A 53,576-nucleotide genomic window follows, 5' to 3' on the forward strand; every position below is an offset into this window, starting at 1 on the left:
AAAGGTTATTTATACCTTTAACCAGACAAAACAATAAATTATATGTGTAATTACAATATTCTTAACCTACATAGTTTAATAAGTATCGCAATACAGCGAGGAAATGCTGCTAGCATTAAATAAAGGCACACTGCCTCATGGAACAAACTTATTAAATTTGTTTTAACTTTCTATTTATATTTTTTTAATTATTATTACTTATGATAGGTTATTTGGAGTGAAACGTTTCAGTAAATACAATTTTTATCGTTAATTTATTATGCACGTGTATTATTTATAAGCAATCCAATTTTTGATTTTCAGACACCTTCAAAATCGTAATTAAACCGCCATTTTAATTACTGCCGACGAGCAAGGAAGTACCCGCAGTCTCCGATAAGGAACCATGACTAATTGTCTGGAGCTATCGTATGCGGGCTGTTCTTACGGAGAAATATTGATCGCACCACCTGTTCGGTCGCGCACCTGCCACCACGCGCACTTTCATACCACCACTCGCCCGAACAACACCACTGACCACTACGTCACGCCGGCCGCGCCGATCGATACCGCTGAATCACCATGCATATCACATCAGGTCTTTCGCCGGCCTCTGGAGAGATGCTGGACCTCTACAGCGATCATGCGGTTCCAGAATCATCGCATACAGTGGAAATCGAATATGTGTACGAGCAGCCAGATATGTACGCGTCAGACCTGCCGAGGAAGAGACCGAAGCGGATCAGAGAAGAGCCGGAGACAGATTTAACGAATTTGAACTGGTTGCAGAATATAACCAATATAATGTCTATACCACAATGTCCGATATCACCGGTGACCGCTCCGAAATCGCAGAGCACGCGGCTAGAGAAGTTCAATCAGACGATAACGAAATGCCAAGAGGATTTTATGGCGAATAGAGATGATTACAAGAATAACAGTGAGAAGAAACCGCCGTACTCCTACAGCACATTGATATGTATGGCGATGCGATATAACAATGATAAAATGACTTTGTCGGCGATTTATTCATGGATTCGTGATAACTTCAAGTATTATAGGAACGCCGATCCTACTTGGCAGGTTAGTAATTCAGATTTATTATTGTTTGTCGTAAAAACGTTATTTGAATTTTGGAGTTTAATTTCCATACATGACAGAACTTGACTCATTTTAGTGCCTCTTAAAGAAATTACTAAGCCCTAATAGATAGTCAAATCTGTGACGTCATATTTTCTTTATTTTAAAGATGTTTTAGGATTTATAAATTAATGAAAACTAATGCTCAGTTTACTCCGTTAGTGACTCCTAATTCTTTTTGTTAGATTTTAGGATTGTATCAATTCATAGGTCAAACACTTTCCAAAATATTTAACGTAATAAACAAATTATGACGTTATTACAATAATTTTAGTGTAATTTTGTATTTTTTAATAAATGACTTAGCGTAATATAGCTTTCGCTTGTAAAATGTTATGATTCATTCAATCGGCTTCCCTCCTACGAATTGATTACATACGTTCTATAGCTGCTTTGTCTAGGAATAGATAGTAAAGACATATATAACCCTATTTACTAAAATTATTGGTAAATTTGTCGAATCACGGCTCCTTAAAACAGCTCCATTTTTTTCTTTCGTTCTTTACGACTTGTATGTAGTACCCCAAGTAATATTACGGATGCGCTTTGGATCCCTTAAAAAATTAAAAAAACTAATAATATTACTTGTACTATGTAAATGATATTGTCTCAGTTCCCAGTGAATTATATTAGGTTAGGTTGGGTTTTTTCATTCTTTTATTTTTTTTATTCTAAGTGGCTTTTGTGATCAGGTTAGGTAGGTTAAAGGTAAAAAGTTGTACCTTCTTTCATTCATTTAATTAATTTCTATGAGCTTTCTACATTATTGCATGGGCCACCATTGCCGAGTGATGAACATATGTCGAAAAAATTTGGACCTGTTTACTTTATAATCTCCTACGATTGATTAAATGCTATTTTTTTTGCTCCCAACCATCACAAACGAGGATAATCAGATACTTATAAAAATATATAACACACATATACACGTATAAAAATGACTTAAGAAAGTAAGAATCAAACAGTCTATGTTTAATTTTATAAAAAGGACTTTTGGTCTTTTTCCTATAATTTCGAATTTGTTCCTTTTGGAGTAGATACTCTTTCAAGTGCACAGGCGCTAATTAAAGATTTAAGTTGGCGCCTGGTAGGTAGTGCCACCCTAGAGCTGGTGATTTCCTCGCTTAACGAATAAGTATCGCAATACAGTGAGGAAATGCTGCCAGCTTTAAAGGTACACAGCCACTGCCAAACTTTTTAAAATTTGGTTTAATTTCCTTTTATTAATTTTTAATTATGTTACTTGACTTGTATATTTGATAGTTATGATTATAAATAAAAATACTTTAATATTATAAAAATTGTAAAGCTGTATAATATATCACATGCCCTGAATCTATGTTTAATAGACGTTTAACGTGATAAGATAAAGCGTAATTGAATTCGGTTAACCCTAAGCTACTGATAATACAATATAAACGCTATGTACATATAATAACTACGGTGACTATACATAGATTATAAAAAATTGTTTTTATAAAATTAAGTAATCATTAAAATTCATTAAAGGGTTAATACTGTTTAATTGGTAATAACTACGATGACATTACAATAATTAAGAATATTTTTTTAATAAAATTAAGTATTCGTGGAACTTTCGAGAAAGAAACAAAACTTTGCAAACGAACCTTATATCTCTGCTTGAGTAGGGATGTTAAAAATGATTCATTTTTCAAAACCAAGGGTTATTACTGTTAACTTCTTAACTTAAGTGACTCAAGATAAAAAAATAAAAATATTGTTTTAATAGAATTAAGTACAACTTATTCGTGGAACTTTCGAGAAAGAAACAATACTTTGCAAAAGAGGTTTGTATCTCTGCTTGTTAAGAATTATTGATATTTAGTATCAAACAGTTAATACTGTAAAGGCTGCCCAATGGAAGAAATGAGAGAGAGAGAGAGATAACCTAAGAAAAAAGTGTTCAATTTATGAATTTTTTGTCATATACGGCTGCCAGACTTGTGCATTATCTCAGAAACATCTTTTAAAGTTGAGAACATTCCAAAGAGGAATGGAAAGCACGTGGTGTAACACTGAGACATCGCAAAAGAGCAGAAGAGATAAGATTAACGACCGAAGTAGAGGACGTTATAAAGAAAATAACGCAATTGAAATGGCGCTGAACCGGGCACATGACGAGAGATAGCAGGTTGGAATGTACAAAAATAATTACATAATGGCAATCACGAGATGGGCAGACAATATTAAGAGAATAGGAGGCACAACTTTGACAGGAAGAGCTAACATTCGAAAGTAATTGATGCAGCTGGAAGAGGCCTATGTGTCACAGGACACGCTGATATCCGAAACCGGCACATCTGATGTATTAGATAGGTTATATAACTAAAACAAATAATATACCGGGTGTCAGCAATAAAGGCGTAATAATAATACTGTTCAACTCTCACCTAGAATATAAGTCAAAGCACAATATAATATCTGAGTAAGTTCACTTACTCTAGGTATTATAATGTAATTGATTATTTATTTAATTAATTTTCATAAATATCTGATTGTCCTCATTGTAACAGTGTGATGTTTGAGAGCAAAATAAAATAAAAATAGCACTTAATCATTCGTAGGAGGCTTTTGTAAAGACGAGATATAAAGTAAACAGCCTTGCAATTCTGTAACTCACTTTTCGAACTCTCACAGCGGTTTTCGCAATGGCGGTCGCGCTCAAATCAGTCGTGAAGCAGTCATTTTATGATTTGGCATTCTGATAAGAAGGGAGCTTGTAGTTTATTGTTTATCAGAATGCCAAATCGTAAAATGACTGCTTTGAGCGCGACCGCCGCTCTTTTTTTCGAAAAGTGTAGTTACAGAATCGCAAGGCTGGTCCAATTTTTTTCGACACATTATGTTCATCACTCGGCAATGGTGTATCAAGAAATTAATTAAATGAATGAAAGGAAATGATGTTGTAGTTGTACAATCTGTGAAATCATATTTTCTAGTATTTTTTAAGCAATAGGACTTATAAATTATAACTAATTCATGTTCAGTTAACCCCGGCAGTAACTCTTATCATAAATTTTGTTACGTTTAAGAATTGGATGCATTCATGGGTCAATAAATCTCCCAAATCTCCACTTAACATAATATTAAACAAATTATGAATTTATTAAACTATTCCGACATTTTGCGTGCTTTACAACCATTTAAGATGTGATTTTAAGTTTTCCTTTAAATAAGTACTCAAAAATATAAGAACACTATAATAACCGTAATATATTATAACCGTTATACATTTCCTAGATTAATAAAAAAAACACTTTCGAATCAGAGTAATTGTCATACATTAAGTCCAGCAGGTGCAACGTCAGGGTTCGCTAGTTTATATTATGAAAAGGGTGAAATGGTCAGTAATGTGCGATATGGAACAGCTGTTTACATATGTTGACGGTTGGTTGAAAAGAGCTAAACGGAACAGTAATTTTTCAGTCTTAGAAACTCGGCTAAGTACTATTTTATAACTCCAACGTTTGATGGCGAATGATGAAGTATTTATTAGTAATTAGTAAGCAGTATTGGCCTAGTGGCTTCAGCGTGCGACTCTCATCTCCCTGAGGACGTAGGTTCGATCCCCGGCTGTGCAACAATGGACTTTCTTTTTAAGATTTAACATTCGCTCGAACGGTGAAGGAAAACATTGTGAGGAAACCGGCTTGCCTTAGACCCAAATAAGTCGTAGGTACGGTTCCTAAGTTTTTATCTTTAAAAATTGCAATAGCAGATTTAAATTTCAGCTCCATATTTTCCCTTACATTACACCATACCAATGATATGGTGTAATTCTGTAATGAGTTCTTTGGCGTAGGCCTCCTCATTCATCCCAGGGCACAACTCTGTTCAATGTTCTGTCTTCCTTTTCCTCATAATATACTAAAGTTATACTAACAATACAAATTTTATACTTTTCAGAACTCTATCCGCCACAACTTATCTCTAAACAAAGTGTTTGTGAAGGAAGCAAGGTCCAAACAAGAGCCTGGAAAGGGTGGATTTTGGAAACTCGACCTCGCACATCTAGAAGGCACCAAGCGTATCTCCAACCGACCTCACAAGAAGAAAAAACATGAGAAAGACTCAAAAAATGAAGACAAAGTAGCTGTGGCAAACATACCTCAAATGGATAGTCAGTTACTTGACATTCACGATATTGACCAAGCGGTGACTTTACACCTGCCGGACTTGAGTTTGCCAATTCCCATGGATCTGGAGACGAATATTGGAGCAAATGTCATAGTGGAACCGGCGATACCACCTCCATTGATCCCTGATGATGACCTGTCATCGTTACTCCTGAACCCAACCGATTGGGGCGACTTGCAACTTGATATGTTTGATAATTATTTGGATCCTTGTTTCAAGTAAGGTAATTTAAGCAGATTGTCGAAAGAAGTCCAAACAGATTCTGAAGACATTAGAGACGAATACCAACCAGTAATTCTATAAAGATTCCGATTTCCAATGATTGATTCGATTAATTAAAATGTCATCTAACAAAACTTAGAAAGTAAAAGTTATTTAAAATTTGATGTTGTAAACATAGAATTATTTATTAATTTGATATTATATTATGAAACGGAATCATTATTGAAGTTACAACATTGCTAAAATCATAATTTGTGATTGGTGGATGGTATTTTACTCTGTCAACAGTTAACGATAAAAAGAATTCTCCTTTAATTTGTCCAATTGAAGCAATTGAATATATTTGCAATTAAAACTAATACACGTCTATCTTCATATATCGTAACTAATATCATTAGGAAAGCGGTTCTATTAATTTGCAAGCTGGCGTCATTTGTGTGATTAATAAATATATATTTTGTGTGACTTGTGTGGTCTACTAAAGTCATAGTCTATTTAGTAAAGCCGTATAGAATATGTGCAAATCTAGTCATAGATTAAACAGTTTATTATTAAAAACGAAATTGGTCTGCACTTTGTTGACTTAAGTACTCTTTCACTTCTCTCTGTCAAATTGTGTTTACGCTATGCTGTAAAGAGATAGATGAGTACATTAATTAATACGGTGCAATTAGACTAACATATTTTATATGAATAAGGGAGTTAAACGTTAGCAATAAGATTTGCAATATAGCTCTTAAAGCGCTTTTGTTTAGTGTTTGCTCAAATTACGCTCAGAAATGAAAAATAATCAGTATTTCACAAAAATATTTACAAGTTAAACGGCAATGTCGTATGTTGAAAATAGTGAATTTTATATGGCTCAAAGAATGTTTAATTTTTATTAAATGAATAGTTTAACGTAGATGTAATGTAAATGAACAGCGTGTCTTTACCGTCCAGTATTAATCTTTATCCAAGGGTTGTATAATTATATAACGAGATTTGTGGAGTGGGCTTTAGCTTACTGCTATTAAGGTTTGTATAGGCGTTTAATAATTACTTAACAAGATGCAAAGCAAGGTAGGGTAACTATACCATGAGTTTAATTAACGGTTTTAATTAAACCCATGACTTCTGCCATTGTCATTTCCAATTGTCAATTTTTATTTGTTTTCGCGCGCAAATGTAAAAAGCGTTGAAACTTGAAAGATTTTATATAATTACTAGTATATAGTATTATATTACTATTATAGTATTATTGCTGATCCGGCAAACGTCGTTTTGCCATGTTTATCATTTATAATAAAAATAGGGGTTGATCGTAGAGGGGTGAAAATTATGGGTTGTATGTATTTTTTAAATGCTGTATTATAAAAAAAATAAAATTTATACTTATCTAAAATTAGAAAAAAATTAGGAGTGGACTATCTTTAACATTTAGGGGGATGAAAAATAGATGTTGTCCGATTTTCAGACATACCCAATATGCACACAAAATTTCATAAGAATCGGTCGAGCCGTTTCGGAGGAGTTTAACCACAAACACCGCCGTTGTCAAACTCATGGTAGACCAACAAACCGGCTCAATTTAGTATAGAAATCTAATTTTAACTTTTATGCTATTATCAGACATTCCGTCCAAAAGGAACTTAGTCAATATCATTGATTTTTGCTCAGCACAAAGAGGATGTTGTGAATATTGTATTTTGTATCAATAGATATCTATAGATATATGGCACAATTTTGTAGTTTTAATAAGACGGTTTCCTATGACATTTTTTTGGGAAATTTCTTAGTTAGAGGCGAAATTTAAAATCCTATTTTGTAACCAAGAATTGCCTCTATTAAGCAAAGTAGAATTATTTTTTGATAAAAGCAATAGAGTAGAAGTGAGTAGCCTGTAGAACTTGTATAGTATCATAGTTTTGTTTGTAAATATTCTAAATTAATGTTTAGCATTAAATGCACAAATTGTTTCTATTATAAAGATCACTTGTATGTAGGTACACATTGTGAGTCCGTTTTATTAATTTTGTATAAAGACAACTCAGAAACAGTTTAACACAAAACCCAGAGTCGAACCCATGAATTCGGAGATCAGGGATTTTTTTATATAAACAGGATATTTTCCCGTCTTGCATAACTTAAGTTATAGGTTCATTATATGTGATTAACGTTCTATAATTTACAGCACATTTTAAATATAAGGATTGGTCTTGAAATCTATAAATAAATGTAAAAATTTGTTTTTTATTGTCTAGTCATTCGTTAGCAGGTCGTAGGACCGTTTGTCTTTGAGTAGTTTAGTTAGTTTTAAGATCAATATATATTTGTATAAAAATCTCAATCGTCGCAATTTAAGCAATAATTACGTAACTATGTCCTATATTATAGAAACGCACTATAAGCCTATATAGCAACTAAGTATTTTGTCCTTAAATGGACATAACATTATTTGTCTTTATGCTGATTGAATAACAGTAAGTGTAGTACAATATTCATAAACAATCGCTTTTAAAAAATGTTTGTTTGACTTGTATCACATGCATGTGTAGAAACCATCTCATAATGGTTCACGGCAATAGCTTAAATTTTTTTGATATAGGCGAAAGTTTCGTTTATTGGGTAAAATTGACGCTATTATGGCGGAAAGATTCAATAATAATCATTCAAAAAACGTTTACTTTACAATGTTTATAAAATATATAATAAAATAATTTTTTTTTGACGTGACAACGTCTAATAAGTCGATGACTCATTGTCCTGTTATGCTCATTGTCCCGTTACGCTCATTGTATGCTTGCGCCGCTATCTCTCTTCCACTCGCATTGCCTATGCGTCCGAGGATTCACTCCTTCTTTGTATACAAATTAGTAATAATTCAATAAAAATGATTCAATTTTATCCTTAAAAGCATGGAATCATTTCATCAATGTTTTGTTATGACGTTGTCACGTTAAACTATGGTCCGTAACCGCCTTTACAGACAACCATTTTTAATTGTATTTGGGCAATTGCATTGCGCATAAGCATGCTTGGTCCGGATAGGGTTATGTGGTACCTACTCGCGATTGTGCAACCCACAAAAATTCCAAGGCGCCACCAACAAACGCCTTAGGCGGAATAAGGTAGCAGCAGAGCCTTATACCCTTGAAATAAATATGGAAAGTGATGCTTTTACATCTTTGTTTTTCGCACCATAATATTAATAGTAGCGGCACTGACAAATTTTGTACAGAATAAGTAAAAACTAGGCTATTGAGGTATTCTCAGCAACAGCTGAAAATGTAGACACTAGTATTGTAAGATTTTATACGTCATGCTATAATTTCGTAACATTATTAGCGAGTAATATCAGTGTTAATAACTTACTTGTGTAATCTTTAAATAAAACATATTATATATAACAAATGGTAGTATTAGGATTTTATGAAAATAAAACAATATAATATAAAACGTAACTGTTTTATTGCAAACTGTAACAATAATCTTAAATTTTTAATGTCATTTATTTTCTATCCCAAATGCTTGGAATCGAACATTCTTTGTAAAACCCGTAATAAGTTTGTAACATTCTAAGTGACTAGCTCGAATACTAATAGGTACAAATTAACAAACTAAAATATTTCTTAACAAACTAAATATATGGCTTTGATATCAGTCTCGTACATTGTGCTTTTATAAGAATATTATATTATTTATAGTCTCAATAATACAAATAGATATTGTCATAAAGATGTTCTATCAACTGGACAGGTATTGTTAACAATATCTGATAAAGATCTTTGAAAGCAAAGATTTTTAATTAGCCTTCGCTGCTGTTTTATATTATTTTCAAAGAAAATATTAGCCATCATTGCAACAGCTGCATTAATATTGCTACTAGGTAATGTTGGCAACACTGATGCATCTACTACATACAGATTGTCTAAGCCAATAACTTTAAATGATGTATCTACTACTGCGTTATTTTCATCTGGCAAGCCCATAGAACAAGTTCCGACTGGGTGAAAAGTTGATAAAGTTAAATGTCTAATATAACATTCTAAATATGTATCAGAAAAGAACAGATGACTCTCGCATCCTGGGAAAGGAATGTTATTTAAAATGGCACCAAAAGCTTTCATTTTTTTAGACAATACAAAAGTCTTTATGAGTTTTACAGCATTTATTAAAGTATCAACATCATCTCTATTCTGAAAATATTTTGGATCAATCAGTGGAGGCATTTCAGGATTCCTACTTTGTATATAAACTTCTCCTTTACTCTTAGTGTGTAAACTTAAAGCTAAAATTGTAGATGCATGCTTATCAAATACTCTGGTGAAATAATTATCCCATACATAATCTCTTATCCTAAGAATTTTTCTTAAATGACAACCCCTGTCTGCACTAATACCAACTGGTAACACCATAAACTGTATGTCAGGTTCAGTACTGTTTTTCGTTGATAAAAAGCCAACAACCTCACAGCCAGTTGTTGTCAAAGGACCCTGCCCTTGGAAAAAGTATTGAAAAATGTGTATTGGATTAAAGCAATTAAATGCATTGACCGAAAGTGACTTATTAAAAAGTACTAAATCTAAACCAGTCCCAATATGGTCTTGTAGATTTTTTCCAACTGGCAACTCCTTTAAAAGAGGAATATCAAATGACTTTAATAATTCAGCTGGCCCAATACCAGATAATTGCAAAATTTTTGGACTATTAAATGCACCAGCTGATATAATTACACCTTTCTTAGCATATAGCCTAAGTTTATTAGCTAGTTGCACACCATAACATTTCTTATTTCTAAATAATAGTTTTTCTACAACTGTGTTAAGCAGTACATGTTTGTTCTCTAAGTTATCAGAATTTGCCCAACGTTTTCCATTTACTTGTGAAACCATTGGTTTGGCAAAACCTAGTTTAAAATCTTTGCCTGTAAGTTCATAGCCAAGTTCCTGAGCAGCAAGTAGAATGTTATCGCTCAATTCAGTAGTATATGTAATAGGATTAAGGTGAGTAATGTTTTTTTCTATATATTCAAACTGTTCCTTGATGTACTTTTTAGTATATTTACCATGAAACCAGTTGACATAATGTGAAATGTTTCCTCTAACATGTATCATGTTATTGAGTTTTGATGAGCCACCAAAAATTTTGCCTTGGGTCATTTTACATTTCTGAAACACAAAAAATAAGGATTATAAATTAATTTTAATTATTTATAAATAATCATTAGTTCCAGTGTTTTTAGTTTAATCTAGTAAATCATAGAGTATCGTATCTAATATATCATAGAGTATTTTTATGACTTACATTTTCCTCCATTGCAAGGCATGCATTAGTTTGTGGAACAGTTTCATATTGCCAATCATAAACTGAACCATGTAACATTGGACCTAGTATTGGGATCTCAAAAAGTGGATTACTTCCTCCTCCAGCCTCAATCACAACATATGTATAATTGGTTTCTTTTGCAATTCTGTGAGCTATCAGAGAACCTGCCGTTCCAGAACCTACTAAATTGAAAGATATATTTATTAATATAAGTGGTACAAAATGCACTACCCATTCAGAAAGTCATTGATTTATTCTTACCTATTATATAATCATAATCTTTAGAATCTATGTGTTGAGTTGTGTATAATTGATTTGTGTGGTATACAAGATAAATAAAGGCGGTAAATGCATACACACAGAGACTAATAAGAATGTATTGTAAAATATGAAAAAACAACATTATAATCGTACAGGTCTATTTTTTTTAAGTAAAACAAAATAGTTTAAAGAAAATTAGTTTTGCATTACTTTAACATGGTTATAAGGTTATGTTTACATTTTTATAAAAATCAAAACATCACCACTTAATACTTATTGGTGCCTGGCGGGCGGCGGCTATTAACTGTCAAGTGTCAATTCACAATTGTTGGACAGACACAGAAGTCTAAAACTTTAAACGCCTTAGCCCTTTTAAAAACAGCGACATCTCTTGAAATTAAAATGAACTACAGAAACTGTGATAGCATGTTTATGTAACGTTTTACAATTCGTTAAAATATGTACAAATAAAAAACATTCTTAAGAGATTTATAAATATTTTATTACATTTTGCAAACTCTGTTATGTTGGTATATTTTTATATATACATAATTTATTATAAGCTTACATCATTTACAAGCAAATATGCAAATGCAGTGAAATTCACAGCAGTTTTGTGAGTCAAAAAAAGAAGATATCTATTATTTGTATTAAATACACTTTACAAGCATAATAATAATATTTAATATTAAATCTAAATAAGTAATATCTGTGGTTCTAGCCTTAGGCGGTCTATTGTTTCTTGGGGCATACAATAAGTGGGATTTACTTGTTTAATACTAGAATTTCCTAGCAAAGATAGACCCGCCAACCCAAACAAAGTGTGAAAGGGATCTGTTATATCTCCAGGTCTATCACTGAATCCTCCCGTTTCTGAATCTTGGCAAGCCAAAATATATTGTTCTAGTTTTTCTTGGTCAACCCAGTGAATTCTGTTTAACATAGATAGCGAAGCCATGACCCACCTGCAACATAAGAAACAAATTATAACACCGTCAACATCTTTTAAAAAATCTTTAAGTTTTGTAGTTTTTCATTTCAGCACTTACCAAGAGTAACACAAGTCTGGTAATTTTTCTGGCCGACCATTAAGTCCACCACTGGGTAGTTGCCGTTCACAAAGCCACCAAGCTAATTCATCCACCTTTAAGGCATCCATACGCTTGCATATTGATAATGTACCAACACAGCAGTAGATAAGACCTGAAAAAAAGCAGATATTTTTTATAATTTTTTAAACTTATGTTGTTAGCTGTACACTCGTCACTCTTACTATATTAAAAGATATTGAGTATTAAAGAATACTTGACATACACAATACTTTTAGTTATATTTGTTGTATTTTATACAAAATATCACTTTAAAGTAAACTTACCAGCATGACTTTCTGATCCTGGTTTAGATCCAAAACCTCCATCAAAGTTCATACAGCTGAGGACAAAATCAACTGCTCTATTAACATTTATTGCATCAAGGCGATGAAGCAAGGATAGTGTCATCACAGCACAGAATGAAAATCTTGTATCCACTTCTCCCCATTTGTCACCTGCAATGCATTACAAATTATAGGAAAAAATAATAAAAAAGAAATAATATATATATTTCTTGATGTTCTATTATCTTATAAGGTATAAGATAAATAATAGATAAATTTATATGTAGAAAATATACAGCAAAGCTACCTGCATATAATTAGATATTACCTACCAAAAAAACTACCATCATCTTGTTGCAATGAAGCCACAAATTTGACTACCCCATCTATATTTATGGCATCCAATCTATCATACATCGCTAGGACCTGCAACATAACAATTTATAAAAGATTATTAAATGTTTAGTTTATATTTAGCATGTAAGTTAAAGAACAATAGAAACAACTGATGTTTGGTTATCTCTACTAACATTCTACAGTACTAGTTAGTATGCATTGCTAATGTTTGCCAAGTCTTCCAAAATACATTTAATAAATCCAAGTATTTAGTAAATTGAAGTATGTTGGGTCACATCGGCTAGTACAAGAAAATGCAGTCAGCGAATTATAAATAATATAGGCAAATTAATGTATTAATACCTGTACAGCACTTAGTGTATAAAGCATGTGAGGATCATGACCATTACTTGCAGAAATACCACCACTTTCACTGTCCTGACACAATGAAATAAACTCTATTATATCATCTTTAGGCATCCTGGAAAATAAATATATATATTTTTTTTTATTTAACTGATAATGAAAATTGGGTTTATGTAACTTACATCATGAAATAATTTATGACAGTATAAAAGAATAATTTTATGTATTCATTCACCTATCAGCAGTTATTAATTATGTTAAACTTTATAACATACACAGTTTGATGGATAGAAATTAATCTTTCTACATGGTTTAAAAATCGTCATCATTTTAAAAATTTAATGGAGAAATTAAAATAAAATTTTAAAAAAAACATTTAGTCTACAATTTTTAATGGAGAAATTAAAATAATTGAATTGTTCAGTTTACCTAGATGATTGGTCCATTAACTCCATAGCAGTAAGGCTCCAGTAGATACCAGACATTCGAAGATATTCAGTCATGCAGTACTCAAAATCATCTTTATTTAATCCGTAACTTGCGAGGTAGTCTGCGTGTTTTTGTAATAATAAAGTTGTCGGCCGAGTCTGGGATAAGACAACATCTTTGGTTTTAAAAGACATAGTTGTAGGAATCTTCAGTTCATATAAATTCTATCAAATTATGTTAACGACATTATTTTTAACAGTAATTATAAAAAAATAACAAATTTTAATTATGATGTCGTAGTACTTTAGTTAATACTTATTATAGTTATGACTTATGACAATTAAAAAACAGCTGAATGCAAATGGTTAATGCGGTTACAGGATCACAATGTCAGATGTTAAGTTGACATTGACGGCGTCCTAATAATTGTCGTCAGTTTTTTTTGACATCTGACATACGATTTGTGTAAAATTTTCCCGCTCTAATTTGATTTTAAATGTTTTATGACTCCTACATCTACTTATACATACTCGACGAGTAATTTCTAAGAAATAAATACAATTATTAAAAAAAGTTAATACCTATGTTGAGGTAATACTAAATGTTTTGTACAGAATAAGTTCTTGGGGTTTGGGGGACAACTATATTGATACTAATTCCCTTGTAGGCGAATAAGTATCGATTTGGTATTCAATGTTTTGCCTTGAATCACTTGACACTTGTAAAAGATTAAAGTGGCAAAAATTTAATTGAGGAGTAAAGTTTATATCGCTATATTATTTTCACGCACCTACAAACGAGATTAGAATGATGTATGAAATTAAAGCAAAGCTGAAATTCTCATATATTGCACGTATTAAGATTCGATAATCATACTAAAACAATTGTAATTAATTCACGGTGGAAGTGAAACGTTGCCACTGGTATATTACTTTTGGTTTTCATGTATTTGTATATTATATAGTATATTTGTATAGTATATTGTCCTCATATTGAAAACATTACGTTGACTAAATTTTATATGAAATAAGATAAAACGTATCTTTACAGCATCTCATTACAGCTAACTAGCTCAATAAACCGCGTATATTATAGTTTTACGATAGATAAGTGTTATCAGTGATACAAGGGGCAATAAACAATCAGTCTGGTCGATAAGGTTAATTTTTGTTAGGATGTACTCACATACAAGACTTATTAAAATATGTCTATTATTTATATGTAACGAGAAAAACGTTGTTCTAAATAATTTCATTGGTATTTATTTTTATAATTAAGTACCTCCTTGAAGGGAAGGGCATTTGTTGATCTAAGGGTAAGATCTAGCTAGCTAGTTAAGTATGACTCACGACTGTCAAAAACTATCTGTATTGAATTTTGAAATACGAAAGTCCATAGTTCACGCTGTCTCGTGTTCAAGTATCGACGCTGAATCATACCCTTAAGACCTGAGCTTGATATACGATATTCTTGATATACTTGAGATACGACTTTCTTAGCTAAGAGCTAATTCTAGACTCGAGTCTCAGAAAAAGAATTGTCCATTACGATGGGACTTCTCCCTAAAATATGGCGAGGGGGCTGATGGCTGGCCATGCGTCATACTCGTGAACGGGTGCTACTTGTGGTGACTGGTCGGACTTGAATTCGTGTATGCGGTGATGTTAGTTATTTCGACTATGTATTTGCGGGTTGTTCCCACGAGAATCTAAGTGCGTGCTTCTATTTCACCATGCCTACTACTGATAGAGGACAAATCTTAGTTTTTTTTTATTATTAGGTAATTACTTAAAGATCACGTGGAACATGGTGTAATGGCTGCAGCTCCTTACAAACGTTGTGTAAAACAAAAAACTTATTTTATTACATATATATATTTATTTTAAAGGCGATTTAAAAGTGTGGCGGAGAGTTTATTGCCAGTTCTTTTCTTCCGTTCTATGCCCTTGATTTGAGAACTGGCAGGAAATGTTAAATTAAAAGCATTTAATGTATATTTCTTTTTTGACGTTCATACGTGTACATTGTGTTACCTATATGCAAAAATGATTTTGATTGATTGATTGACATACAAAATACGCCTCCTCCAACTTTTTCCACCCAATTTTATTTTTTGCCGTCGTCATCTAACTTTCCAGCTACCCTTTCGAGTTTCGCTCTCGTCGGCCCATCGCTCTATTGGTCTGCCCTGGTTTCTTTTTCCTTTTAAGGCCAGTCCATTCGGTTACCGGTTTTGACCATCTGCCAACTGTATAATGGGCTACGTACCCTGCCCATCTACATTTAATTTGTAGGACATGGGCTCAGAATCAATTATTTTTGCGTTATTTCTTTTCTATACCAATACTATAAAGAACGAAGTAATTATTACAACTGTAGGAGGCAAACAAAATTTAAAGAACGGGTCGCGCAAGCCATGAATATCGTAAATAATAATATTACCGATGTAGCCGGGGCGTTTCTCGCGAGACGCATAGCACGAATTTATTAAACGAACTTTATAGTAAAATATAAGAGATGGAAAAAAGTCCCTGGACACAATGGCAGGGGGTAGTACCTCCTTCGAGAAAAATAAATACTATAAAGAAAATTAATTTCTGTTTTTTTAACCAATAAATACATAAATGTCCAGCCAGTAATAATAACAATGGTAAGACGATTAAAGCCAAGAACTGTTGAACTGAACTGATACAACACGAAGCCAAGATATTTAAAGTATTTATTTATTTATTATTTAATTAGTTAATAAGCTTACGACATCACACACAGTACTAAATCTGCTAATTATTTTACTAAATCTTATATCTAAAATGTGTGACAATTAATGTAAACATAAGTTTCACAAAAATAAAAAAATAGAATAGAAATTAAAAATTAAAAACTACAATTAAAACATATACTTACGATAATCCAAGCACACAATTAAATAAAATAAATTTATAGAAATTTGTTGGCACTTAGAGCAGTATGCAATAATATTGGTTTTGCAAAAGGAGTATTGAAAAATATTTATTTATTTACACTTCGTTACCATAATATAGAAAATCATACATTTAATAAATAAAAAAAAGAAAGCAGGTTACATAAGTTATTTGGCAACGGGTGGCCTTCTCGCTAACAAGCGATTTCATCCAGGCAACCCTAATATGGAACAATAAAAAAAGAAACACCTACAGAGGGTAAAGAAGAGTATAATTAATTAAAAAACTCAAAATAACATGTAACTGTAAAAAAAATCTAAAGAAAAAATATAAATCATAACATGTATAAACAAAAATCTAAAAGCTAATCCAAAGGTTAATTGAGTCACAATTAATATAGTAGTAGTAAATGATCAAAAAGAAGATTCTAAAAAAGAAGAGGAGTGATAGAATTAAGTTTTATGATTAGGAGTATAAAGAATTAGATTGTCTGAGGAACGCAAATCAAAACTACCGCCAGAGAAGAACATAAAATTTTTCTAAGTTAACTAGGAGTTTTAGGATTAAAAAGAACATTATAGAGACGTTGTAAAATGTGCATCTTACGCCGCAATCGAATGGATTAATGGAAATATTTAGGAAACAAAGGTTAAAATGTCTGCCCAATAGCCCACTACAATTCCCATTATCAATTCCAGTCTAAGATAAATTGCCATTATACATTGAACCTAATGATTCAATGAGTTACCCGTACATGATTACTGTGTAGTTGATCGTGACATTGTACGGTTTCGTTTTGCATATAAACTGTGAGTAATTTATTGTAAAACTTTTTTAAACGTTTTAATCGTGTTTTACGTTTGTTGTTCGTATCTGTCGTGTGTGTTATCGCGTAACTAAAGCAATTGTTTAAGTTTTTATGCGATAAACTTATAATTAAGTTTGATAATTATATAAGCGGATATTGTGATTACGTTAGGTAGTAGCTATAGTTTATATTTATTTGAATCTGAAATAAAATACGGTTTAAAAAAAGACCACATAAGAGAAGGTAAACAAAATGTAATCCAAGTTTGAGAATAACTAATTTGAATGTTCCGAGCAATTAAAAAGTAAAATAAATTAAATTCAATAGAAATGTTGTATTTATTACTGAAAAAATGTTTGTTTATTTTGGTAATAGCAATTTTAGATGTTTTGAAATTGACCAGAAATTCCACGTAACAATTTTTTCTCCAAAAGCAAGTAGGTGTTCGGTTTAATAAAGTAATACTATTTTCTGTTATTTAGATAACAATGTACTTATAGTTATGATATCACATGTACTCGTACTATAGTAATAAATATTAATGTTCATTTGTTGTTTCACTATCGGACTAGAAGTAGTATCATAAAGATGAAACACTAAATTCACTGGTTGATTTATTATCTTGATAAAGTCTCCAGCCGTGAGACCAACCTGCTCGTCTCTGTGTATCCAATAAACTCAAAAAATACCCAACAGATCTTAGACACAAATAGAGAGTGTGATGTATGAGGCAGGTTTAAGGTCCTATCCCAGCACGAATTGCTGTGTCAGTGTCTCGGGGTGGACTGCGGTGCGCAGTGGAGAGCTGGAGCACTGGGGCGCGCCGGCCCGTAATAACAATTAGTTATGTACAACATTAAATTAATGTAATTATACACATATTTTTTCTGGAATGGATCACTTGGCTTGCGATAAAATATATCGTGTAAATTTCAAAATCATGTTCTATATACATTTTCGTCATAAAATGAATTCAAAGTGTCAAAAATTGGCTATGTTTGGATTTTTTTCCATCGAGCGAAGTTATTTAAATCGTGTATCGATCTTTCAAAATGGATTCATAAACTACTCAACTCCAATATATATTTTTTCCCTGCTTCAAGAAACGATGACAAAAAATGGAAAGAGACAATGTACTTATTTGGAGTTTGGCGACCAGATAGGTCCTTAATTATATAAATCATTATGGTTTTATGTAAATTTACTAAAATATAACGTTTATTGTTGAAGAGTTCGCAAAAACTAAAATACACGAAATCTACGCGGGCGAAACTGCGCCCCTATAATCGTAACTTTTGGATACGTTTCGTTAGATATTCGGCTTATTTACTTAACGAAATGATTTTGATTAGATTAATCTATGAATAGTATTTTAGGTATAAAATCTATCACGATATTTATGAAATGCTTATGCATTTCGAAGTTTTATTAGTTTCACTGGCTCATTCAGTCGCGATGACTTTTTTTAAGTGATGACTTAGCGCTCAGTATGTCTTCGGTATAATAATAATGTAATTGCGAAAATGTGGTCGTAAAATAATACAATTTATCTCTCGTTTAGAATCCTACGAAAGTTTATAAATTTCCTAGGAAATTAATAATATATTTCCAATAAAATAGTATTTATAAACTTGCGGATTTTGTTTTATTCCGGTACATATATATAGATAGCAACTGCTCTTTAGAATGGAATGTTCTTATTGAACTTACAATCACAATTTCCAGATGTCCGAGGTAACAGCAAAGGGTGAAAAGCTATTATTTGAGCAGGCGAAGAGCAAGTTCAGTGAATTATTCGGGCGTGAAGCTTCTGCGGCGGCCAGTGCGCCCGGACGAGTTAACCTCATTGGAGAACATGTAGATTATTGCGATGGATTCGTCTTACCTGTGGTATGTTTATATCTGCTTCTATAATTCGGGGGATTTTTACATTATAAAGAGCAGTGTTGTTGACCTAGTGGCTTCATCGTGTAACTCTCAACCCTGAGGTCTGTAGCGATCACTTACGTGCCCATAAGATTGACAATCGTGATCGTGAAACAGATTCAGAAATCTGAGGCCAAGACCTAAAGAGGTTGTAGTGCCACTGATTTTTTAAAAATTATTTATTTAAAAAAATCATTGGCAAGTAGGTGATCAGCCTCCAGTGCCTGACACACGCCGACGACTTTTTGGGTCTAAGACATGTCGGTTTCCTCACGATGTTTTCCTTCACCGTTCGAGCAACTGTTAAATGTGCACATAGAAAGAAAGTCCATTGGTGGACAGCCTGGGATCAAACCTACGACCTCAGGGATGAGCATCCCACGCTCAAGCCATTAGGCTAACACTGCTCTCTATATTATATAAATAATTTAATTGTTTTAAATCAAAGTTTTCGACTTTGACATTGAAACATCCATTTTATGTAACTATATCATAACAAATACATAATTTATGATTATTTATACCAAAAATTTATACCAAGCGATAGTGATAACTTCTGACACTAGAATAAACCAATTATATCGTATAGATGTTTGTATTGATACTGGCAGTAAATTTAGTAGTGAGTTTCCAAAAACGTGAACTGATAAATCAAAACCCGCAAATCAAAATCCAATACATTTTTAACAAGGACTAACACTTACCGTTAAATATCGTTTCTGAATCTCTCATTAGAGTCATTAATTATTTTTTTTATAACGTTACCTACATAAATATATTTTGACTGCGTCTTTGAAAAAATGCTTAGTAGTAGCACTATGGAGCGCGTCAATTCCCGGTGATATACCAAAAATTGTTTCGTGTCGGTATACTTAGAGTACTTGCTTATTAAATGACACAGAAGTTTTGTACTATTTGGAGGTCTTTCGACAAAACTATTATTTGAATGGAAATTACATTATTTTTAATATATCCAATACATATATGTTTTATAGTAATTTGTATTAGTTAAATACATATTGTGATAATAAATGTATTAACTAGCGACCTAGAGTCTGTACCTGTAAATGTGTTAAATAAAAAAATAATTTTTATAACAAATCTTAACCATTCTCGAATATACAAATATTTCATCAGAATACACGCATAGATTTATATTTAAATATTAGCCAGTTAACAGAAAATAACAGTGATCAATTTTTTTTGATTTCATATAAATTGTAATCATACTCTTCGATATTGATAACATATTAATTATTATTATTCTTTTTTCACTTTGCCGAAGGATCTGTTCAAATCAGTTGCATAATTGAAAATGCTTAAAATAGGAACATTCTATTTTTTATTTAATACTTTATTGATAATTCATCCTTTTTTAAATTAAAAATATTACCAAAACGGATTACATATACAGACGATTATTATATACTAACAAAGACAATGTACTAATAAAATATTAATAATTGTTTTGAGAGGCCGTTCAAGTATTACTTAAGCAGATTTACTGCAATTTATCCCCCCCCCTCCTCTTGTCAGCAAAAGTAAGAGAAGCTCTCAAAAATAATAGTACATAATCGTATTTATTTTTAGTAGGAATCCTCGAAAATGCATTTCGTTACCAAGCATAGACAAAGTGTAAAAAAGTAAATAATTACTGTTGACGTTATCACCAAATAAGAAAATCAAAGACCGTTCCACCCTATTGTGCCTACGTAATACTTGAACGGCCGCTGATATAAGTTCACTGCTATTCTGTTTATTTAGTTATAATATACTCAAACTCAAAATATCTTTATTCATGCAGGTAAACAAGTACACTTATGAATTGTCAGAAATAAGTTAAATTAATTGTAAATTTACATTTACTACCAGTTCGCAAGCCAAGGGCGTAGAGCGGGTAAGAAGAACTGGCAAGAAACTTTCCGCCACTCTTATTAATTGCCAAGTATAATACATAAAACACACACATCCCATGATAGCTAAAAACGGAATACACATCAGTTTTTTAAAAAATGACAAAAGAAAACCATAGATACATTACTTGGTTATTATTGATTTTACTTCAATGCGTTAGCAGTTAAAAATTGTTTACAATTTAATTAGTATTAACGAATTTCTTTACGAAATCATAATTTATCACCGTTAAGAAATGTTGTGGAATAATTCAGTTTTCAGCGACGCGTAATCTAATAAATTCTAATCCTAATTTCGAGACAGTCACATTACTTTATTAATATTGATGGCTCGACGTAATTATGCTAGATTGATTGATAATAGAATTAAACACGTTCGACTTTCATAGAATCAATATTGGAGATTTGGAAGAGCGTTTATGATAAAACAGTTGGCAGCAAACAACGCCCGTGAAACGATACGTTTTTATTAAGTTTTTTTATATATTGCTTATATGTATAAACTAAAAGTACAGAAAATACCAAAAAAACTAAAGGGCTACACCGCAGAAAAAAATTTAATTGCGTATCTAAAGAGTTAAAAAGAAATACAATTAATTATTATTTTATTTGTACTGATGAAATACCACATTATTACGTTATCAAATTAATATTAATTATAATGTCTCACGCAAATAATTATTAATAGAATAATATTTTTTTTCCAAAAGTACATTAAGTCGATTTTCAAAAACTGTAGTAGAATGATCCTTTAATGTTTTTGGTAAATTATTATAAACCTTGATTACGAAAGGTGTTTCCTATACAATTCCAAATTAATTTTTGGCACAGGCAATTTCTCCCCTACATCGATAGATGTCTAAGACCAAAAATATTAAAGTTGAACGAATGAAGACATTTATATTTTATTAAGTTAATATTCGATTTGTAGATACTCTGAAAACTCGAACAAATTTTTCTCGTCTCACTCCAAAATAGCGTTTTTAGTAATTCAACTGATACATTTAATCTGGCTTTGCAGTCTATTCAACCTGAAGGGTAATTGTACTAGTTGTGACCCTTTCTCCCTCAAGCGTTGACAATCAACTCTTGGTATCAAAACGTGGTATCATCAAAGTTTAGCAGCTACAACGAATATTTGTAGGCCTGTCTAGTAAGCCATTAAACAACACTGTGTTTGCGCTTTGCAATTTTTATTTTTATTTTATCTTTGATTGAATTTTAGTAATGCAAATAACGAGTGGAAATATTCATTCGCTAGGCTTTTTTAGTTTTTATTAATAGAATTTTATAATACGTAGTAGATTTTTTTATACGTATTAGAATCCGAATTAAGTCAAGAAAAGCGAGGCCTCTGGATATTGTGATTTGTGAGTGTCTATGGGTGGGGGCTTATCGTCAGGTGAGCCTCCTGCCCGTTTGCCCCTATATAAAAACATAGTGCTAACATAAATTTATATAACAAAAAGCAATAACTAACCTTAAAATTTAATAACTAAAGTATATTATTAAAAGTGTCCCTTTAGGCATGGTTCCGAAGATACTGCCAGCGTTTCCCCTTTGAACAACTAGACTAATACTTTGTCCGAGGTAGCTTCCAGCTCGGTCTCCTGTGATGTCGACAAACCTTTTTGCTATTTCCTTAAAAAGCCTTATAAAGCCCCACAGACCAACTCGACACCGAATGGGACAAAATTATATTCGGAACCTAGTCCCCTGTATTTGATGCTTTAAACAAAGTTATAGAGATTCAATAGGTTCGATCCCAAGTACTTTATACATTGAACACGCTCGCATGGTGAAGGAAAACATAGTGAGGAATCCTTAGACCAAAAATTCGACGGCGTGTCGAGTATTAGAAAATACATGATAACCAAATTGATGCAGAAATCTGAAGCCAAGGCTTGTAGCGCGTCCGGTTTTATTATCAGAAGTTTTAATGAACAGATATTATATTACTAGCGGAATCCGTAACCCTAACCTCTTACAGAATGTTAGTAAGTTTCAAAATCAGCAGAATTTTCCAAATTCCGTCTGCAAAAACCATCCTAGGACTTCAGGCACCTCTCATTTTCGAATAACAGAATAAACACTACTTTTCCAGAGCTTGATATATTCGGTAGTGGGCTGATTAATTACAAAAAAGCATTGCAAAAATTACTAGTAAAAACTAAAATTTGGAGGGCTAAATTGTATTTTTTGTGAAATGTTCACCATAACTGTTATGTTTTTTAGAATAGATTGCAACTTATATTATTGAAAATGAATTATCACGTGTTGTTCTTTAATAAATGTCCTTTGTGTAAAAGCAAAAAGTAACTTTTAAAAATAAATTTTTTATTCATATGACAAAATTGTGGACATGTTTCTTTTTTATTTCTTTTAAGTTTTTCTCTTAACTAGGGTTGCCTGGAAGGCCGCCCGTTGCATCCCTTATAATTTTTATGTATTGTGTTTCTTTCATTTGCAACGAAGGGTAAATAAATAAATAAAATTCATATATTGCTAGTCCCCACACCAGGGAGTCTGTTGTGGGTAACTAGATAACAATTAGTCAATGGTACATGTTTGGGTTCACAAACATAGGTTTAGTGTTACAACTAATCAAATTCAAGTCTTATAAGACATTAAGTTTATCTGAATGTGTGAGTGTGCGAATGGGTGTGTGTGGGCATGTATTTGAGAGTGTAGCTAAGAGTTTTTATTAGCGTGCGCTGTGTCTGTGTTAGTTTTAACACCTCAGAGGACAGAGTCATGAAAAGATACCTAAAGACCCCGTAGATTCGAAATCCAATTTAATTAGCGTAATTTTTATGGGATTTGTGAGTTTGTATCTGGATAGTTATACGGGATATTATTATAGATTTTAAAGTTTACACCGGTGTACTAATTTAGGCACGAACATTTATTTAATATAGATAATATACCTAAAAGATTGTAATCTATCAAAGTGATCTCTTTAATTCTGTTATCTTGACAGTCCTTAAGTAAACATTTTCTTTCTCCCACGCAAGTCGGTTTATAAATGTACGAAGTATATATTTTACTGAGTGTATTTAAATAAAGAAATCCGTCCAAATTGCTCTTAAAATAAGTTGTATGTGTAATTGTGCATGTTCTAAGTGTAAGTTTAGAAGCACACAAATCGCCCCCGTTTCTAAAAATAGGGATGTCGTCGATCAGACCGTAAAGCTTAGGTATCCTAGAAAAGCGGTGCCGTTAAGTAACGGCCGTCTTTACTTTTAATGCAAAAAAACAATCATTTTCGCTCGTCCAAGTCACGTTTCCACTCAGTGTATTAATTAAATATGGGCACCGCTACACGCGAAAAAACGTTGAACTACTGTTTATCATCGCTATGACGGCCGTCATGCAAATGACAGCACCACTATTTGACGTTACGGTGACACGGGGCGTGAAGAGGCGGATAGGGTTCTGCTGTTACCGCATCCCGCCTAGGGTGATTGTTGGTGGCGTCTTGGGGTTTTAGTGGGGACACAATAGCGAGACCCACATAAAGAAGATGAACGAAGAAGGGTATGCGCAACGCAAGTCCCCAATCAAAAAAAAAGAAGGCAAGGGGAGGGTGGTGGTCAAAGTTGGGTAAATAAAATAGCCCCATAGTTCCCACTGTTCATTATAGGATGAGGGCGGGTAACACTAGGCTTTTTATCTCCATCCAGCGACTGCGCTTACACGACTTTCCAAGAAACTGAACTGAACAAATCTGTGAGACACTTGTATTTGGCTGGCAAAGGAATGCGTCGGTTCACCCCACTTTAAGTAACGATCTCTCATAGATACTGGCGTTGTCATGGAACTTAATGCTTGATGCGATAACGCTACAAATTGCCCTACATTACGGCGTCTTTTTATGCGAATCAATTAGTTCGTGTGGGGAACTTTGATGATTCATAATAGAATAATTTATTACATAATTATAATATCATTGGTACTAAATAAGTTGTAAATTTGTTCGATGACTCGGTGGAAAGATAAACTATATCGTATTCACGTTAGTAAAAGTTCTTTTTTATTGAAACAAAAAATTAAAAAAATTTTTTTTTTTACAAACGCGCAGGAGGCTCATCTGATGTTAAGTGTTACCCGCCGCTAATGGACAATGCCAGACGGCTCGCGGGTGCGTTGCCGAGTTTTATTAAAACTGTTCTAACTGGCCTGCTCAACGCAGAACCTAAATTAACGAGGTTAATTTATCTTGAAATATGCCTTTAGTGATGTATACTGGATGTTTGGAATTAGTTTGTAATTTAACACATATAGCGGTAAACCCATGATTTCCAAAGTTTAATATGAAGACAGAGTGAACAGTTTAACAAAGGTTGGAAAATACCGAACTAGTAAAGACTCCACAGAATATACATGTTAATAAATATTCTGCAGATTTAACTATTTTTTTATAAAAAAAGTATTCTAAAAATGAAAAATGAAACTTTATGGGTCACACGATGGGCGCCAATTTGGCGTTTATTTTTGGCTACCGTTTAGGCTAAGTAAAATAGAAATGAGACACTCAGGTAAATGGCACGACATGCGCGGATACATATCACGCCCGTTCTGTCCTTTATAAAAATTAAATTATTTTTCTTTCTGGCAACATTTCCTCGCTGTTTTGCGATACTCTTTCGTTGAGCGAGGAAAGCACCAGCCTTGGCGTCACCGGTATTATCTACCAGGCCCCAACTTAAATCTTTAATATGCGCCTGTGCACTTGAACCCCAAAGGGTAGAAATTCTAAGTTGAAGGAAAGACTAGTTCATTATTTACCGCCTTCTCTGCGGCTGCACCAGCTTTGTGCGTTGGAAATAAATATTATAATAAAATAAAGTATTATAATAAATTCAATTTAATAACTTATATTAAAAAAAAAATGTTCATTTTGAATATTTGTTTTAGGCACTTCCATTTACCACGGTCGTTGTGGGGGCCTACAACAATCTAGAAGAATGTAGGGTTCACACCGTCCTAACCAATGGTGAGGAGAGAAACACCAGTTTTGTTTCTCCATCAGTTGGGGTCCTCAAACCAGGCGAACCAGCCTGGGCTAATTACGTCAAGGGAGTGGTCGCTAAATTTCCAGGTAAACTCATAAAATTGGTTAAAACTGTGGCGTTTATTCTAGGTTAGACATGTACAAAAAGTTGTAATAGAAATAACTGCTATAACAAAATATAAAAACAGTAGGATAGACGGCTCAGAAAATAGAAACTACATCAATAAAACAGATGTTGAATATTATGGTGAAGACGCTCGGAAGACGCGCTTTGGAATTAGTATTCTCTATAGAACCGTTGGTTAATTAATAAACGCGATGCGATATTTCCAGTAAAATATGCTTACCGTTCAGATGTCAAAGCAAAGAAAAATAATTGACTAAACGGACGTTTCGGATTTCTCAAAGAACTCTAATATATAAGCACAAAACATCTATCAATTCAAATAAAATGTTCTTTTCGTTTAAAAATAATTCGGTTTAAACTGTGTCGAATAGTTATGAGAACAAGTGAGATACTTAGATTCAGCAAAAACGTTTTATTTCTGATTATATACACTATATTATTAGTGTTTATGCTATCATTGAATATATGTTAAGATGCGAGTTATAGGTGGATATTATTACGATAGATCATGTATAAATGACGCCTTAATGATTAATCTATGGTGCTCGCCTACATTTTGATAGTTAAAATAATGGCGCCATTTTTGTTTATGATTGGTTAAACGGACGTTGTTGTTTGTCTGTGGTTTATTAGAAACGCTGTTAAGTCACACATCACAATAAAGTGTTAATATCATATGGAAGGTCTTGCTTTCGAAATACAAAATAGGTTGAATATTATTAAAAAAATTGAAACCTGTGTAGCACGTGTGAGACGGTTCGTGCCACAATGAAAATCTATGGAATTACGTAAATTTACTTATTTTGTGTACCTTATTTAGAGCTCAATATGAAATATGCGTTATAACTGAAAAAAATGGGTTAGTTATTTATAGAAATGTCACTCAATGACGCTCAGTTATAATATGTTATAGTTTCCACATAGTAAGCTAAGTTTTATCATCGGACAATTTATCAAATAATACTAGGGTAGACCGAGGCGAATCGGATCACAGGGCGAATCGGATCAAAATTAGAAATGTGTTGAAAATTCAAATATCACATTCACATAGAACGCACTCAACCGGCGTTTTGTGTCTCTCCATTTACTGAGCACCTCCCGACATAAGCAGTATTGCGATCGCGCTTGTGGATCAGTGGCAATACCGCTCGTCAGCCACTTGGTTTTTTGTGTGTGTCGCAATTTGGCGCTCATCTAAGGTTACGTACTTACGTTTTCTTTGTGTCATATGACGGATTTGTCTTAAAATTTAACTACTTTGGTTTATATTGCTAAGCAAGGTGTTAATATTGAAGAACCAATTCGCTTTTAAGTATAATCTTAGAGGTTAACGTCTAACATATTTATTTCAAAAGTCTTAATTATGGGGCTAATCGGATCATATCCTTAGGGGCGAATTGGATGATACTTTTAAACTGATTTATTAAATGTTTGAGGTTATTGATTCATATTTATTTCATGACCACCGGAGAATGGTGTCAAGAAAAAATGAAAGAGGCTGTAAATTAAGTCCAGAACAAAGATTTGACCTTGCGTAAAGCTGCTAAGAGTTTTTCAGTACCGTTCACGAGCTAACAGAAAAAAAGGACCATAATATATATGTGAATTATGTGCCAATAATTAAAATTGATCTTATTATTATATATTTTTACTGATTCCAAAGTTATTTAACACTATACCTTAAAATTTTGTTATATTTTGTGCATGATCCGATTCACCCCGAGAGTTGGGGCGAATCGGATATTTTCCTTTTTTTAGTTTTTAATAGCTAATTAAGAGAATATATGTATGATTTAAGTTTTCAAATATTTATTTCATAGGTAATTGTTACTTCTTACGATTTTATCAATAAAAATAACATTATATAGCACTTTAGTATGATTTACTCAACCTCAAAGAAAAAGTGATCCGATTCGCCTCGGTCTACTATATTTCCTGCATACTTCAATGAATTAATATAAGCTCTTAAATTGTATGTAGAAATAATTTTCATTTTAGATAGAAATACAGTCCAAGAACTTAATTTAAAATTATGGTGTCTATACTCTAATAATAATAAATTTAATATGATATGTCAACGCTATACTTATACACTTTTTAAATATAGATGTAGTGATGAAGAGCTAAATTAATTATTTATAAAAGAAATCAAAGCTATTTATTGTTTAGTCTTGACTTTGGTGTCTGTTAGCAAATGGAAAGAGACATAACCATCAAAGAATAAAAGCTAATGGAAATGTTGTCAGTGCCAGAATTAAAGGTGCCATAGTGACCACACGTTTTAAATTAGTTTCAATTTTCTACTTTAATTTATTTAATTATTATTTAGAACATTGTAAATATTGAGGCTTATAATCTTTTTATTTACGTAATACAATCAAAAATTAAAGTGGAAATGGGCTGGTCACATTGCCCGCGTTTCTGATGACAGATGGGTCAAAAATACCCTTATTGGAATGCCCCAGTGGGAAGAAAAAAGAGAGTACGCCCACCAGAAAAAGGAAGATGGAATAAGAGTGATAGCGGGCAAGGGTGAGAGACAAGTGGAAGAATTTGGAGAAGGCCTTCACTCCGTCGGAGGTCGTGTACTAATGACATGGACTTAATGTAGTAAAGCCTATTTTTTATTAATTTAATTTATATTTAAAATTCTAGTTGCCGTTCATGGATTTGATGCCGTGATTGTCTCTGACGTGCCCATGGGCGCCGGGGTGTCCAGTAGTGCGTCTCTCGAGGTTGCCTTTTTCACCTTCCTGGAGTCATTGACCGGACGAAGCGTCGGGTAGGTTGGCATTTAGTAATTACAAAACTAATTAATAATAAAAACAAAAGCATAACGCTTATAAATACTTTTACTTTTTTCTTCTTTTTACTTAGTCTACCTTTTTTATAAACGGTTTTATTTAGCTCACCCCGTTTGTTTTATTCTTGGGTCAAATTTAGTAATTCAAATTTCACCCTCTTCCTGTCAACCGATTAATCTGAAATTTTGTATACACTTTGGATTTTGGTGACAATACAATAAACTAAATAAATAAAATAAAAATAAATAAATATTATATAATATATAAATATATATTATAGATATATATATATATATATATATATAAAATTATATTAAAAACTGTATCTATTTTATTTATTAAATATATATTATATTTATATTATAGAATTGATTTATTTATATAAACTAACGGGCTAGGAACCTTGCAATAATGAAGCACTAAATGAATTAAACAGAATGCGAAATAAAAACTAAAAACTAGAAAATAAAAATAGGTAAAAAAACTTTTTAAGTTAAACGGTTTTATGTTAAACATACATTGCAATGTTTAAGATAAATGTACTAAAAACCAAAAAATAATAAAATAGATACAGTCGTGGGAATTATAAACATATGCATAGACTAGACTAAAATAAAACCGTAGGGCACGTCAATTGTCTACAATCGTTGATTAAAATGTTTGTTTTGTAATGTTACACTATAATTAGGCAGTTGTTCAACCGACAACGATGGACGTGTGATAAGTAGGGCTAGAATTTGGAAACAAGCTAGCAAGCTCGATTATAAGCGAGTTTTAGGGTTTCATAGTGGTGAGCGAGTAGTACTTTTATCATATGTTTTGTCGATTAAAGACAAACTACGAGCAGTGAAACGATTCCTCGCCAGCCAGCAGTGTGAATGTCCAACGATAAACTAGTTGAAACATCTCTTTTATTTACATGGAGTGTATAACTATTGGAATTTCCATGAGCAAGAAAATAGTAAGTAATTTCCTGACCGTCTGCGGGCCAACTGCCTATTTTAACGACGAATTAAACGATTCTTCTATCGCACATTAAGTCGATAATTTGTAGACAATTTACGTGCCCCACGGTTTTATTTTAGTCTAGTCTATGCATATGTTTATAATTCCCACGACTGTATCTATTTTATTATTGTTTGGTTTTTAGTACATTTATCTTAAACATTGCAATGTATGTTTAACATAAAACCGTTTAACTTAAAAAGTTTTTTTACCTATTTTTATTCGTAGCTACATACCAACATATGGAACATTTTGCTATGCTACCCAATAGAGAATAATAATAAACATTTCAACGTTATTTTATATTTTTCCAATTTTTCTCTCAATAAAAACCTTCCTTAGAGTTAAAGGAATCAATTAGAAAAAACTCGAATTTCTCCAGCGAGTTTTGCGCATAGCAAGATTGCGATTCATTTTTAATTATAAAAAAAATTATACAATTAAAAACTCCAGGACACCAATATTCATAGTTTATTATCTAATATTGTTTGATGCATTCAGGGATCTCATACGTAAGATGAGATCCAAAGTGACATGATCTCACTAAAATACGAAGCAATAACCAAAGTTTCGTAGTGCTTTATAAAGTTTAAAGTGAGTCAGAGTTTGTTTGAGTTACAGACGTTTTCAGCTATCAGCTAGATGTTTAAACGTTTGTTGACTACTCATAATAATGTATTAAGGGAAATATTAATTATATACCAGTCCTCAAGCGGACGAGAAGAAATAACAAACTTCGTGATTGAAAAGAGTTGCCAGTGCCTTTTTGTATAAGTTTACTTAAGTTTCAATTAGAAGCTAAAAAGTGATTTTAATTAGACGTTCAAGTAGCTACTATACAGCTAAAGAGGAAGAATAAAACACCCTCCTATAACATGGTTGGTTTTGCGTTGCGAAACGCGTTGTAGGAATATTTTCACGGAATTGTGTATGACCCCATATAACGCGTTATGTACAAATGATTCCCGTTTAACTTATCTCGTTAAAGCGGATTTAAATCTAATAGGAAACACTATGTTATAAACGAAATCAGTGCGTACAATTATGAAGCAGTACGACGACGACTTGATTGACGACTCATTGGTCTAGTGGTTAGTACCCCTGACTGCGAATCCATGGGTCCCGGGTTCGATCCCCGGCTGAGACGAACATCGATGTGATGAGCATTTGGTGTTGTGCTGAGGCCTTGGGTGTTTAAATATATGTATATTTATATGTCTATCTATCTATAATATGTGTGTATATTCGTTGCCTAGTATCCATAACACAAGCTTCACCAGCTTAGCATGGGACTAGGTCAATTGGTGTGAATTGTCTTTTAAAAAAAAAAAAAAAGTACAGACTTGTAAAATGCCCGCGTTATATGGGGGCATACCCGTGATATACGAGGGACTAAAATCGCGTAATAAGAGTACCGTGTTATAAGTGGATACATATTTCACAGAGGTGCATGGATTTTGATGAACCTTTTTCTAAGTTTTTTATTTTAAAAATCATGCCGATATTACGTTAGGTTCCGAGAAATTAGTGGGCAAACTACAAACTTTAGCTCGTAGACAACTAAATACCTCATCTTCATCATACTCAAATATTTTTCCAATTTTAACATAAATTTTGGTAACATAATTATTTAAGACCCCAGCCCTGCGATTCTGTAACTCACTTCACGAACTCACACAGCGGTTTTCGCATCGGCGGTCGCTCTCAAATCAGTCGTGAAGGAGTCATTTTATGATTTGGCATTCTGAAAAGGTGGGAGCTTGTACTTTATTGTTTATGCCAAATCAGAATCAGAATGCCAAATCATAAAATGACTGCTTCACGACTGATTTGAGAGCGACCGCCGATGCGAAAACCGCTGTGTGAGTTCGTGAAGTGAGTTACAGAATCGCAGGGCAGAGCTGGTATTTTCTCGCTGGAACAAGTATGACAATACAGCGAGGAAATGCTGCCAGCGTTACAGGTACACTGTTACAGGAACCAAACTTTTTACATTTATTTTTACCTTTATATTTATAATTTTTTTAATAAGATTTTATTCTAGATAAGTCCAAAAGTAACTTAAAAAATTACTATTATACTTAAATATATATAATTTAAAATTAATATAAAATTATTTAAAATTAATAAAAATAAATTTAAAACAAAAAATAGGTTTTAACTAAACCACCTCAGCATAAAATCTTTTTACAGACTCGTGGAGAAAGCTCAACTGTGTCAGAAGGCAGAACATGAGTTCCCCGGAATGCCCTGTGGTATTATGGATCAGTACATCGTGACCATGGCTAAAAAGGATCACGCCCTACTGATAGATTGTCGGTATGTATTTTATAAATGTTGTTTAAATAAACAAATTCGTAATCGAGAAGTCTGTGTACACGACTGTGAAGGAGTGTGCTATGCGTGTCTTACACACACTTCTGTCAGACACAGACGGCTACGCAGATAAACCTATGTATTTTAAGAAAAGCTTATATATCCCTGGGAATAATATTGAATGATGTTCGAGAACTCTCTAGGCAGGATTGGTTGATAGCAGTTTCACAATTCTAGAACGTTCGTACTCTTTTTCTGTTTCGCACATTGCTCCGTCCTCGTCGTACGGCGTTCTGGAGTGTTTAGTCTGGTTTCGAGAATGTTCCGATCCTCCCTCTCTCTCGCGTATTATTCCGTGCTTGTCCCACAACTAGAAAATTCGGTCTAGAATATTCCTTTATCAAAGGGCTATAACTAGGCCTAAAAACACCTGGCCAAAACGGGTTTCCTGATAACTGTACCACTCGACTACACATGTTCTGAAACTCTGAAAAAATGTTTCAGACTCCTGAAAACGAGGGTAACATTATGGAAAATAACATTTTCTAATATGTGATAGAGACTAACTTGAAATGGCCATAAATCACCCCATCTTCGTAACACTATTACTGATACTATATGATTACTTCTTTAGTCTTCAATAGGTCGAAGACTGTGATTGTACTAGCAATCACAATAAAATGCGCCATAAGTTCTTTTGTTTTACGTTAACTTAAACTTAATTTTAAATTTGATAAGTTATGTTTGATATTTTATTATATTAGCGATACATAATTGTGTTTGCTCGGGCGAGAACGGACCTTTTGCGTATTATAAAGAGGCTGCTAGACAGGCCACTTTTTCATGAAAATGTATAGCTGCAAGTATATAAAGTAGTATTTTAGTATGGCCGGGATATATTGCCAAATAATTTTTGTATGGCCGATGAATGTTTAATGTCCCAGCCGTATGTATGGCCGGATCGACCGCTTTGCAATTGAAAATACAGCAATATTTCTCAGCTATATTATTGCTGTCTCGCTTTACGTAGTGCGTCCCTTTTTCATGCTACGTGAAGTTTGCCACGATTCGTGACATTTAGCCATGTGCTGTGTTAAAATGTTTTTTGTATTTTCGGGACTCATTAAAAGTGTAGCCCGTGTAGACTCCCCTTTATTGTGGTTTAATCGTTAAATGGAAAACATAGTTACAACATAGTTTCTTTAAGTCAGTTTTGGGTTTGGATTTGTTACATTGTTGTTAATTTGTTAGATTTGGAAATTACGAACTTTATTGGCGAATTTGCAAAGCATTGCTTTAAATTGTCCAATTAACTATTCGGTTTTATGACTTAATGGATCAAAGCTTCAATTGGCGCTGAATATTTGCTGGAAAACACGAAACATCGAGTTATTATCGAAGCTAGTTTAATTTATTTTATTTTTACCAATACATTGTAGTTCGCCAATATGCACGGTAACCTGCCCTCATGTTATTTTAAAATAAACTTTGTTAATTGATTGGAGCGTTTAAAAGGAAACTTTTATCTACTTGAGTGCCCAAGTACTGTTAAGAATAAACTGTTTTTTTTATTCCATAGCTAATAAGTAATTGATTGCTCTGGTTATGTTATCGTAAGTTATTAATAATAACAATTAATTTGCAAGAATATGGTACAAAAATGTTATGATACAATCTAAAGCTCGCGTATTCTGCCACACAATGGCGTGCAAATGCTTAAAAGGTAGAATAGAAGTTTTATCAAATTTATTAAGTTGAAATCAGTAAATATTTACATATTATTATTACATATTTATTAATTTAATAAAGTTTACCATATCATACATATGTTAAAAGCTATCTTATCTAAAAATAAAAGCAATATAACAATAAAAACTAACCTTTAAATATAATAACTAAAATAATATATTATTAAAAGAAGTCCCTTTAGGTAAGGTTCCGAAGATACTGGCAGCGTTCCCCCTTTTAATAGCTAGACTTCTTTGTCCGAGGTAGCTGCCAGCTCTTCGGTCTCTTGAAGTATAGAAGTTACATAGTCTTATCATTATCGTCAATCCTTATATAATTTAATCATCACATCATCAAATAAAATACCAAATTTTAATAAATACACTCCTCTATTTAAGGCAGTAGAATGAGTATAAATTTTCTTTTTACGTATTGAGTTTCTATTGGAACTTAAAGCTATCAAGTAAAGCTTGACGGAGTCTTCAGCACTGTAAGCTGTCTATTGTCTATTTTTTAAGTTCATTTTCAATGCCTGGCAAGAATAAAAAATTGTATTAACGATTCGCTAAATATATTTAAAAGGAATGTTAAGGAAAATGTTTTCCTATTGACCGGTTCAGAGAAGTAAGAAATATAAAATAAGGTAGAAAGTGGGCCAGTCATTTTCTTTTTAATCGAATTCTCGTGTATAAAATTCATTTTATTTTAAGACAAAATTCTTTATAACTGAACAGCCTTGCGATTCTGTAACTCACTTTACGACTGATTTCAGCGCGACCGCCGCTGTAAAAACCGCTGTGTGAGTTCGAAAAGTGAGTTACAGAATCGCAAGGCAGTTTGCCAGCCAGTGGATTATGACATTTGAATTTATACGTGTGCGCGTGTCTGATAGGCTAGGATGTAGGGGTCCCTGTACATAAAAAAAAACATGGGGCCTGTGCACAAGTACACTTGTGAACGTATAGAGCACAATATAATAAACAATTTATAAATATAGAAGCTACTGTGTAAACTCTTTATAATTATTGTATGGATTTTGTGTTAAACCAAACAAATTCAACTTATTTTTACGTTATAGAGAGTTCTTTATAACGAATGACGTTATATAGAATTTACACTGTAATTTTATAAGTTTCGTCCTACACGCTTGTGTAGCCAAGTGTGTATATGGATAATAAGTTTTCGTTTATATTTTCGGAGGGCTTTTATATTCTAAAGCGCGTGTAATATTTACGAGATAAAATCTTTTGAATATCTCTAGATTTCTGTCTGTGTGATATTAGAACTGGTACTTTGCTATGAAACATATTCGAAACAATACGGACTAAATCCTTAACGCTTAAAGACAGACAACAAAGGAGAAATATAATAATACAAAATCTTATCTCCGCTTTTTAAGTATATACTTTAAACAAAAATAAGCATCTAGATAAAACACACACTTTTCCTATACCCCTTGACTTTTTAACGTAAACGGGTAGAAGCCATCTGATGTTAATGATACCGCCTCCATAAACAGTTACATTGCCAGAATACTTACTGCGAAGTAAGTATTTCTACTAAGTATTAGTATTATTACATTAGTTTTTTGCGACTGAGGCGTAAACTAGCTGCTGTGGTCTCCGGCAGAACGACCAGCGCTGTGGAGCAGTCTGCTCCTCAGCATAATGCTGAGCCAGGGCCAATTACAACCACAACACACATTACACACTTGAAACGAACCGAAAGGGAAAAGGTATTTTTTTTGTTATTTCTCATTATATTTTTTTCTTTGATTATTGTTATTATGTGTGTGTGTGTGTGTTTTTGTTAGTAATAAATGTTATGTTTATGTCTAAGATCGGTCCCTGACCTTCCCACACACACCACCAATATACGTTTTATGTTGGGGGCTATCTATTATATATTAAGCTATATAAATACCTTATATTGCGATAATATTCAACAGTTAAGTTTCCAGAGATCGTGATGCCGACTGTTTGAAGCTAGATTAAGGTAAATCCTTGTCTAAATACGTCACTGTATTCCACTTTATTATTTATGTTTGAATTTATAAAATTCAATTATATAAATACCGTGTAGGAGGGATCATAATTATTTAGACAAGAAGCTAAATAGTCTGTCACATCGTCCATTCGTCCATTCCGTCAAAAATAAATATATATGAAATGCTTCTAATTTCACATTTACTGCCAGTTCTCAAATCAAGGGCGTAGAACGGAAGAGAAGAACTGGCAATAAACTCCCCGCCACTCTTTTTAAAGGCCAAGTTTTTTGTTTTACACAATGTTTGTAAGGAGCTGCAACCATTACACCATGTTCCATCATCTTAAGTAATAAATAATAATAAGATAAATTAAAAACAAAGATTTGTCCTCTATCAGCAGGAGGCATGTTGAAATAGGAGCACGCACTTTCCCCCTATATGTTTTTCCCTAATATACCTTTGTTCTTGGGATTTTTTTTTCAACACACAAATATAAATATATTATCCTATATAGTAATAAGAATAATTAGAAATTGATATAGAAAATTAAAGCAAATTTAAAAAGTCCCTGTGGAAGTGTATCTTTAACGCTGGCAGCATTTCCTCGCTGTATTGCAATACTTATTTGTTTAGCAAGGAAAGCACCAGTTCTGGGGTCACCGGTATTAATATCTTTCTCAGTCATTACATTATTTGCTAGTGAGTGCGGAGAGCAATATTAAACTCAAACTCAAAATAACTTTATTCATATATGTAACCAACTTCACATTTGAACGTCAACAGAAAAGATGTTAAATTGATTCTAAATTTACATTTACTACCAGTTCGCAAGTCAAGGGGGTTGAGTACTGAGTAGGCGAGAAGAACTGGCAAGCAACTCTCCGCCACTTTTTTAAATTATACCTACTGATACTCTAAAAGATCTTAGTGATAGTAACACCCAAAAAAAACATTCGGTTGTCTTTAAAGTCGGTTTACTGACGATGACAACATCAAAAGAAAATACTGATGGAATGGTTGCATTTTTCAGAAGAAGTTTAAATTTTATTTGTTTGATAGATATTATTTATGGATATAGAGAAGGAGGTAAATGGAAATCACAATTGAATTGATCAAGTAACATTTATTTGTACGCATAAATACAATTATGTAAATTTTTTAACGCTGCGGAACGCGAAGGCCGATTGTGCCTCTTTGTCGCTCGTTCCGCGCTCTCGCTTGCACTTTAAGCCTTAAATGGAACGCCTCAGAGCGAGGTAACGCCGCATGCGTCATGTTTTTCCGTGCGTGCAGCCGGCTCCATCGAATTATAAGACGTTGTCACGTCAAAAACAAATTTCGCTTTCACATACATTTGCCACTATATCTATTAAAAACTGCATGAAAAATTGTTGTTTTTGAGAACAGTTTTCACTAACTTCGGGGTGACTATTTACTGAAATTCGCACTTGATCAACCCGGTCAAACGATGTGGACCTATTTCAACCTCAAACTGTTCGTGACGGGTTTAAGTTGTGGATGCATTCTGAGTGGACCTCGCATCTCCAGCATAGTTTTACGAGTTTCTTTTGTTATGTTATCCTGTATTTGGACGGGTTTGCGATGGGTTATGATTGTATGAAGTTTATGATGTGTTTATTGCAAAACTGTTAGGTAATTAGGCGGGCAATTTGTGCTCTTATGGCTATCGACGAACGCTTATTTAAAATGACATACCATCTACCAATATATCCCTAAACTTACTGATCTGAAATTACCGTAATTCCTTTTTTTGATGTCCCTATCTGTTAACATAGGTTTTTTGCTTGCTTTGTTCCATTAATTTGTCTAAGTAACTATATGTCGTATTTCTTGCTCTCACCTTATCTATGTATTTTGTTTCCTCACAGTGGTTACCTGGAAGAGACCGCTCGAAAGCGATAAGGCCGTTTAGTCCATTGAAAAGTTACATTTGGGGTTGCATTTTTTAGAGGACGCAATTTTATTTATGGAACATGTAGGGGGGGTCAATACAAGCTTAACTCCAAGTTTGTGGGGTTGGCGTGCTTGTCCCCCGGCCGCCATCTTGGATAAAGGGGTCCAAAAACCACGTTTTTGGCTATATCTCCTAAACTATCCATCGTACATAAAACTTGTAAAGACACATTTTGTAGCAAATCTCTGTGTCTACGATTATGTCTATGTAACTTTTTATCATAAATCCAAAACTCAAAAGTTATAAATAAAAAAGGGATAGCTAGCTACCATTCTAATAACTGATTGATAATATAATTATGTCGAAGATTACCATATCAGCAAGTTGTCTGTGGAATAGGCCTTCTAGGAATACCAATAAGTAAAGTGTACGAATAAAAAAAAATAAAAAATTATTTGGAAAATTTGTTTAAAATAAACGAGAGATCTTAAAAGTAAGGTAAAACTGCTGTTTTGATCGGCTTGTCATGAGCATTGACGCACCTAGTCAACTTTAGAAATAGGAAATATTTTCACTTTTTTACTTATAACTTTTTGAATTTTGGATTTATGATAAAAAGTTACATAGACATAAATGTAGGCACAGCGATTTGCTACAAAATGTGTCTTTCCAAGTTTTATGTACGATGGATAGTTTAGGAGATATAGCCAAAAACGTGGTTTTTGGACCCCTTTTTCCAAGATGGCGGCCGTGGGACAAGAGTGGCGACCCCACAAATTTGTTTTTAGCTTTACACTGACCCCCTCTACACATCAAAAAAATAAAATTGCGTCCTCTAAAAAACGCAAGGTAAGGCCTAAAAAATGTAACATTTCAATGGACTAGTTGTCCTCCTCTTTATTTCATTTAATTTGAATTGTACTTTATTTGTGTACATACAACGAAGTGTTAATAAATAAATATCTTGTAATTATCCGTCTAATAAACAATAAAATACGTTGCTTATAAAATACAATATTCAGAAATGTTGCTGATCCATTTACATAAAATATATGCTCTTATTTATATTTTATAAGTATAAAGTATATTGTTGGCCTAGTGGCTTCAGCGTGCGACTTTCATCTCCGAGGTCGTGACTTTTTTTCTATGAGCTCATTTTACTTTTTTATTATGGGGTCATGCTGCTGATGTCGAAACTACTATTTTCATCCTGCAGAAGAGGGCTATTCGTGCAATCTATAATTTAAAATGTAGGGAATCTCTTAGAGATAAATTCAAGGAAATTAATATACTTACCTTTCCCTCGCAATATATTTATGAAAATATTATGTATGTATACAAAAATAGTGATAAGTTGACTAGAATAGAACATACGCACAATGTTAATACACGGAACAAACGCAGGCTGCAATTTCCCCGTACTAGACTATCCAAAGTTAGTAATTCTTTTTTGGGGAAAGGGATACTCTTCTTTAATAAAATCCCAGAGGCTCTTTTATCTCTGCCTTTCAATAAATTTAAGAAATGTATTAAAGAAAAGCTGTGTAAAAAGGCTTACTATAAAGTCAACGATTATCTAGTTGATAAAAGGGCCTGGGACTAGTGCTAGACAGGCTACCTCTAATCAATTTGCGATATTTGTTTTAAAATAAGTGTTATTTGATGATTTGATATTTTAAAAGAGTACCGAGAGTTTTTTACGCCGGCTTTTTCTCTCGGCCTACACCCTCTGTCTTCTTTGCCGATGAGTAGGGATGCCTACAAATTGAAATTTAATGACGTGGAATAAGTGATACATGTATCTTATGTTCCATAATAAACATATTTTTTTATTTTTATTTTTTTACATTTGCGCGAACGGTGAAGGAAAACATCGTCAGGTAACCGGCTTGGCTTATACTCGTACTCTAAAAGTTGACCACCTACTTGTCTATTAGATTGACAAATGATCGTGAAACGGCTGTAGCGCCACTGATTTATTTTTTATTTTAACTTAGCCAATCTCATCCAGATAGACCTAGAGATTAATTTAGGTTATTTTTTCCAGGTCCTTAGAAGCAAAGCAGATCCCTCTACAAATAGACAACGCAGTGATTTTAGTAGTGAATTCCAATGTAAAACATCAGTTGACTGGGAGCGAGTATCCCTTACGTAGATCGCAGTGCCAGGACGCCGCGAAGATACTCAAAGTACCCTCACTTAGGGATGCAGGTGTCAAGGATATAGAAGGTACAACCAGATTTTACATTAGTAGTAAAAGAAATACATTTAACGTACTAACTTGTTCCTTCATTGCGTATTTCGTAATACGCCAAGTATGGGTGAAAACGTGCAACTCAACTGGGTAAGTTCGAATCGCGGGTCATGAATTTTTTATGTGCAATTTCTTGCTGATACAATAAAGAAAAATTTTAATGTAACAGCTTTTTCTAGGAAATAAGACTATCTTTTATCTATCTTTAACCATAAAACAGTGCAATCAATAATTCACATTTTATAGTACCCATAATAGTAACATTTTATCATTATTACTTTATTGGTAAGTTTTACGTTATTATTTGACGATATGTTTGAAGCGATATTGACTGTCGGCCGCTTTCTATACTCGATCTATAATCTATATTTTTTACAATCTTGATTCTTACAAATTTAGATTGATAAATGTCGAAATTCGAAATTACGAATTCAAAGATATTTTACAAAAACGACCCATTGATCGGTTATTGAAATGTTTATGAGACATCTCTAGTAGTAAAATATGGATTGGTATTGAGTGTAGAAAGCGGTAGTAAACCAATAAAAAGATGGTTAGAAGAAATAGAAGCATTAGCAAGGGAATGGAGAAAGAAAGCCATGGATATTGATATATGTGTTCTGATCAATAGTACTGAAAGAAATTAGGATAATGAATAACTAGAGAAAAAAAAATGTAACAATTCTAAACTGTATCTTGACCATTTGGAAAGATTGGAAATTAACGGACTTTATTATTCATTATTACTATTATATCAATAATTTCAACTATCAAATATTGAATTGAGATTATGTTAGGCAAAGTCCTGTTGTAAATCCTGAAACGCCGATAGAATATCACAAGAATTGTGGTTCTCGGCCCGAAATTTAATTGTAATAGGAATATATTTATTTCATATTCTAAATCGAAATTATGAGAAAGGTCAATTACGTCAAACTTTGAATTCAATTTCAACTTATTGATGTTCTTGCTTGCTAGAAGAAAATATATTAATTAATTATCGGTTGTGTAGGAATAATAAGTAATTTCTTTAATAGTTTTACTATAAAACTAATAACAGTGGAAAAAAAATAATTGGAAGGGCAACGGGTTGCCATGGTTGTAAGGAAAAATAATATAAATTTGTCCTGAATGAAAGAAATACATGCATACCTCACGATGTACATCTAGCAGCTGATGTATCTCTATGCACAGCCAGGGTTCGAACGTCCGACCCTTGGATAGAGAGTCACACGCTTTAGCCTCAAGGGGAATCTTTTTACGTTCATTACAGATTTAAAAAGTCTTAAGTCGCATCCGGATATCGTGAAGAGGGCAAAACATGTCATCGAAGAAATCACGCGCACTGAGAAAGTCGCTACTCTGCTACCACAAAAATATTTAAAGGAAGTAAGTAACACAGTAAAAAGGAATATAAATTTACACAAATTGTTTCTCAGGAAATATTTTCTCTAGGTTTGACTCTTAGCCGCGAATCAGGTGAATATATCACCTGATTTACCTTGGTCATAGCGTAATGTTAAATCTTCCTCATTAACTGGATTATAGAAATATTAAAATTCTTTGGTTTACTGTACTATATTTATTGTTTATACTCCCTCTCTAATTTATAACCAAACAAAACCTCTAACAGTGCGGCTTTTTTTTTTTAATCAAACGCATATGTCGGAGATCAAAAATTGTGCCTGGAATTCCTTCATCAGTCTTATGCCTGCCAAATGTAAAAAACTAAATTTTAAGATTTTGTTTCGATAAATATCGCTAGAGCATAAACGAAAATGTTTTTGAGATTTTACATTTACAATTTGCAATTTTTACATTTATGTTCATTACATTCACGATTTTGACTAAGTAGATCTATTTCTGTGATTTATAAACCTCAAGCCCGCAAAGAAGTCTCTGCTAAAGTAATTTATTGTCAAGTTATTAAATAAATCAAGATCAACAAAAAAGGCAGTAAGTTTTTCGTTCCATTGTTTATTGAGACCCGTCAAGCTATGAATTACCGTTTTATAAGGTAAAACTTTTTCGATTTCCACCGGGGCCGGACTAAAAGCATCTCCCTATAGCTGTTCTATTTTAAAAACCAAAGCTTTTCTCAAAGGTAATCGACCCCTTAACCTTATGCCCCAGACCCTTCTTCAAATTTTCCAGTCGCACCCTAAACATACTAATCTAACGGTGGGTAAATAATTTTTACCCGTTAAGGGCAGAATATCAACAAACTTAATAAACTAATCTTCAATTTATATAAGAAACTGGCAGCGTCTTCGTTCTCCCGTGTAGAATAACCTTCGGAAGCATTTTTGTTTCTAGGCTATTTATTTTGCAACTAAAAAACACCCTCCACTTCTCTACTGATTCATTTAAGAATAAGTTAAAACTATTAATGTGCTAAACCTTGTATCTTCTTTGTTTATTATAGCTACTAGTTTGTTTGTTGTTCTCCTAATTTATAAATTTTGTGCTGTCATGTTTTGTCTTATTTTGCTTTGTATTATATGTATTTAGAGATTATGAAGAAACTTAGGAAATCTAAACTAAATTACGCATTTTTAGTTAATTTTTCTGTTTTTAATAGGTTGGCGCTCTTCTATACCAGTCACATAAATCGCTAAGTCAATTAATGGAGGTCTCTTGTCCGGAGTTGGATCAGCTTGTCGATATAATGAGGACATCGCCGGGTGTTTATGGGGCGAGGATGACGGGCGGTGGTTTCGGAGGCTGCGTTATTGCTTTGGTAAGAGAAAATTAACCTTTAATTTTGGCACTAAAAATTCCAATACATTTATATTTATTTATAACACACTTTAAGTTCAATAAAAATAACTATCTACTATGATAAAAAATAGGGGTTGATCGTATAGGGGGACATTTAAGGGTCGTATGTATTTTTGTATATGTGTGAATTCATGGCAATTCTATAATAATAACTTGTACAATGTACATATATTTAACATATCTTGAATTTTTGAAGTGTCTGTCATGTTTCCCTATTGATAAATATCTTTTTGGCTGTAGCCAGAGTGATGAATAAAGCTTTTTATCATACCTAAACCTAAAATCTATATAACACTGATAGAAGTAAACAAACTAAATTAGTAGTTTAAGTTGGAATTTGATGTTTAAGGAGTTAGAACTGGAAGCTGGAATACGCTGGAATAGTAACGTTGGTAGGTCAAGATGATAAGATATTTCAATCGAGATCTATTGAAACGCTTTATTGAAACTATCAATTTCTGCTTACAGTCAATAGATTTTCAGAGCAGTGATTCCTAGGACCAACTTTAAACATCCCTAAATATTGATGAAAAACCCCTTAATATTTTAATATTACCATTAGCCTTTACCAGCTGAGATTTATTATCGGACGTCAAGGTAAATTACAAAATACCATCCGTATCACCTAGACGTCCGTCGTTCCACAACTGAGCGTTTTCTAAGGCAGTTTTTGCCAGCTGCCCACTGAAGTATTTCCGAACCAATTCGACTTAGGGTCCTTCAAGAAAAGAGCGTACCAATTATTGAAAGGTTGGCAACGCACTTACGAGCCTTCTAGCAATGTGAGTATCACTTAACATCAGATGAGCCTCCTGCCCACAACAACACTGCTAATGCCCGTTTGGTGCAATTGACCATATTAAAACCACCAATAACTGTATCTAAGCTTTACGTAAAAATAACAATTAATAACTGAAATATTTTTAAAGATTAATCTCGGTGGAACTTGGTACCCATAATGGCATACGTCGAACTTCGCTACTGCAAGCTGCGTATATAAGTTTAATTAATAATAGTATCAATAGTGTTTTGATGCCTCATTTGCATTCGAATATGAGAAACATTATATCAACGAACCGGTGCAGAAAGTTTGCTAGATGCTAATCATAACTTTGACGTAGCATTAAAACGTGTAGCTACGTAGCCCTGCTACGAGGCTACGAGACTATTAAATTACGTAGCAGGCCTTGCCATTCATCATTACGTGTACTTCTATATACTTGAGTTGTGTTCAGATAATAATACTACTGTATGTTCAAAGTATTATTCGCAATTATATGTAGCTATATGTCAGGTCATAGCCATTTACCTTCGTGTTAACAAGACGTATATAGCGATTCAAAGCGAAATATTGTGTATATATTTCCAGCCATAAGTTCTATTACAAATTAAATATTAATTAATACTATAATTCATTCGAAATGGCCACCTTTGGTACAGTTCTGCATTATGACTTGCCTACATTAAACCTAATAAAAAATAAAAAAATACTCATATAATGCCTTAGTATTAGATATATCTCTTGATATTAAAAATGGACGTTAAACAAATCTATTGTTAACATTCACCTCTAAACTAACCCTATTTTTATAACATTTTTCAATTATTTATTTTTAAATCGGAATCATACTCGAGATAAAAATAGAATATTCGTAATGAAAGGTTTATTAATGTTTTTTACAGATAGAGGAAAAATATTCAAAGGATATCAAAGATAAGGTTCTACAGGAGTACAAAGGAAATCCGACATTTTTCGTTTGTAAACCAAGTGATGGCGCAAAAATTTTAAAAATATAACGATGTTTATAAATAGATTTTGTTTTATTTACCTTTGAACCGACATAGAAATAGCAACCATACGCTGTGATATTTTTCGGAGAGTACTATATCTCCGGGAATAACCAAAAGGTTACCAATAGCATGGAGTAAACTATTTTTTTTATATAAATAAGCTAAACGGAACATCTGTTAAAAATATTTTTGACACACATTAAAAAATTAAAAGCTCCTAAAAATTGTATTGTCAGTTCTTAAATTAAGCGCGTAGAACGAATGAGCATTCCCGGAAATAAGCTCTCCGATACTCTTTCAACCGCCAAGCTTTCTGATTTACAAAATGATTATATTGTTACGAGCTAGGGGATCGGATAGAAACGCCGTAGATTTCATCAAGGGTTTGTTTTCAATTAAATCTACGAGGAATTTGTTTACACTAAAAACTGGAAATGACGCACAAAAATTCACTAAATACACACACAAAATACTATCACTTAATATGCAAGACTAAAAATAAACCCTGTCAAGCCTTGTTAGGACTAGTTTGAATTCTGTACTGTTTTATATAATATCGATAAAATGAAAAGCTTTTTAATTTTTTTAAATATTGCAAAACTTTTATTATTTCGACACTTTTATTTCGAATAAAGTAAAAGTTCCTTTAGAGAGTAGTCTTGGCCTAGCAGCATAAGCGTGCGGCTCTCATACCCGAGGTCGTAGGTTCGATCCCTGGCTGTGCGCCAATGGACTTTCTTTCTATGTGCGCATTTAACATTTGCTCTAACGGTGAAGGCAAACATCGAGAGAAAACCGGCTTGCCTTAGAACCAAAATGAAAATAACAAATAATCATGAAACAGATTTAGAAATCTGAGGCCCAGACCTAAAAATTTGACCACTGATTTGTTTTTTAAAAGTTACTTTAAGTAAAGTTTCAACTTCTTCATTAATGTAATATTATCGTAGACGTAAATTATTCTTGTTTTGCTTGCGATAATATTATTGTATGTACCAAACAACCCAAAACATTGTGCCCAGGTATGAGAGGGAAAAAAATAAAAGCAATAAAAAGGTATTTTTAAATATTGGTATTTAATGAGTGTATAATGTAATAAAATTCTTCAATCTTGACTGAAGGATACTATTCCCATTTGATGAAAGAAGTAATAATTGCCGAAAACCTCCAACAAAATGTAATTGAAAATAGATCTAGAAATCAAATCAAATGAAGTCGAATTTTTATTATGTATATTCTTTTGATGATTGCGTTTCATTTATGACAAACAATTTATCAATTCTGAAAAATCGTTTTAAACTTACAAATTGGTTCGTGGTTTATCTATTAAGTCTGTTACATTGTTATGTACTACAATTATACAGTGGAAAGAGAAGAAGTAGTAAGAAGTATCACTACCGGAATTGGTAATGTCAGCCCTGCGATTCTGTAACTCACTTTTCGAACTCACACAGCGGTTTTCGCATCGGCGGTCGCTCTCAAATCAGTCGTGAAGCAGTCATTTTATGATTTAGCATTCTGAAAAGGTAGGAGCTTGTAGTTAAAAGTGAGTTACAGAATCGCAAGGCTGGACGTAAATATTTACAGTATTAAAAGCAATAACTATTTTTATTCACAAGTGAAGTGAAGTTTCTTGTCACGTTTATTTGCAAAGTTACACGAGGCGTACATTTATTAATTAGACTCTTAGTGAGTTACATTATATCACCCACGAAGAGTCTAATTAATGTCTAATATGCTGTAGCCTTCATCATTCTCGGATATCACGGGCACTTCTTTAGCCATATTTACACCCACCATCTGCTACAGTTTCAATCTCTATCTACATGCATGAACTCGTATATATCAACAATCTCAAAAGCTCTATTCACAGACTCTTATGCCTCTGAATTGAGACTCCAGGTTAAATTCGTCGTCAAACATATGTGAAATTAATGTCATCACTTGCTCTGTATAATTAAAAAGCTTGTGTTGTAACTTGAAGAAGGTATAAAATACCCACTTTTTCATTGCGGCTTTATTCTTCTGTGTAACATTATTGTTTACCTTATAAGCTCATCCAAAACACAAACAACACTTTGAATTTTAAAAAAAGAGCGTGCGTACAAAGTCTTGTTCATATTTATACAAATCTAAAAATTTCCAAGGTAGGGAAAAAGGAAGATAATATGTTAGGAATAATTTAATGAATTTAATTGTCACTAAAATATTACAAGTGTCGAAAATTAATACAAATAATAAATTTAATTTTTTAAATTTGTTTCTTCGATAATAAAAACACGTGGCTTTTTAATTTACAATTAATTCAGTAATTTGAGATTTCAATAAATTATTTTGCATAAAATATAAAATACTAATATTTCATAAATTCTCTTTAATAAATGTTAATTTTAAAAATAGAATTTCTATAAGGTAATTCGCCCTTCTCACTCTCTCTCAATCGGTATGAATCGCTCACTCCCTTTTCTTACAAAAACGCTGCACATTTTCGTGACGTATCCGTAACAATTTTAACCTCATGCGTCTAAAGAAGTTTCCCTTCAAAAAATATTCAGTCTCCCCTTTTCCCTATACGGGCTACATAACTGACATTAGAACACAAAAACGAATTGCATAGGTCGTGTAAGCTGATATATCCGAGCCACTATTGCGTCATCTGTCTTATATAACATAATCACACAACACACATCAACTTGAGAATATTGATTTTATTAACGTCTGAGCAGTGCTGGCCTAGTGGCTTCAGCCACTCTCTACTATGGTCGTAGGTTCGAGCCCCGACCTTGAACCAATGTACTGTATTTCTGTCTATGTACGCATTTAACGTAATGGAAAATCGTGGGAAACTGGAATGCCTTGGACCCAAAAAGTCGACGAAGTGTGTCAGGCACTGGAGGCTGATCATCTACTTGCCTGTTATATATTTACAAATGATCATGAAACATATATAGAGATCTGAAGCCTCGACCTAAAAGCCACTAGTTTTTTATTTATTAACGTCGACATTTTCGTGAAATTTTCCTGGATTTTATTTACATATTATATGTCTTATTAAGAGTTTAAATTTAAAAAAAATTCAACTTAGCTTCTACAGGTTTGCAATTAGTTCTCTTAAAACAAATGCGCCATAGAAATCGCTGTAGTTCCATCGTAAGTTTGTCTATTTATTATCGTACCATCTCGTGGGAATTAGGAAGGACTTTACCGAAGCGAAGACGTTAATACAAACTGAATATCTCAATAAGTATCTTAATTACGGAAAGTATCAAAGGATTGTATGTAGAGTGCAAACAGTGAGAAACCTTCAAAGAAATGTTTTGTATGCCATTGATTAAAACTTAGTCTTAATAAGTCGACCACTTTTTAACGTGTCAGAAAGAATATTTAGGGTCTGTTTCACAATGTATGGATAAAGTACCAAATAGCTATACAACACATAAATTATTTGGAAGATAAATTGTGCTATTTGACATTCATCGGACTCATAACTTATGATGGACTTTATGTGACGAATAACGCTATCTGACAGTCGTGAAACGCAACAATTGTGTTTATCCTACAAATAAGTAATAAATAGCTAATTTGGAACTTATGTAGAACTTATCCGTACATTGAGAAACAGACCCTTAATGTTGTATTTGAATGACAGATATACATATTTTTGAAGGTATATTTCTTTTGGCGCTTTAGAGAAAAATGATGAGAGTATATTTTTATTATGCACGAGCGCTCTGTCAAAAAAAACCAACACCTTGAAGTTAGCTATAGTCATCATTTTAGCTTTTTCAATTGTTAGTGTCGCTTTTTCTACAAACGTAGATTAACATTTTTGAAAATATTTTTATCTTGTTGCGCCAAAGAAGTATAACTTCTAACGCGTGTACATATTAAGTTTTCTAATATGTACAGCATTTTTGAATTTTGTACGTGAAACTATTTTTGTTAAACTGATATTAAAAAGCACAAAAGCTATTGGACATATATGTTTTCAATTCCAAATAGTTTTCCATGACATCAACTTAGTAAATAGTCGACGTGTCTCAATAAATACGTAGAAAAAAAGAATTGAAGAAGCACACACAAAGAAAACTCTTTTGATGAAAACCCACGTAATCCACTAGCTATTATGTGAATAAATGAATTTTATCACGAAACTAAATTATATTTAAATTACATTATGCATAGTTTGTCTATTCAGTTCAAAAGGCTTTCGAAAGCTTTTTTACATATTCTCCAGGTTTTCACAAGGAGATTTAAAGTAACCAATAAGGTTTAAGTTTTATGTTTTTTATTGTTGACCTCAAAATGTACGAGAAATACGTCTATCTAGGGCAGTGGTTCCGGACATGGGGCCTACGCCCCACAGTGGGGCAATTTGATTGTTATGGGGGGTTATTCGAAAATTTATTATAATTATTTGGAATTAGGATTTAAGTTTTTTCATGATCTTTTACTTACTGTATAAATAAATAAAAATAAATCAGTGGCGCTACAACCTCTTTAGGTCGTGGCCTCAGATTTCTGAATCTGTTTCATGATCATTTTTAAATTTAATAGGCAAGTAGGCGATCAGCCTTCAGTGGGTGACACATGCCGTCGACTTTTTGGGTCTTAGACATGTCGGTTTCCTCACGATGTTTTCCTTCACCGTTCGAGCAAATGTTAAATGAACACATAGAAAGAAAGTCCTATGGTGCACAGCCGGGGATCGAACCTACCTCAGGGATGAGAGTCGCACGCTGAAGCCACTAGGCCAACACTGCTCATTTACTTACTGTATATCGTTAACAATTTCTTCCTAAAAAGGAAAAATATGATAGGTATCATTTATGTTTCATTAATTCAATTTTTTTTTTAATATTAAAAGTTATGTATGTTAAATACCCCCCTCGGGTAAGAATTTTAGTACGGCTAAGGTGGGGCATGGCACAAAAACTTTCTTATTAAATGCACATATCATATATATAAATATATATTCAGACGAAATGGGTTTATTACCTTTATTTGAAGTCAAATACGTAAATTTTAGGTACTTCAGCTATATCAACTTAACCTCTTTTCGAGTCTTCTTTTGTTTGATATCGCTTCCTTAATTGATTAGCGACTATAATACAGAGGTTCCTTGTGATCACATAGCTCAATTAATCGCTTTGAACGACAGAAAAATTAACACAGCCTTAGAACTTATGTAACAGATGATGAGAGAGAGAAGAAATATTGTATCTGCTTCAATTACGGAACTTAAAACGGTGCTTTACTTTGCGAGCGTCCATTAGTGGATGTTTCAAGCATAATTTATCATTCTAAATGTTACTTTTAATAAGGTTTTTATAGTTTATTATCCGTTTCGTAACTCGTTTAGTGTAACAACTTATTCAATCACATCTACTTCTTAATTATATAGGGAATAACGACGCACCAGATAAAATAGGTGTCTAAAGGCCGCGATGACTATGAGCACCCGATAAGCAAATATAATATTTTTGATATTATTTAGTTATTTATTTATACCTTATTTAAAAACATACACAGAAAAAAAGCAGGTTACAAAAGTTATAAGGCAACGAGCGCCCTTATCGCTAACAAGCGTTTTATTCCAGGCAACCCTAATGTGGAACAATAAAAAAGAAACACCTACAGAGGGTAGAGTACAAGAAGTGCATAGATAATTAACATTATTATTGTATGTTTGAGTAGGATGGCAAGTAGAAGACCTTATAATCCTGCAAACGTCAAATTGTAAAACATACCAATTTCCTTACTATGTCCTTTACATGCAAGTGCTATATATAGGTCTAGGCCTCAGATTTTTGTATATGTTTGTTCGTGATAATTTGTTTTTCTAATATTTATTTATTTAAAAATGATATACAATATATGTATATTTTCACACATGTTGTGTGAAAATGATATGAGAACTTAAGAAGGCGCAGCGTTAACCAGATCAATGCAACTTCCTCACAATCGAGCAGCCTGCAATATCGCAGCACACAACTCAAGAGGGGACACTTTGTATAGAAGTCGCATGGGTCCGCCAAGCATCGAATATAATGTAAACACATAATTATAAAGAAGATAATCAGTCTTCTGTGCCTGACACCCGCCGCCGACTTTTTGGGTCTAAATCATGTAGTCCTCACGATGTTTTCCTTCACCGTACTAGCGAGTGTTAAATGCGCACATAGATCGTCTATGCTAAAGATAACAGTTCTTAATGCTAATTAGGACAAATACCTGTCTTTATATATATTTAATACATAAGAGGACTATTAAAAAGTTGGGGTGCAGGTGCAGGGGGGGTAGCTTATATTTCAGAGATGGAAATTTACACAACGAAAGCTTCAGATACAGTCGACTTCACGGCAGCGTTGATGTTGGACGCGAAATAGATCGGTGCGCGAAACTTTACGAGTTTGTGTATTGTGTTGTTTGCTTAAGCAACGAATTATATTACAAGTATGTATATTTTTTGTATTTTTACAAATATATTGCAACAAACGTATTTCCGTTTCAGCTGTACAACTTTTATTAATTAATTAAAATAGAAAATCTTATATGATTGTTGTTTTTGTGTGATATAATCCGAATTCTTCTATTAATTTTACATAATTTTTAACTGAATTTAACTTAAGTGACTACATAAAATAAACAGTTCAATTAATTCTTCTATTCGATTAATACTTCGTATCTCAAAAATCAAGCCTCGTACGCTGTCAAAAATAAATACGAACATAAAAATGATTTGGTAATACTTGTACGGATTTTTTTTTTATTTTTTTTGTTTTTGTGCTCCTGATTGATTCGTGAAAAGTTATTTAGTATAAAGGAAAGATAACTTTCCTCTTAATTGATATTAAGGAAATAACTTTGTCCCACATGTGGGGCAGAGGGTGAACAGCGTAGATCCCCAGCCTGTTTTGGTCTAGTTTCTTACGCCTCTGCAATGATGCGTGGGTAGTTCTGTATTTGCCTTGGGGATTTCCATTTGAGAACATGTTTGGATATTTAGCTTAGGTGCCTCAGGACCTGTGATCTGTGATTTCCTTTTCTATTATAGCTAATATATGCTTAAAGAGCATTCGTATATATTATATTATAAGTGCTAGCTATATAATAGCACATACGAGCAGATATTTGACTCAATGATAATATAGAATTCAAATAAATTTTAAAAAGCTTTCGAAATATAAGAAAAAATCTTAGAGTAAAAACCGGTTCATTAGTGTAGTTCTTTCACTAGATACTTTATTACAAGAGAGTGCCTATGACGTTCTGTCTAGAGCGAAGATTTAATTAAACGTTGCAAGGTGACAAGGGTACCCCTATTCCACATTTTCGTGATTAAGTCAACGTTCGATTCGATTTATCGACAAAAATACTTGTGACAATATTTTATACTCAGATGAAACAGATACAAAAATGATTCAGTCAATGGAGTAGCAGGTCAAATACATGAACATTGAATGTTAAGACAGGCTAAACTTGAGAACAAAAATAAACACAAACACAAACTCAAAATAACTTTATTCATATAGGTACCAAGTACACTTATGAACGTCAACAGAAGAGATGTTAAATTGATTCTAAATTTACATTTACTACCAGTTCGCAAATCAAGAGCGTAGAGCGGGCAGTAAGCTTACTTCTGGAGTATAGAAACCTTACTTATGGAAATGTGCAGGCCATATTGCATGATGTACAGATAAAAGAGGGACCGCTGAGGTCATCCGCTGGAGGGGACCTCCAGGAAAAAGAAACTTAGGAAGACCGCAAAAGCGATGGGCTGATGAAATAGTTTAGGTCCCAGGGGAGAAATGGATGGAAGTAGCGTAGAGTATAATAACAAAACTAACACACATTTGATGTATTTTTTATTAGTATGTAATTAAAGTGGCTTTATTGAAGTTATACTTCTTTTGGAGCGTTAGAGAAAAGTTATGAGAGTAAATTTTTTCCATGCCTGCGCACAACATCACAAAAAACCGACACCCGCACACCGTCACAAAAACCAACACACTGCAGTTAGCATAGTCAACATTTAAAAAAATGTCAATTTCTTTAATTATGTAAAAATATTTTTTTTTATTTTTACGAGTAAATAAACTTTATTTAAGTAGATAATGCGTTATAATAAAATTTTCAATGTATTAAATACCTTTTTTCTATTGTTAGTGTTTTTTCTACAAACTTAGAATACAATTTTTAAAAATATTTTTATCTTGTTACGTCAATGAAGTATAACTTCTAACGCGTGTCCATAAGTACACACACATGTTTTTCACACTACTAATAAATTATTTTTCTTATGAACTGTGTGCGTATTTATGTCCATTATAAAAGAACTGTTGCTAAAGTAAAATGCCTTTAATAGGCACTTTATTTAACGACTACATCCCGGGACGCTATGTTCCGCTTTCACAAACAATTACATCCTTCTGAAAGTGTAATCGCTTCAAACATACAAATATTTCCTCTTAAGTGAAGATCACGGGGGACTGTTAGCCAACGGAGGTTAAAATTATATTTTAAACTAGCTGATCCGGCAAACGTCGTTTCGCTATGTATATCATTTATAATAAAAAAATAGGTTTTGATCGTAGAGGGGTGAAAGTTAGGGATTGTATGTATTTTTTAATGCTGTATCATAAAAAAATTGAAATTAAAAATTTTGGCCCCCTAACATTTAGGGGATGAAAAATAGATGTTGACCGAT

The 53,576-nt window shown here is 32.9% G+C and overlaps 4 protein-coding genes across 5 annotated transcripts; 2 read left to right on the forward strand and 2 right to left on the reverse strand.

The window, feature by feature from the left end:
- Positions 1 to 342: 342 nt before the first annotated feature.
- Positions 343 to 6,602, forward strand: LOC125057755 (forkhead box protein J3-like). Its single transcript, XM_047661630.1, has 2 exons — positions 343 to 1,062; positions 5,047 to 6,602. The coding sequence occupies exons 1-2, from the start codon at positions 562 to 564 to the stop codon at positions 5,497 to 5,499; spliced, it is 954 nt and encodes a 317-aa protein (XP_047517586.1). The 5' UTR covers positions 343 to 561; the 3' UTR covers positions 5,500 to 6,602.
- A 2,330-nt stretch (positions 6,603 to 8,932) lies between these two features.
- LOC125057750 (glucose dehydrogenase [FAD, quinone]-like) lies at positions 8,933 to 11,276 on the reverse strand. Of its 2 annotated transcripts, none has more exons than XM_047661625.1 (3): positions 11,068 to 11,276; positions 10,786 to 10,985; positions 8,933 to 10,649 (listed from the first exon to the last, which is right to left on the reverse strand). In XM_047661625.1, the coding sequence occupies exons 1-3, from the start codon at positions 11,207 to 11,209 to the stop codon at positions 9,210 to 9,212; spliced, it is 1,782 nt and encodes a 593-aa protein (XP_047517581.1). In that variant the 5' UTR covers positions 11,210 to 11,276; the 3' UTR covers positions 8,933 to 9,209. The 2 variants fall into 2 exon arrangements, with proteins under 2 accessions (XP_047517581.1, XP_047517580.1); XM_047661624.1 differs by having other exon boundaries at positions 10,786 to 10,988.
- A 424-nt stretch (positions 11,277 to 11,700) lies between these two features.
- On the reverse strand, positions 11,701 to 13,892 carry LOC125057754 (geranylgeranyl transferase type-2 subunit beta). Its single transcript, XM_047661629.1, has 6 exons — positions 13,574 to 13,892; positions 13,142 to 13,259; positions 12,775 to 12,868; positions 12,443 to 12,613; positions 12,117 to 12,270; positions 11,701 to 12,032 (listed from the first exon to the last, which is right to left on the reverse strand). The coding sequence occupies exons 1-6, from the start codon at positions 13,765 to 13,767 to the stop codon at positions 11,762 to 11,764; spliced, it is 1,002 nt and encodes a 333-aa protein (XP_047517585.1). The 5' UTR covers positions 13,768 to 13,892; the 3' UTR covers positions 11,701 to 11,761.
- Positions 13,893 to 17,181: 3,289 nt separating this feature from the next.
- On the forward strand, positions 17,182 to 44,884 carry LOC125057753 (galactokinase-like). Its single transcript, XM_047661628.1, has 9 exons — positions 17,182 to 17,303; positions 19,028 to 19,192; positions 26,059 to 26,242; positions 28,938 to 29,064; positions 32,285 to 32,410; positions 40,085 to 40,266; positions 41,565 to 41,680; positions 42,873 to 43,031; positions 44,756 to 44,884. The coding sequence occupies exons 2-9, from the start codon at positions 19,028 to 19,030 to the stop codon at positions 44,867 to 44,869; spliced, it is 1,173 nt and encodes a 390-aa protein (XP_047517584.1). The 5' UTR covers positions 17,182 to 17,303; the 3' UTR covers positions 44,870 to 44,884.
- The last annotated feature ends 8,692 nt before the right edge of the window (positions 44,885 to 53,576 follow it).

This window comes from Pieris napi, chromosome 17 (genome assembly GCF_905475465.1).
Source record: "Pieris napi chromosome 17, ilPieNapi1.2, whole genome shotgun sequence".
Lineage (NCBI taxonomy): Eukaryota > Metazoa > Arthropoda > Insecta > Lepidoptera > Pieridae > Pieris > Pieris napi.

What these genes read in the sequence shown, in the direction of transcription:
- LOC125057750 (XM_047661624.1), bottom strand. Translation starts at nt 11,209, where the DNA reads ATGTTGTTTTTTCATATTTTACAATACATTCTTATTAGTCTCTGTGTG. An exon ending in AGATTATGATTATATAATAG is followed by an intron (nt 10,989 to 11,067) that starts GTAAGAATAAAT and finishes CTTTCAATTTAG; the next exon opens with TAGGTTCTGGAACGGCAGGT. An exon ending in GCCTTGCAATGGAGGAAAAT is followed by an intron (nt 10,650 to 10,785) that starts GTAAGTCATAAA and finishes TTTGTGTTTCAG; the next exon opens with AAATGTAAAATGACCCAAGG.
- LOC125057755 (XM_047661630.1), top strand. Translation starts at nt 562, where the DNA reads ATGCATATCACATCAGGTCTTTCGCCGGCCTCTGGAGAGATGCTGGAC. An exon ending in ACGCCGATCCTACTTGGCAG is followed by an intron (nt 1,063 to 5,046) that starts GTTAGTAATTCA and finishes TATACTTTTCAG; the next exon opens with AACTCTATCCGCCACAACTT.
- LOC125057753 (XM_047661628.1), top strand. Translation starts at nt 19,028, where the DNA reads ATGTCCGAGGTAACAGCAAAGGGTGAAAAGCTATTATTTGAGCAGGCG. An exon ending in AGGTGTCAAGGATATAGAAG is followed by an intron (nt 40,267 to 41,564) that starts GTACAACCAGAT and finishes CGTTCATTACAG; the next exon opens with ATTTAAAAAGTCTTAAGTCG. An exon ending in CACAAAAATATTTAAAGGAA is followed by an intron (nt 41,681 to 42,872) that starts GTAAGTAACACA and finishes TGTTTTTAATAG; the next exon opens with GTTGGCGCTCTTCTATACCA.
- LOC125057754 (XM_047661629.1), bottom strand. Translation starts at nt 13,767, where the DNA reads ATGTCTTTTAAAACCAAAGATGTTGTCTTATCCCAGACTCGGCCGACA. An exon ending in AGGATCAGAAAGTCATGCTG is followed by an intron (nt 12,271 to 12,442) that starts GTAAGTTTACTT and finishes GCTTTTTTTCAG; the next exon opens with GTCTTATCTACTGCTGTGTT. An exon ending in CCAGACTTGTGTTACTCTTG is followed by an intron (nt 12,033 to 12,116) that starts GTAAGTGCTGAA and finishes CTTATGTTGCAG; the next exon opens with GTGGGTCATGGCTTCGCTAT.